Source organism: Capra hircus, chromosome 20, assembly GCF_001704415.2.
Source record: "Capra hircus breed San Clemente chromosome 20, ASM170441v1, whole genome shotgun sequence".
NCBI lineage: Eukaryota > Metazoa > Chordata > Mammalia > Artiodactyla > Bovidae > Capra > Capra hircus.
In genome coordinates this window covers 34,745,845-34,817,933 of record NC_030827.1, presented here as the reverse complement: position 1 = coordinate 34,817,933, position 72,089 = coordinate 34,745,845, and the positions used below count along the sequence as shown (strand labels likewise).

At 38.9% G+C, this 72,089-nt stretch overlaps 1 pseudogene; it reads left to right on the top strand.

The window, feature by feature from the left end:
• Positions 15,038 to 58,694, top strand: LOC102188898 (annotated as a pseudogene).

The window sequence follows — 72,089 nt, the reverse complement described above, 5'->3', positions numbered from 1 at the left end:
GAAAGTCTGAGATGAAAAAGGCTGAAGCCCTGGGAATCTTCTCGAGAATACTTGGCATTTAGGAGAATCTGAACATATGATTAAGTTTAGCAGGATTTTCAGGTGAGTGTGCTGTCTTTCAAAGCCTATGAATAAGGACAAATGGAATAAGAGTAACAGATATTTTAAAAACTTTGGATCATGTGTAAAGATATCATTGCACTTTGACAAACCATTACACAAATGGGTGGAGGCAGAAAGATTATTATGAGAAAGGAAAGGAGAAATGAAGAAAAAACGTAAAGTTTCTTCTGAGAAGTCTGGCAGTGATGGGAAAAGAAGCTGTGGTTCTGTAGGTTGACTGGATGGTCGGGACAAGGGAAAATCTTTACAAAGTCCAGAGTTTTCCATGTATTTGTGTCTGTCATGAAGGAGACAGTTAAAATTATACTAAAGCTCTTTTCTTTTTTCTTCTTAAATGACATCTAGATAATTTAATGAAACTGCAGAACTTCATTTTCCTAGACATTCATAGATGTAAGAAAGAATGGAGAATATAATTTGACAATGAATGTTGCAACATGTTTCTAATTATTTACTATTTATCCAGTGATGCCTGAAGCTTTGAGACTATGAGACTTAGTCACGCTAATCAAGCCTGTTTGCAGAGTCCAAAATCTTTTGATATAGTGGTAAATGATAAGTCTGAAGAGGCTGCTGAAGCATCAACCAAGCATTTAGAATCATAGAAAGCTCTGAAGCCCACTGCTCCGTTACAATATGGAAGCATGTTTTCTTGTCCAAATTTAAATTTTATCCTTTTGTTTTTTTTTTTCCCCCTTAGGAAAATAAAACTAAGTTGGCAATACTTTATCTTGCTGGCAGAATTACTGAGGTGTAGAATTTGCTTCTTGCCACTAGAACTTTGGTGTCATGGTGTCATTTTTGTGCAAAGGAATCTGCAGAGGTTGCCAGTTGAATCTGTGTGAGGAAAAAATAACATAGCTTTGAATTGCAAACAACCAAGTCTGCCCTCAAATATGATAAACATACTGATTTCATTAAAAACTAATAGCAAGACAGAATTTTCAAACACAGAGGCAAAGGAAAGTAAAGACAGGAAGAGGGCGGTTGGCGGGGGGGCACTTCCAGGAACTGTTATCTGTTCTTTTCTGTACAGATAAAGAGTTTGTTTATAAATTCCCAAATACCTGTCTCTGCTTTTAATTCTTGAGATCAGGCTGTACCATTTCTGTCAACAGTCCTATCAAATGAAAGATGATGAAATGACTCCATTCTACTATGTTTCACTGCCCACATGTTAGCATGTTTGGAGGCCTGGAAAGGCTGTGGTCTGCTAGAAGATAGAGCCCCCAGGGAGGGATGCACAACAATTTTTATGTACATCAGAACCCAAGCAGAGAAAGCAAAGAAATCAACTTTCTTTTTATATCTGTAAAGATTAGAAATGCAATTTTAACTCCCAGTTTCAATAAACAGGGATTTATTTTCAATGGGAAGGGCTCCTTTTTTTTTTTTTTAATATCTTTGCAGAATGGACTGATCAAATGGTAAATAGAGTATACATCTATTACTCTGATCACTGCTTGGAAAGTAGTGGGAATCCAAATTCATACAAAAAACAGATTCTCAAACTATATTCTCCTGATTTCAATAAAGCTGTTTCTTAGGTTGAATCTCAAGATCCATAAGGACAGAAACTTGCTCTTAATCTTTATTTATATTTGACATACAGTGTATTTTAAAAATGCTACCTGTTTAACACTTTAAAATTTTGACAATCACTTGGCCAATAGTTATCACCACTTCTGTGGCAATAAAACTCTTTTTCTGTTTACCTATCTGGTGATAATGGACTCTGGGAAGGGATGGAGTTCTTCCCCTAGCCCAGGAGTGAATGGTAATTGGATTAAACCAAATTGGGCACATCTAACTCCATCAGTCCATCCTAAAAGACCAGTCCTGGGTGTTCATTGGAAGGACTGATGCTGAAGCTGAAACTCCAATACTTTGGCCACCTCATGCGAAGAGTTGACTCATTGGAAAAGACCCTGATGCTGGGAGGGATTGAGGGCAGGAGGAGAAGGGGACGACAGAGGATGAGATGGCTGGATGGCATCACTGACTCAATGCACATGATTTTGGGTGAACTCCGGGAGTCGGTGATGGACAGGGAGGCCTGGTGTGCTGCAATTTATGGGGTAGCAAAGAGTCGGACATGACTGAGTGACTGAAATGAACTGAACTCCTCATTTCTTCAAGGATTAGGTCTGATAGACAGAGTACCTGAAGACCTATGAATGGAGTTTCATGACATTGTACAGGAGGAAGTGATCAAGACCATCCCCAAGAAAAAGAAATGCAAAAAGGCAAAATGGCTGTCTGAGGAGGCCTTACAAATAGCTGAGAAAAGAAGAAAAGCTAAAGGCAAAGGAGCAAAGGAAAGATATAGCCATCTGAATGCAGAGTTCCAAAGAATAGCAAAGAGAGATAAGAAAGACTTCCTCAGTGATCAGTGCAAAGGAATAGAGGAAAACAATAGAATGGGAAAGACTAGAGATCTCTTCAAGAAAATTAGAGATACCAAGGGAAATTTTCATGCAAAGATGGGCACAATAAAGGACAGAAATGGAGAAGATATTGAGAGAAGCAGAAGATATTGAGAAGAAGTGGCAAGAATACACAGAACCATACAAAAAAGATTCTTAATGACCCAGATAATCATGATGGTGTGATCACTTACCTAGAGTCAGATATCCTGGCGTGTGAAATCAAGTAGGCCTTAGGAAGCATCACTATGAACAAAGCTAGTGGAGATGATGGAATTCTAGCTGAGCTATTTCAAATCCTAAAAGATGACCGCTAAAGTGCTGCACTCAGTGTGCCAGTAAATCTGGAAAACTCAACGGTGGCCACAGGACTGGAGAAGGTCTGTTTTCATTCCAATCTCAAAGAAAGGCATGGCAAAGAATGTTCAAACTACCATACAGTTACACTCATCTCATATATGAGCAAAGAAATGCTCAAAATTCTCCAAGACAGCCTTCAACAGTACGTGAACTGAGAACTTCTAGATGTACAAGCTGGATTTTAAAAAGTCAGAGGAACCAGAGATCAAATTGCCAACATCTGTTGGATCATCAAAAAAGCAAGAGAGTTCCAAAAAAACATCTACTTCTGCTTTGGACTTCCCTGGTGGCTCAGACAGTAAAGTGTCTGCCTATAACGCGGGAAACCCAGGTTCAATCCCTGGGTCAGGAAGATCTCCTGGAGAAGGAAATGGCAACCCACTCCAGTATTCTTGCATGGAAAATCCCATGGACAGAGGAGCCTGGTAGGCTACAGTCCATAGAGTCGCAAAGAGTCAGACACGACCAAGCAACATCACTTTGCTTCACTTCTCTTCTGCTTTATGGACTATATCAAAGCCTTTGACTGTGTGGATCACAACTGTGGAAAATTCTTCAAGAGATGGGAATACCAGACCACCTGACTTGCCTCCTGAGAAATCTGTATGCAGATCAAAGAAACAACAGTTAGAACTGAACATGAGACAACAGACTGGTTCCAAATTAGAAAAAGAGTACCTCAAGGCTAGATATTGTCATTCTGTTTATTTAACCTACATACAGAATACAGCATGTGAAATGCCAGGCTGGATGAAGCCCAAGCTGGAATCAAGACTATCGGCGGAAATATCAATAACCTCAGATATGCAGATGACACCACCCTTGTGGCAGAAAATGAAAAGGAACTGAAGAGCCTCTTGATGAAAGCGAAAGAGGAGAGCGAAAAACCTGGCTTGAAACTCAACATTCATAAAACGAAGATCATGGCATCCGGCCCCATCATCTCAAGGCAAATAGATTGGGAAACAATGGAAACAGTGACAGACTTTATTTCCAAAATCACTACTGATGGTGACTGCAGTCATGAAATTAAAAAGACACATGCCCCTTGGAAGAAAAGCTATGACCAACCATTTAAAAAGCAGACATATTGAAAAGCAGAGATATTACTTTGCCACCAAAGGTCCGTCTAGTAAAAGCTATGGTTTTTCCAGTAGTCATGTATGGACTATAAAGAAAGCTGAGCATTGAAGAATTGATGCTTTTGAACTGTGGTATTGGAGAAGACTCTTGAGAGTCCCTTGGACTGCAAAGAGATCCAACCAGTCCATCCTAAAGGAAATCAGTCCTGAATATTCATTGAAAGGACTGACGCTGAAGCTGAAACTCCAATACTCTGGCCACCTGATGCGAAGAACTGACTCATTTGAAAAGACCCTGATGCCGGGAAAGACTGAAGGCAGGAGAAGGGGACAACAGAGGATGAGATGGTTGGATGGCATCATTGACTCAATAGACATGAGTTTGAGCAGGCTCCGGGAGTTGGTGATGGGCAGGGAGGCCTGTCATGCTGCAGTGCATGGGATCGCAAAGAGTTGGACACAACTGAGTGACTGCATTGAACTGACCTCCTTATTTGTGATTGGCTTAGAGTGGGGTATATAAGCCTGTTCTGGCCAATGAGAACTGAGGGGAAGTCTGTGGGGACTTTTGAGAGTTTTCTTGCTTCTGATTTGAAAAAGGAAACATAGAAAAGACTCTTTCCTCTCTCCTACTTTTCCCTTTTCTACTTTTCAATACAACTGTGTGAGGACATGCTGTTTGTAACCATGGCAAACTCAAGGGGAAAGCTAGATAACTGAAGAGAGCTGTGGGAGAATGCTGACTAGGTGGCAGGATTCACCAAGACTTGCAATTACTTCTGGGTTTCGGGCCAACAATAACGATGACAATAAATGACTTCATGACTTTGCCACATTGGTTATTTTGTACTTCCTAGTCAAAAACATTTAAGCTGAGGCAGAAATTGAAAAAGATATCTCAAATTACCTCATTGTTTCAGCCAATAATCTTGTGAATGTTAACTGGAGCCCACAGAGGATGCTGATACTCAGAACACTGATCTGACTTGACGAACATCACAGAACTAGCAGACAAGCCTAAGACTGAAAATCCTAACTTTGGATGGCCACTCATATACTCGGTGCAATGCACTTGTTTGACTTGTGTCAAGTAACGACAGGCAAGGATTTGCCGACATGAGTGAAGCTGCAATCTTGGGGAAATTTCCTTTTTCCTCAGGCAGGTCCTCATGAACTTTCACACCTGCTAAAGGCTGATCTCTTCCTAACATTTTGGAGGAGTCCACTGTTAGCACGCCCAGAAATAAAGGTTTGGAAGGAAATTCTTTTTCACATTCGTCCCGTCTTCTTCCTTCCTTTCATTGATTTGTTACTGAAAATTCAGCCTCCTCTTCTAATGGAATGCCCTTTTTAAAGGACCTCACTGTGATCTGAGAAGTGAGATGGAGTGCATTCTTACACGAGAATCCCAGTTCTTCCTCTCTCTGATCTTTGTTGGGCACAGGTAAGTGTGATTCCTAATTTCACTTCCATTTCCATAGGAAAGCATAGTTTCTCTGCTTCATTTCCGCTCTGACTTAGGTTTGTGACCATCCCTGGATTGTACCAGACCCATTTCTGCACTCTTTAAACTTCACTAATGCCTCATAAATTATTTCAGGGAGAAGGTGTGATTCTTATCAGTCTTTGTCTTAACATGGGTTCTTCGGGAAATAAAGCCTGCAGTATAACTTAGAAGCTAATACTTTATTGAGGGTTTAGTCTTGGGAAATCTAGAGTGAAGGACAGTGGGGGCATTACTGAACTGGCCATAGCTTTGCAAAATGCACAACTGGTTGTTCATCTTGCAGAACATTTTTAGAAAAGTTGTATAGATAACTACGTCTTAGAACTGCCCATAGAGGAAGAGGGTGAGAAATTTATTTGCTGACTTTCCTCCATCTTCTCTTTTGTTTCGGTCCAAGTTCATCCCTTATGGGAATAACTTTCTTGTACTTATAGGTAGCATTATTAAGCCTCTTCAGGCAGATTTAGGGGGAGCCAGAGCCTTGACAAATCTAATAGGGCTGTAACACAAAGTCTCTTCCTGACAGCTGGTGTCACACGTGGGTCTATGGCCTTCCCCTGGTGGCTCAGATGGTAAAGAATCTGCCTGCAATACAGGAGACCCACGTTCAGTCCTGGATTGGAAAGTTCCCCTGGAGAAGGGAATGACTACCCACTCCAGTATTCTTGCCTGGAGAATCCCATGAACAGAGGAGACTGGTGGTCTAAAGTTCATGGGGTCGCAGAGTCAGACATGACTGAGTGACTGAGCAAGCACATGGGTCTACAGTGGTAAATCCACTAGCTTTTGGTGTTCATCTCCGGGACCATTCTTGCTGGCCAGTAATTAAAGAAAGTGGCCAAGTGTAGACATGAAGGGTCTGATGGGTTAGACTTACTGGCTTTGAGTGATACAGAAACTGGGTCTAAACCCAATCTGTGTTTCCAACAAGCTGAAAGGAGATCTCTTATTTCCCTTCCAGTTTTATTGAAATATAATTGACACTCACCACTGTTTAAGTTAAAGGTGTACATCATAATGATTTGAAAGAGATTTTTTTTTCATTTTCTTCAGTTTTCCTCACTCTAAAGGGACTGGATCTCTCCCAGGGGTTGATACCCTTACTCCCATGTCTTCTAGAACTTACCTATTCCTCCAGAGCCATAGAGAGATGGGTTTATTTTCAAGGATGAATAAAGTCAATAATTCCCCTCCACCTCCAAGAATGTGGAAATTATGAAATCCTGTCTTGTATTTTCACTGTATAGAACATTCTTTAACTGTAAGGGAATAAATTCATTTTTTAGGATCTGAGATCCTCTTGATAACTGCCTATTTGTGTTGCTACAATCATTACACTTTATCAGAACAAAACATAAATCTAAAACTTGTTTTGCATTGTACAGTGTGTTTTTATTGGTGGGCCAAATTTTTTTCTTTTTATCTATTTTTATCTATTTCATAAAACACAGAAACTGATGAGTTTGAATTATGTAAACCAAACAGGAAAAGAAAACACTAGATTAGTTCAAGGGGAAGGAGATGAGGGTACTAGATAAACTTCAGATCATCAAAAATGGTTCAGTTCTGGGGCAGATTTTTGAATTATATATATATATATTTTTTTTTCTTCTTGTCTAAATGTTTCTATGTTTATAGAAACTTTTAAACATGGATTTGCCTTTCTTTAATAATGATCCAATCTCTACCAATGGAACTTCTTTGTAAAAATCTCTCAGCAATATATTTGGAAACTCATGTCTTAAAGGCAGTTTTGGAGACATAAGTCTGATTTAACTCCAAATGTTAGCATCAAGGTTTGAGTTGCATTCCTCTCAGCACTTGTCACTAGCAAATACAATTTAGCCAATGATTCTTGATGAAAAGCTTCAAATGCAACACAGGCAGCCCAGGGATCCCAAAGTCTATGGTGAAGACAAGCCCTTGGGCCCACTGTGTCACATTCCCATCTCAGCTGCACATTACAGTGTGGTGATCAGGCTCTGCCTCTCAGGACAAGTGTGTGATGGAACCAGAGCATTTTAGCTGCCCCCATAACCGCAGCCCTGGACTAGATTTATGATCTCGGGGAAGCACTCTGAGTTTTGGTCAACACTGTCAAAATAAAATAGCTTTTGAAGAAGAGTGGCTGCTAGGGAAAAAAGCCAGCCACAGATGTGCTGACTGATCTGAAACTTCTTTTCGGATGCTAGAAAGAGCGTAGTCTCTGGATTTAGACACAGTTCAGTTTTATTCATGGGTTCATCATTTATTAACTCTGCCTACTAGAGTATATATCTTACTTTCTTCTCTGCAAAGTGGGAATGCTAATTATTATCTCAAATGATTCATGTGAAGATGACATGAGAGGCTATATGGAACTATATAGTCTCATATCTGACTCCTTGCAGCTCTTCATTAGGGTTCCAAGCCTGTTCCTCCTTGTTCCTCTGCCCAGCACACCCTCTCCCCAGCATTTCTTCAGACCTGGTATCCTGCAGATCCTGTTGCTTGGCTTCCACAGCAGTTATCTCTGATCTGTCTTGATGCTTTCCATTATCCATGTGAGAAAAGATTTATCATCTTTTCTCAGCTTCCTCAGCGTCTAGAGATGTAGGACACACCTCTGGCCAATAAGACATAAAAAGATATCTCCTGAGACAGAGGATGAGATGGCTGGATGGCATCACCGACTCGATGGACATGAGTCTGGGTGAACTCCGGGAGTTGGTGATGGACAGGGAGGCCTGGCGTGCTGCAATTCATGGGGTCGTAAAGAGTCGGACATGACTGAGCGACTGAACTGAACAGAGAGTTTTCAGGGAAAGTTTTGGTTTGCTGATAAGCAGACAGAAGTAACTGGAAACACTCTTCTTCCCATCTTGAATGCTTGGGTCTGGAACAGCCATTTCGTGACCAGATTGCAATAAGCACGCCTTGCAGAGATGTGAGTTCTGACTTCGGCTTGCAGCTGCCTATCCCAGTCTTTCAGTAGGTATAATAAGAACAAAACTCTTGTTTGGTCAAACCACTTGACATATATAATTAGGTAAGTGAGACCAGGGTTAGAGGAAGAGGAGAGAAAAAGGGAGTAAGAGTATGAGAGAGGCAGACACACAGACAGAAGGATAGACAGACTACTCCCATGCAGCTGGGGAAGTAAATCCTCTGATTTCTGAGATATAAATATCAATATGGTAGGCTAGATAATGGTTCCCCCAAAGATATCCAGGTCTTAATGTCTGGGACCTGTGAAGATCACCTTGCATGCATGCTTGATAAATTAGTTCAGTTTTGTCTGACCCTTTGGGACCCTAGGGACTCTGGCCTGCCAGCTCCTCTGTCCATGGGGATTCTCCAGGCAAGAATACTGGAGTGAGTTGCCATGCCCTCCTCCAGGGATCTTCCCAACCCAGGGATCATACCCACATCTCTTACGTTTCCTGTGTTGGCAGGTGGGTTCTTTACCACTAGTACCACCTGGGAAGTCCACGAAGATCACTTTATATGGAAAAAAAGATTTTGTAATTGTTATTTAGCTTAAGATTCTTGAGACTGAAGAGATTATCATAGTGGGCCCTAAATACAATCATGTGTAGCCTTACAAGGGGCTTTCCCTTGCGGCTCAGCAGGTAAAGAATCTGCCTGCAATACGGGAGACCTGGCTTCGATCCCTGGGTTGGGAAGATCCCCTGGAGAAGGGAAAGGCTACCCACTCCAGTGTTCTGGCCTGGAGAATTCCTTGGGGTCACAAAGAGTCAGACACAACTGAACGACTTTCGCTTTCACTTTATAAGAGGGAGGCAGAGGAGACTGACACAAACATACACAGAACAGAAGATCGAGTGACCTCAGGGGCAGAGACTGGACCCCTGTGTCCATAAGCCAAGAAATATTGGCAGCTTCCAGAGGCTCAAAGAGGCAAGAGTGGGAAACATCCTCTACCAGAGCCTCTAAGGGACCATGGATCTGTCAACAGCTTGATCTCAGCCCAGTGATACAGACTTAGAACTTAAGAATGATGAAAAAGTGTTTGTGTTGTTTTAAACCACCCAGTTTGCAGTAATTTGTTACAGCAGCCACAGAACATTAACACAGTGAGCTATCAAAACTTTAATGTTTTCATACTAGGGGATGAGTAATAGTGATAACTGATATTTATTGAATGTCCACAATGGCACCCCACTCCAGTACTCTTGCCTGGAAAATCCCATGGATGGAGGAGCCTGGTGGGCTGCAGTCCATGGATGGGGTCGCAACTGAGTGATTTCATTCACTTTTCACTTTCATGCCTTGGAGAAGGAAATGGCAGCCCACTCCAGTTTTCTTGCCTGGAGAATGCCAGGGATGGGAGAGCAAGGTGGGCTGCCGTCTATGGGGTCGCACAGAGTCGGACATGACTGAAGTGACTTAGCAGCAGCAGCATGGACCAGGCAATCACCCTAAGCTCTCTGCATGGATTTCCATGTCAGTCCTTCCAAAAGTCCTCTGAAGCAACTTCCCCTCTTATATCATTTCCTAGCAAGAAGAGCCACTCTAAGGGAGGTAAGGAACCTGCCCAGAGTCACACAGTGAGTGAGTGCTGAAGATGGGATTTGAACTTGGACCACGTGATTCCATACCCATTCCAGCCCTGCTGCTGAAGAAATGATAGGAAACTTCCTATGTTCTCAGTTACGTCTCTAAGATCAGTTATTAAATAAAACAATCATGTAGTATTGGCATCTGTAATTGGACATACTAGGTCCTTTAAGAAAACATTTTCTTCACAGATTAAAAAATGAGAGCTTACTACTAAGTGTCAGATGCTGAGCTGAGCACCAGGTTGGCAAAGATAATTAAAACAGACAGCTTTGTCTCCAGAGCAGCTCTCTACCCACCCATCTCACACGACTGTTTTATGAAACCCTAGCCATTATACCAAAATTCCACACAAAGTATAACTTCTAAACTATTTCCTTAAACCAAATATAAATTGATATAACTTAATTGTAACTTTGAATGATCTATATTGTTATTCTTTTCCATATGTCTAAATAATGAAAAATAAATAGAAAAAATGGAAGGAAGGAAGGAGGGGCTATTTTCAATAAGCACGGCATAGTTGCTAATTACTTCATATCTCTGCTGAAAAATTCCTTGGTTATTCTTTCTAATTGGCATATCAGTATTTTTCATGTAACAGTTTCAGAGCCTGATGATAAAACACGTGTTTTGTAAACACAAAACTTCTGTTTTTTTTTTTTTTTACAGTTTTTTTTTTTTTTTAAACAACATGTCAATGTATCTAATTCTTGGTCAAATTATTTTTCCAATTAGGTTGTTCCGGAATAGTGAGCAGAGTTCCCTGTGCTATATGATAGGTCATTGTTGGTTATTCATTTTACATATAGCATGTGCATGTCCTTCCCAAACTCCCTGTTTCTTCCCTTCTTCCCCCTGGTAACCACAGTTTGTTCTCTAAGTGTCAAAATCCCTGCTTTTTAAGGTTAAAGTTTCCTTGTGTTTATTAAGCGTTTCATTTTTAATTAGCTTCTGTGCTTCTTCTCATGTCTAAAAAGTGAATAGGTGAAGAAAAGTTCTCTATTGCCTTCCAGGATTCCACAGAGCCAGGTTTTGAGCCTGGTTAGATCATCGATGGGCTTCTGTCGTGCTTCAGATGGTAAAGAATCTGCCTACAATGCAGGAGACCTGGGTTCTATCTCTGGGTCGGGAAGAAAGATCCCCTGGGGAAGGGAATGGCTACCCACTCCAGTATTCTTGCCTGGAGAATTACGTGGACAGAGAAGCCTGGTGGGCTGTAGTCCATGGGGTCTCAAAAAGTCAAAAAGGACTGAGAGACTAAATGATTTTCACACTTCCATTTTTCAAGTCATTGACGCCTTAATTTGTACTTTTTTTTTTTTTTTCAGTTTCCTTTCCTCTCCCATCTGATCCAATGAGGTACGCCTTTGTAGTTCCATATGCTAAGGCTTTTGCCAAGGAAAAGTTGACATATTATCAAGTCAATAGTTCTTTCTATCTCTTGTTATGGGCTATTTGTCCTTGAACCCAGATTAGATCCATTGCATTAAAACTTCCTGCTAAGAGTGAAAATGGAACTGATATTGAAAGGTGTTCAAATACTGTGTCAGTGTAGCACAGTTAACACAGATGATATATATGGTTGCTATTGCCCAGTCACTAAGTTGTGTCTAACTCTTTGTTACCCCATGAACTGCAGCAGGCCAGGCTGATGTCCTTCACCGTCTCCCTGAAATCCACTGAGTCAGTGAGGCCATCCAACCATTTCATCCTCTGTCATCCCCTTCTCCTTCTGCCTTCAATCTTTCCCAGCATCAGGGTCTTTTCCAATGAATCTGCTCTTCACATCAGTTGGTCAAAGTATTGGAGCTTCAGCTTCAGCAACAGTCCTTCCAATGACTATTCAGAGTTGATTTCCTTTAGGATTGACTGGTTTGATCTCCTTGCTGTTCAAGGGACTCTCTCAAGAGTCTTCTCTAGCACCACAGTTTGAAAACATCAATTCTTCAGCCATCAGCCTTCTCTATGGTCCAACTTTCACATCCTTATATGACTACTGGAAAAACAATAGAATTGACTTGACAGATTTTTGTTGTCAAAGTGATGTCTCTGCTTTTTAATATGCTGTCTAGGTTTGTCATAGCTTTTCTTCTAAGAAATAATCTGTGGTTAGCACAGACACTAATACATTTGTAGTGAAAAGGTAGTTATATCATGCATTCAAACCATTATAAACACAACTACTTCATTTACAGCTCCTCGAAAATTTTTTCTTAAAGGAGAAAACTGGCAATAGAGAAAATTAAAATTTAGTCTTTTAAACAAATGTTTATTTAGATAACTATAGCTTAATTCTCTTATTTCTGTGAATTTAAGCCAATTTTTTTTCCTTTTGGACTTGTTTTTAAAAAAACAAAATAAAAAAATTACCTTCTCTAAACTACTTATTTGTTTAAGTAGGCAAATAATTAGTTGTTGGCCTATTTAAAAAATATCTTCCAAATGTTGCATTAAGAAACATGTCTGGATTTAATTTGTGAGAAATGCACACACAAATTGAAAAAAAATGAAATTCTGTCTTTTGTATTCCTTTGTACTTTCAAAAGCTGCTGATGCTTTAAAATCAACCTCTGAAAAGTATTTTTGATCTGCACTTACAAACTATGAGACTATGCTAAATAATCTTAATACTCTCTGTGAAATCTCCATACTTGTAGTTATGATGAAATCATCCAAATCAGTTCCCTGAAATCTTGAAAAACAAAAATGCTCGTAAAGTGGATTAAACAAAACCAGCTTGAGCTCTTGATGAGTACACTTGGAAGATTCCAGATCTCTGTACCATACTGGCATTCCTTTACTGAATTCCCTAAAATATTACAAAATAGCCATTTAATAAAGCACAGTTAAATAGATTAGAAGTCACTGCTGTGTGACAGAACCTTATTTTGACTGACTTCAGTAGAATCTCACAAAAGGGAAGTCTGAATGGACCTTTGTGGGAGGTTAGGTTCTGGGCAGTGTTTCAAAGTGGAGAGAGGATGAGATTGCCCCAAATTTATGATATGATAGTTTAGGATTAGTGGACAGAGTAAGGTGAGTATCTCAAGGAAAGATTTGATGGATAAACTATCATTTGAGAAGACAGTACTTTGCCCAAGTAACCAATGCATGAATATCTTGATAAAATAATATTTATTGGGTTTGGTCTTACCTTTTCTAGACAAACTTTTATTGAACAGCTCAGTCATGTTACTATTGATAGTCTCAGTTTGCACTTTTCATTTTGAGATATATTTCTAGTTTATTCTTTTCCCAAAGATTTAGAGTTGTGAGTCCAAGCCCCTTTAGAGGTAAGACTATGATCTTTGGAGAAATTAAAATACTCTTATGTTTACTCTGTTGCTTTCCCCAAAAAGGGTTGTGGAAGGGTTATCATTAGTGGAAGATGGGAAATAGGAAAAGAAAGATGTATTCTAGTAATTCTCTGGCAATGAGCAATCTTGCCCATCTTTGAGGAGGAATAATTTTTATTCTGAGAAAACTTTTTAGGGCATGACACACCAGGGCTGCTAACTGTGACTCTACTTTTTACAGCATTCTCTGTTTAAGTGCGGCCAGGGAACCTGGAGAAGGAAGCAACGTTTTCCATCAAAACTCTTCAGTGCTCTTATAATAGGTGTTGGCCCCAGAGTCTGTGTAGAAAAGGGGCAAGGTAGTTATTGATAATATATCTGTCTGGCAAAAGTGATCTTGACATTCATTTGATCTCAATTAATAAATTATTTTGGCTGCTTAAAAATAAAGCATGCAGGGTACTCTTTTTAACCCCTTCTGATGTCTATGTCAGAAGCTTTCTCTATCTCTTTTATACTTTAATAAAACTTTATTACACAAAAGCTCTGAGCAATCAAGCCTCTTCTCTGGCCCTGGATTGAATTCTCCTCCAGAGGCTAAGAATCCCGGCATCGTTGCATGATTCAGCAACAAGCTTTAATCTTGGGGGCTTGTCCGGGATTCTTCAGGACAAGGTAAGGATGCTTGGAGCTCTAGTTCTTTGTTCTCCTAGTGAACAAGTTTTCTGCTGTACTTTACTAACTCTACGGTGTGCTTGCATGAATGAATGAAATGCCCTGCATGAAGCGAATGAGGAGCCCTGCTCTGCGGTTCTACGGTGACCTCATAGAGCTTATGGCAGAAACTTGTCAGGGGTTTATACCGACCTGCCAATGCCAAGAGGCACCCAAAATCTCCTTCAGGAGCTGACCAGAAATGGGCAAACATATGGACCGAACTTTCCTTTCTCGGTCAAACTTTTCGGTCTCTTTGACCATTTCATAACTCCTTAGAAATTAGAAGTACTAACTCTGATGCTGGGAGGGATTGAGGACAGGAGGAGAAGGGGATGACAGAGGATGAGATGGCTGGATGGCATCACCGACTCGATGGACGTGAGTTTGAGTGAACTCTGTAAGTTGGCGATAGACAGGGAGGCCTGGTGTGCTGCAATTCATGGGGTCGCAAAGAGTCGGACACGACTGAGCAACTAAACTGAACTGAGCTGAACTGAACCTAATCTTTAGGATCATAGACTTTCAAAGGACTTATGATCTATGTTGCTATTGTGTACTATGACTTAGGTCCCAAACTTGGATTGGTAGTCAGGAAGTGCCTAGCCTCGCTAGGAATCAAAAGTTCAGAAGTTAGATGGAGCTCTAGCTTCAAGAGCATCTCTGAGGTTAAAGGTTACTCAGATTGGAATTACAATGGGTTTTTTTTTTTCCTTTGGTAGCACTCGCTCTTAGTGGACCAGAGTAGACTCTTATACTGGTGTGGTGATGCTTGGAAGGAACATCTCAGTTTTATGTTTGTATTGGTCTTATTGTGGTCAGGAATGTACTCAGGGTCATGCACAGGCACTCAGGTGATGAATGTTTCCCCCAGTGGTTTAGCCTGGGAGGCATTCCAGAAGGTTATTCTGATTGTACCCCGGGTGGCATCAGAGGTAATGGTGAAGAGCTGGATGTTAGTTAGGGATGCCGTCAGGTTTACCCCTGGTGCATCCCCATCCCGTCCCAGTGGTAGGACTGGGAGGGATGTGTATGGCACCTACGTCGGTAAGGGACAGATTAAGTCTGACCAGGAAAGAAAAGCTTTGGTGTAAAATCTGTCTACACTCTTATCTAGAGCAAGGAGGGATGCCTCTGGTAGAAAGATGGTGCTGGTCGCTTTTTTTCTCTTACAGATGGGAGCTAACAATTCCAGCCTCACTCATTTGAACTGTATCCTGAAAAACTGGGATAGATTTAATCCCCAGGGCTTAAAGAAGATGCACCTGGTCTTCCTATGTGATACTGCATGGCCATGGTATCCACTGCAGGATGGTGAATGGTGGCTGGTTGGAGGGTCTCTTAAGTATAATACTGCTTTACAATTAGACCGGTTCTGTAGAAAACAAGGCAAATGGATAGAAGTAGCCTATGTGTTGCCCTTTTTCTCTCTGCGAAATATGCCAGACTTATGTCCTAAGGGTATAGATTTGGGTGTGACTCCTTCAGCTTCCTCCTGTCCTCCTACTTTGCTAGATAAGATGGAGGACAGGAGACAAAGAGATAAAGAAAAGCAGGTTTCTCCACACTATCCCTGGGATCATATGTGCAGAGCAGCCAGAGAGACTGAGGAACAGCCACATGAGCTGTTGCCTCTTCATGAAGCACCCACCGGGAGAAATAATCAGTCCATGAGAATTACCAGGCCTTTTTCTTATCAAGAAATACAAAGAATCGAGGAGGATCTGAGAGACTATTTAGAGGACCCAGAAAATATATATATTAGAGCTTTTAAAGGTGTTACTCTGCTTTATGACCTTACTTGGAAAGATGTGATGTATATCTTGGGACAAATGCTAACTCCTGACTCAAAGAGTTGAGTTTTGGGAAAAGCGGTTGCTTATGAAGATGAATGGCTTGGTAATGAATCAGTAGGGAAGAGGGAGAATGAGATAGCCGCCCTTCCCACTGGAAATCAGGCCATCCCAATTACAGAACCAGACTGAGGCTACAACACAGCTAGAGGAAGATGGGATCAGAGTCATTTTGTCAGATGTATTCTTGAAGGTCTCAGGCAGGCATGTGCTAAGCCTTTAAATTATGGCAAATTGGCAAACAAAGAACAGGAGGAGAAGGAAGCTCCTGGTAAATTGCTAGATAGACTGAGAGAAGCCCTTCGCAGGTTCACTGAGATTGATCCCAAAAGAGGAAAAAGAGGGAAAAGTGATCTTAAAAGACAGATTTCTCACTCAGTCGGCTCCAGATATCCGCCGTAAACTATTAAAATGGGCATTGGATCAAATCAATCTTTAGATAATCTGTTGCAACTGGCTGTTACAATCTATTATGGTAGGGAATATGAGGAAAAGAAAGAAAGGCAGAAAAAAGACAAAGGAATAGGCAGAAGCCCTCGCAATGGCTATGAGAACCGTTCTAAAACAGCCTGAAAAAAAAAAAAAAAAAGCCCAGAGGGACCCAAGTGAAAAGAGATGGGCTTGCTATTACTGTGGAAAGAAGGGGCACCTCAAGCGGAATTGCCCTCAGGCATCTAAGCTGCACCTGGCTCCAGGTCTGCAAAGGATCACACTGGAAGAGAGACTGCCCCCGGAGGTGTAGGTTTCAGGGGTTGAACTCTCAAGACAAACACAACTGAAGGTGCCTGGGGGTCCCCACACAAGCTCCCATCCTATTTACACCTGAGGAACCCCAGGTATTAATAACTGTGGGGGGCCAATCCATCGATTTCCTTTTAGATACTGGGACAACTTATTCCTTGCTTACTGAAGCCCCTAGCCCACTTTCTTCCTGATCTGCTTCCATAATGGAACTGTCTGGATAAGTCAAAAAATGGGCCTGATAATCTGTATGAGCCTACTTCTGCTGACTCCAAAATTCCTGAGTCTGCCATTGGGGCTTCCTGTCCTGGGCTCACTCCTACGCTGAATTCCACAATCAGTCTAACTGCCGGGTCTGTGGAGCTCTCCCTTCTTCATCAGTGGAAGGCTTCCCATGGTGGACATCTTCACTTCAAGGAAAAGACTTTCTCCAAGTCTGCAAATACCTTCGACAACAACAGCATGTGATGCCTCTTCATTGGAGAAGACTCTTGAGAGTCTCTTGGCCTGCAAGGAGATCCAACCAGTCCATTCTAAAGGAGATCAGCCCTGGGTGTTCTTTGGAAGGGATGATGCTAAAGCTGAAACTCCAGTATTTTGGCCATCTCATGCGAAGAGTTGACTCATTGAAAAAGACTCTGATGCTGGGAGGGATTGGGGGCAGGAAGAGAAGGGGATGACGGAGGATGAGATGGCTGAATGGCATCACCGACTCGATGGACATGAGGTTGAGTGAACTCCGGGAGTTGGTGATGGACAGGGAGGCCTGGTGTGCTGTGATTCATGGGGTCGCAAAGAGTTGGATACGACTGAGAGACTGAACTGAACTGAACTGAACTGAACTGAACAACCTTAAAATGGACTAGTACAACACTTTGTACTTTAACTATGGACATAATGTGACTTTTCATTTTGATTTTAGCTTGTTTTAATGACTATTTTGCCTTACGTCTGTAACTGTATAATGGGGTTTTCTAACCGTCTAAAAGCTTTTAAGTTACAAATGGTTGTCCAAGCTCCTACGAGTGCCACAGCCTCCTCCAAATATTACTTGGGGCCCCTGGATCAGAGACCCTCAATATGAGGGTTAGGAGAATATGTTGCCTCGACAATTTAGGGACCATGCCCTAAACAGCAGGAAGTAGTTATGGAATGAAAACAATGCCCCTTTCCCTTAGCAACATAATTCTCCTAAAAGAAAACGGGGGAATGAAAGAGTCATTTCCTAGGTAGGTTGATAAGTCTAGGGGTCCCCAAGGAGAGAGGGGTCTAGAATCCTCAAGGAGGAAGAAAGGTAAAAAAAATTTTTTTTTCCTCTACATTCCTTGAAAGTGAAAGTGAAGTCGCTCAGTCATGTTCGACTCTTTGCTACCCCATGGACTGTAACCCACCAGGCTCCTCCATCCATGGGATTCTCCTGGAGTGGGTTGCCATTTCCTTCTCCAGGGGATCTGCCTAACCCAGGGATCGAACCCAGGTCTCCCGCATTGCAGAGGGATTCTTTAACCTCTGAGCCACCAGGGACAGTCTACATTCCTTAGGATTAGATAACAATAATGTATCCTGCCTGAGGACAGTCTCTGGATTAAGCCTTCTGGCTAATTCTGTTATCCTAAAATGTAAATTATGGGAGTAGGTCTGGTGAGGTCTTTACAATCTCCAGCCATTCTTTGGATTCATTGGAGATTACATAACTCCATTGCTAACACTAAGCAAGTGGGTACTCTTTCTACCCTCTTCTGATGTCTATGTCAGAAGTTTTCTCTATCTCCTTTATACTTTAATAAAACTTTATTACACACACACACACAAATAAAGCATGCTCATTTCTAGTTTTTCCATATCTAGAAACTTGACTTCTCTTAGCTAATGTTTCTAATATCAGATTTCGTATATTTTGGATGGTAAAATTGACTATTTGCACTCTAAAAGATAGAGTCCTTAACCAAGTTCATAATTATATTTGTAATCACTTGGGTACAATTTATATTTGCAATCAGTCTGTGACTTCTCTTGCTCACTATTTGGCTTTTCTTCTAGGGAACAGGTGGCTGCAAGTCCAGCCATTCTTTGATATCCATAAATAAGACTGAAAGGCTGTCATCTCTATTTTTCTCTGATAAAAGAAGAGGTGTGGCTGCTCAGTTCAGTTCAGTTCAGTTCAGTCTCTCAGTCGTGTCCGACTCTTTGCAACCCTATGAATTGCAGCACGCCAGGCCTCCCTGTCCATCACCAACTCCTGGAGTTCACTCAGACTCACGTCCATTGAGTCAGTGATGCTATCCAGCCACCTCATCCTCTGTCATCCCCTTCTCCTCCTGCCCCCAATCCCTCCCAGCATCAGAGTCTTTTCCAATGAGTCAGCTCTTCGCATGTGGCTGCTAAGGGATATTTAATTAGAATTGATAGCATGAAATACATCATACCATTAATAGATGCTTATTGGCAACATGCTTCACTGCCACTGAAGCTCACTGAACCTCAGGTTCTTCATCTATCAATAGGAATAAATATAATGTGCATCTCTTAAAGCTGATATGAGGATTAAATGGAAAAAATGAAGGTAAAACATTGAGCAGAGTACTTGGCACATAGTTAATAACTGATTGCTGTGATCAAAGATTAATAAAATTAGTTATATATTTATGATATATAATAATACATAGGATGGAACAAAATAATTTAGTAATTTATCTTTGTATTCTCCAAACCAATGATTAGATGGGTTGGTAGCCTTGTCAATAGAAAATCAAAAGAAAAAAAATGACTGTGACAGAGAAATGATTGGAATAATTGTGTCTGTTTATAGTTAGCAACAGCTGGATACCTACAACATATGCATTTTATCTTACACTTTGTTTTTTTGCTGAATACTAGTGGTATTCTGAGTATGTTGATAAATGTGTTCTCCATAGTGGAGCATTAGTTTCCAACCAGAGTCTGAACCAAATGTTAAGTATTCAGTAAGTAGGTCAGGGCTTCACTGAAGAATGTTTGATCACAGTGGTACTCCTGTTGTTGCTGTTGTTTAGTTACTCAGTCGTGTCTGGCTCTTTTGCGATCCCATGGACTATGACTCACCAGGCCCCTTCCTCTATCTATGGGATTTCCCAGGCAAGAATACTGAAATGGGTTGCCTATGCCCTCCTCCAGGGGATCTTCCCAACCCAGGGATCAAACCTGAGTCTCCTGCTTTGCAAGCGGATTCTTTACCCACTGAGTCACCTGGGAATGTGAATCTATGTCTTCTCTTATTAAGATTTGCCCCAAAGAAAATGAGTTTTTCCTTACCCATTTGTCAAATCATCCTTAAACTGGAAATGAAGATTGGGCTGAAGTTGGAACTCTTTAGAATGAAAACACTGTAAAAGTCAGAGTCAATAGTATTTTTATAATAAACTCTAAAGATAGAACAAATGTTATTTTTAAATACCAGAACTCATTGCAGTTTGCTTTGATTATGTTAGCTTTCTTTAAAAAACATACAAAATTAACTTGCTGTCAGAATTCTTCAGTGCCACTTCATTTTCACTCTGTCCTACTTCCCACCAGTTTCGGTGGGTTGGTCTGCTTTAGTGTCTTGGATCAGGCTTTTATTATTTGGTGGAAGACCATCAAAGTAAAGGGAAAGTTGTTTTTCCTTCCTTAGGTATACAGCCAGAAAGAACAACAATATTTTCAAGTTAAAAAGTCATTGCAACCTAATTGAAAACTTTGGGCTAAATGCTGGGAACACTGTGTGGCTGACCATTCTGAAAGAAATTGAAAACAGATTCTAGTTGGCTTTAAAACGAATCTAGCTAATAATCAAGATAGATAATAAGTAGACACATAAAGGACAATTAAAGAAGGAAATAGTCTGAAATGAATAGAAAAGAGAACCAGGTTAAGTCAACAGGGTTAACAAATGAAGATTTTCATTTGTGTGGTTAATATAGAGTAACTTTATTTTCCAAAGATAACATTGAAAGAATGTTGGAGAGAGCCCTGATGTCTCTGGATTTTGCCCAGTTCTAAACAAGGATTAACACCAACCATGCATATAGCTGCTGTGAACCCAAGTGATCTCTTAAAGCTGTTGCTTGTTTTCTCCTATTCTTTGAGGATCAGAAAACAAAAAGTGCGTACTTAAAATCAAAGATTACATACAACTCATAGAATTGGCATATACTGTAAAATTTAAGCTACTGGTTCACCAAGATAGGGCATGTGATTTGAGAATGATTTTAGGTCATACTTCTGCTGTATTTTATATTGTTCATTGAAAAACACATGTGTGTGTATATATGTGCAAATATATAAAATACATAAATATATATGTATAAATACAAAACATACATATGACATGTAAAACATATACAAATATATGCATATATATTACATATGCATTATTCAAGGAACAAAAAAGGACTCAGTAGAGGTGAGTCCTTAGGTGAAATTAATCACTTACAAACTGAGAACAAACAAAAAAATCACTTACAAACTGAGAAAATAACTCAAAGCATATGTTCTACTAATAGTTAATCAGGAGCTTAAATTTTACATACATAGTTGCTTAAACATATACATATAAATATATATACAGGTAAGCATATATGTGTGCATCTATATATGTATTTTTCCCATTAAAAAGCTACATAATCTAAATATAAATGTTATATGTAATATGTATATACATGCATAATATGTGTATATAATTTGAAGTGAGAAATTCTGAGATGGAGTACTGAATTCTGGCTCTGTTACTTCATAGCTGCATGCCCTTAGATAATTACTTAAGTTCTTTAATCCTTCAATAATGCTTGTAGAATGAGGATATTATCATGCACATTCTTAGTGAAAGTGAAAGTCGCTCAGTCGTGTCTGACTGTTTGTGACCCCATGGACTGTACAGTCCATGGAATTCTCCAGGCCAGAATACCGGGTGGTTAGCTTTTCCCGTCTCCAGGGGAAACTTCCCAACCCAGGGATCAAAGCCAGGTCTCTTGCATTGCAGGCAGATTCTTTACCAGTTGAGCCACAGGGGAAGCCCTAACATTAGAAGGGATGCACATTCTTAAGTTCATGAAAATAAATGAGAATGTATGCAAAGTTCTTAGCGTACTGGGTGGCACATAGTAAGTATTCTGTATGTGCCTACCATTGTGTGAAAAGCCTTACATATATTCTCGTTTATTATAATAAAATATTTAATGTATATACACACATATGTAACAGAAAGAGAGAGAAGGAGGGAGGAAGAAAAAGAGTCACAGAGACAGGGAGAAAGAGAGATACCTTTTTTGGAGTCAGATAAACTGTGGATCCCACTCAGGCCCATATTGTCATATCCTTGGCATAACTTCTGCAAATCTTGTGTTATGAACAACGGAGCTAATGAACATGGTATGCAGCCTTTCATGCAGAGGACAGAGGTAGATTTGTTCACCTTGGTATGCAGAGTTGTGTTGGGGAGTATCTTCCTTCTACAGCTTCATAGACAGCTGGCCACAGTGGCTCTGGAAAGCAATGGAGATGAGGAATTTCACTGAGTGACAGTGGAACACAGGTAGATGACTGTAGGATGCATTCTCCAGCAAAAATTGTAGGACTCAGAAGAGGCAATTGCCCATGCATGGAAAACAGAGATTGCTGCATACTTGGTATGCTTTGGAGTGTGTTACATAAGTTTTATATAACACTTAAATATATCATAGAAAAAGTAAGAGAGCTGGATCATAGAAAAAACAACAGATCATTAAAAAATCAAGACAGTTCCAGAAAAACATCTACTTCTGCTTTATTGACTACACCAAAGCCTTTGACTGTGTGGATCACAACAAACTGTGGAAATTTCTTGAAGAGAAGGGAATACCAGACCACCTCACCTGACCTCTAAGAAATCTGTATGCAGGTCAAGAAGCAACAGTTAGAACCAGACATGGAACAACAGACTAGTTCCAAATTGAGAAAGGAGTACGACAAGGCTGTATATTGTCACCATGCTTACTTAACTTATATGAAGAGTACAGCATGCAAAATGCCAGGCTGGATGAAGCCCAAGCTGGACTCAAGATTGCTGGGGGAAATATCATAACCTCAGATATGCAGATGACACCACCCTTATGGCAGAAAACGAAGAAGAACTAAAGAGCCTGTTGATAAAGGCAGAAGAGGAAAGTGAAAAAGCTGGCTTAAAACTCAGCATTCAAAAAACTAAGATCATGGCATCTGGTCCCATCACTTCATGGCATACAGATGAAGAAACAATGGAAACAGTGACAGACTTCATTTTTTGGGCTCCAAAATCACTGCAGATGGTGACTGCAGCCACGAAATTGAAAGTCATGTGCTCCTTGGAAGAAAAGCTATGACAAACCTAGATAGCTTATTGAAAAACAAAGACATTACTTTGCCACCAAAGGTCCATCTAGTCAAAGCTATGGTTTTACCAGTAGTCATGTATGGATGAGAGAGTTGGACTATAAAGAGTGCCAAAGAATTGCAGCTTTTGAACTGCAGTGTTGGAGAAGACTCTTGAGAATCTCTTGGACTGCAAGGAGATCCAACCAGTCCATCCTAAAGGAAATCAGTCCTGAATATTCATTGGAAGGACTGATGCTGAAGCTGAAGCTCCAATACTTTGGCAACCTGATGTGAAGAACTGACTCATTGGAAAAGATCCTGATGCTGGGAAAGATTGAACACAGGAGGAGAAGGGGACAAGAGAAGATGAGATGGTTGGATGGCATCACCGACTCGATGGACATCAGTTTGAGCAAACTCTGGGAGTTGGTGGTGGACAGGGAAGCCTGGTGTGCTACAGTCCATGGGGTTGAAAAGAGTCAGACATGACTGAGTGACTGAACTGAAGATATGTTTAAGGTCATAGAAAGAATTGAACTAATTTGAATTCACAACTGAGTCTTAGTTCTGAGTGCACGTTAGGGCTAATCATCAAAACAAGATCAGTAGTTTGCATCAGTGTTACTGTAGCTAAACTTTTATCCTAGATTTTAGATATTAGCAGTTTTGCAATGATCAAGAACAGCATATACCACTGAAATCATATTTGTTGTTGTTCAGTCACTCGGTTGTGTCTAACCCTCTGTGACCCCATGAACTGCAGCGCACCAGGCTCCTATGGTCCTCTACTATCTCCCAGAGTTTGCTCAAATTTGTGTTCATTGAATCGGTGATGCTATTGAATCATCTCATCTTCCGGGGCCTCCTCATCCTTTTGACTCTGATCTTTCCCAGTATCAGGGTCTTTTCCAATGAGTAAGCTCCTCCTTTCAGGTGGCTAAAGTATTGGAGTCACCTGATACATTATTCAGCTTAAATATGCTTCAAATTTAGTGAGCAGATTTTGGTATAAGAAAGCATAACCTTTCACTGAGCTTGTAGTAGATGCTAGGTGCTGTGCTAAGTACATTCAAGCACTAATACCTAACCCTGTGGAAGAAGTACAACTGACAGCTTATTTTTCTAGTAAAGGAATTGAGATTCAGAGGGTCATATGGTTTGCAAGTACAATAGTAAAGCAAGGAGTCAAAGATTAGAGGGACTTCAGAACTTGTCTCAGCTTGAAACTTGCTTCTCTAGTGTTTGTGCAAGAGTTCTTAGAAGTGGAGTAACTACAAACAATTCAATGCAGAAACTGGAATAAACTTGCAGTTACCTCTTTTGACCCCTAGATGACACTTTTGTATTTATAAGGTAAACTACAAATGGAAACTGATAATTGCAAGATGAGAAACAGTGGGAAAAAAAAGTACATATAGATACATATGTGTTGGCAGTGTGAATTTGGAGTAAAGGTATAAATTACCCTTATAAAATACTTTCTCTCAACTTCCCTGTATATTTTAAAGCATAATAGCTCTGTTTTATACGTTAGTAAAGTCGCTCAGTCGTGTCCGACTCTTTGGACAGTAACTTACCAGGCTCCTCTGTCCATGGGATTTTCCAGGCAAGAATACTGGAGCGGGTTGCCATTTCCTTCTCCAGTCTGTTTTATAAGACGTCGCTTATTAAATGCATGTATCAGAACAGTTAGGTGCTTGTTAAAAATGCAGATTTCTGCTTTGGCTTTGCCTCACACTGAAAGGTAAGAGTCCAAAAACTGTATTTTTTAGCAAGTACCAGGTGGTAGTTCTACATATGAAAATCTGAGAACCACTGTTTAGCTACTTCTGCTGCTGCTGCTAAGTCGCTTCAGTCATGTCCGACTCTGCGAGCCCATAGACGGCAGCCCACCAGGCTCCCCCGTCCTTGGCATTCTCCAGGCAAGAATGCTGGAGTGGGTTGCCGTTTCCTTCTCCAAAGCATGAAAGTGAAAAGTGAAAGGGAAGTCACTCAGTTATGTCCGACTCTTCGCGACCCCATGGACTGCAGCCTACCAGGCTCCTCCGTCCATGGGATTTGCTAGGCAAGAGTGCTGGAGTGGGGTGCCACCATCTTCTCTGGAGAACCACTGTTTAGCTATGTAATCCTCACATCTGCCTGCATGTTAGTCTCTTGCGGGAACTTAATGGAATACAAATGCTTTGTCCCCATTCAAGACAATCTCAGCTTTTCTAAGGGTAGGGCCTAAGTATTGCATGTTAGAAAGTTCCCTCAGTAGTTGCCCTGAGGAACCAGAGGCTCAAGGTTGAGAAGCAGATTGGGTGGAATTCAGTAATGACCAACTCCCTTAAGGTTACTAAGACTGGAATTACTGCTTCTGTGATTTCACGGAATCACATTGTCCACTTACACATACATGCATGTATAAATGTATCTTTTGTGTTATTTTATTATAAAAATGACTCATGGTTATAATAAAAAGAAAGACATAGAGAGAGTGAAAGAAAGGAAGGAAGAAAAGAAGAAAGGAGAAAAGAAAGAAAAACGCAGGAGAGAACTGAAAGCTAGAAACAGCAACCATTTCCCACAGTCCAGAAAATGACTGCCAGCAGTTTGGTGTTGCTCCTTCTGGTCTGTTTTGTTAAAATATTGGGACCATATCATACAAACAACTCTACATAACTGCTAGTTTGTGTAACATCCTTTATGAACATATCCCCTGATAGCTAAAGATTCTCTGAAAAGAGTTTGCACTGGATACATACAATTCCACTGATTAGAACGCACCATAATACTCTTATTAATTCAGAATATTCTCATTCTTTTTCCAATGTAGACTCTTGAGACAGTAGCTCATCTTCATAATGTTTAAATAAATGATCTTATTTCTAGAGAATAGATATGAAGGGGCAGTTTAGGTTTTATATTCAGTTTATAATCTTTAAATTAATTGCAGTTGAGTTAGTTTCTAAAGAACCCACCTTGTGTGTTGGAAGAGAGATCAAGGAAAGACTGGCTAGATCATCTATTAATAGATGCACGTTTACTTCTGAGTCAACATCCATGTGCATGCTCTGCTGGTGGAAGAGCCAGAATATCATGTGTATCACTAGTTAGCATCATTCATTATGACAAATGGAGAAGGCAATGGCACCCCACTCCAGTGCTCTTGCATGGAAAATCCCATGGATGGAGGAGCCTGGTGGGCTGCAGTCCATGGGGTCGCGAAGAGTCCGACATGACTGAGCGACTTCCCTTTCACCTTTCGCTTTCATGCATTGGAGAAGGAAATGGCAACCCACTCCAGTGTTCTTGCCTGGAGAATGCCAAGGACAGGGGAACCTGGTGGGCTGCCGTCTATGGGGTCGCACAGAGTCAGACACGACTGAAGTGGCTTAGCAATTATGACAAATAAAAGAGAGTTTTCTCGTAACTTTTCATGGGGTTTCTTCCATACTGTTTGCATATAATTTTCCTCAAATAATAATAATATTGTAGATAAAGAAAAGGAGTTGACTTCAAAGTATAAATATAGAGTATTAATCCGAATCTTAAAACTCAATAGTTTTAATTATTCAGGATCATTTGGAGACTATTGCACGCCTCCAAGGACAATATTTATTTTTTTATTGATTTCTACTGGAGTATAGTTGCTTTGGGCTTCCTCGGTAGCTCAGCTGGTGAAGAATCTGCCTGCAACGCAGGAAACCCCAGTTCAATTCCTGGGTCGAGAAGTTCTTCTAGGGAAGGGATAGGCAACTCACTCCAGTACTCTTGGGCTTCCCTGGTGGCTAGGACAGTAAAGAATCCACCTGCAATGCAGGAGACCTGGGTTCAATCCCTGGGTTGGGAAGATCCCCTGGAGGAGGGCATGGTAACCCACTCCAGTTTTCTTGTCTGGAGAATCTCCATGCACAGAGGTACCTGGAGGGCTACAGTCCATGAGGTCACAGAGTCAGACACGACTGAGTGACTAAGCCCAGCACAGCACATAGTTTCTTTATAATGTTGTGTCATTTTCTGCTGAGCAGCAAAGTGAATCAGTTAAATATATGCACACACAATTCACGGGGCTGCAAAGAGTCGGACACAACTGAGCGACTGAACTGAACTGAACTATTTTTTTAGATTTCCATCCCATTTAGGTCACCACAGAGCACTGAGCTCCCTGGGCTATTCAGTAGATTCACATTAGTTATCTATTTTATATGTAGTAGTGTATATGTGTCAATCTCTAGGGACAATATTTTATTATCATATTATGGATACATACCCTTCTGACACACATATGGCAAATATTTCCCACTTCGTTATTTTTTTTAACTTTATTCACTTGACTCATGCAAATCCAATAAAATTTTGATTTCCAGCTTTTACTCTTGATCTCATGGAAAAAAGATTATTTCCTATCCCACAGATAACCTGTGTTTTCATTTATGACTCATCCGCACTATTTTATTAAAATTTTTTCAAACTTAGGAATCATGAAAACAATTTACGTGAAAACCTGTATTAGTACCCTCTGGATTCTACCATTAGCATTGTACTCTTTCCGTTCTTATATGTCTTTCCATCTTTCCATCATTCTATCCAACACACCAATCTATTTTTATTCATTTCAAAGTGGTATTCATCAATTGCATTTCTTGAAAACCTCAGTATGCATACTATATGTATTTGACATAAATTTTGTCCTTTTTTTGTGTACTGGAAATGATTTTATTTTATGATTAAAGTCTTTAAAGTTGCTGCAAGGGAACAAAAATCATACTGACCTTAGATAAATATCAACACTAAAAGATGAAAGATTATTCCAAAAAATGGTTAACAGATATATGTGCGCAAACATGGGGGTACCTATCTCTGGCAAGATGGGAGAGGAGGGAGGTCCAAGATGTAGAGGATATATGGATATATATAACTGATTCACTTAATTGCACAGCAGAAACTAACACAACATTGTAAAGCAACTATACTCTAACAACAACAACAAAAAAACCTTTCACACTCGTGATACTTTGATTTCTCAATTTCTTAGCCAGATAGAGCGCATTTTAAATAGTTACTTCTGCCATCCCACATCAAAGAATATATGAGTGGTGCATTATTTGTTGTTGTTACTTGAGGATGTTTGAATGGATTTCTCTTGTTTTGGTATATTTTTACTTACACATATAGTTTTGTTTTCTATGGTAGCTGAAACTAATTACTATGAACTGGGTGGCTTATGGGATTCCCTGGTGGCTCAGACAGTAAACAGTCTGCCTGCAATGTGGTAGACCTGAGTTTGATCCCTGGGTTGGGAAGATCCCCTGGAGAAGGAAATGGTAACCCACTCCAGTATTCTTGCCTGGAAAATTCCATGGATGGAGGAGCCTGGTGGGCTACAGTGCATGGGGTCACAAAGAGTTGACCATAACTGAGCGACTTCACCTTTCACCTTTGGTTTCCAAACTGTGGTCTGCCAAAATTTCCATTGCCCAAAGTGCAATTCATGTGGTGTGGGTGGCTTAAAATAACATATTTATGCTCTTGCAATTTTGGAGACCAGAGTGTGAAGTCAGTTTCAGTGGGCTACAGGGGGCAGGACTGGTTCCTTCTAGAAGCTCTGGGGAGAATCCTTTTCCAAGACTTTTCTAGAAGCTTCTGACTGGCTGTGTCCTTTGACTTGCAATCCCTGTCTTGTTGTTGTTGCTTAGTTGCTCAGTCGTGTCTTACTCTTTGTGACCCCATGGACTGTAGTCCTCCAACTCCCCTGTCCATGGAATTCTCCAGGCAAGAACACTGGAGAAGGTTGCCATGCCCTTCTCCAGGGGATCTTCCCAACACAGGGATCAAACCCACATCTCCTGCATTGGAAGGCAGATTCTTTATGATTGAGCCACCAGAGAAACCCTAATCCCTTTCTTAAATCATTCCAAACCCTTTCTTCCATTGTCATGTCTTTTCTACAGTCAAATCTCTGTCTTTCCCTTTCTTATAAGGACATTTGTAATTACACTTAGGGTGTACCCAGATAGTCTAGGATAAAGTTTCCAATTCTAAACTTAATTACATCTGCAAAATTTCTTTTGCAAGACAAGGTGACATTCACAGTTTCCAAAGATTAGGACCTGGGTATCTTTGGGGCTATCATTTAGCTTAACATACATGCAACTATTTCATCTTTTTTGTTTGTTTGTTTGTTTAAGCAGCATGAAATAAGAATCTGATGGAATCTTTTCCAAACAATAGCCCCAATTTTTTGAAAATACAAATATAAAAGATTTTAAAATGAAAAATTCTCAACTCTAATTGAGATATTTTTGTCATATACTATATTCCTCATGTTTTCTCTATACATTGATTTCTTTCAAAGTTTAGTAACTTTTTGTCATTAGTATGACAAAATATGGCAATAATTTGATTTATTAAAATTTATTCTAGGTGCTTCTCTCAGCAAAATTTCTTTAAAGTTGGAAAAAGGAAGAGAAAAAAATTGAAGAATGCAGCTTTGTTGTTCTAAGAAAATGGATATTAATGTCCTATATACTAATTTATTCTTTGCCAGAAAGTTTATATCAAATAATTATTTTATATGAAGGTGTGTGTGTGTGTGTGTGTGTGTGTGTGTGTGTGTGCCTTCAGTGGTGTCTGACTCTTTGCAACTCCATAGACTGTAGCCCTCCAGGCTCCTCTGTCCATGGAATTTTCCAGGCAAGAATCCCAGAATGGGTTGCCATTTCCTACTCCAGAGGATCTTCCTGACCCAGGGATCGAACCAGTGTCCTACACTGGCAAGTGTATTCTTTATCTCTGCACCATCTGGTAGGGTGTTTCAATCCATTTGTGGAATATAAGAAAGAAAGAACAAAATTGCACTCACTCAACTCTATCAAATATTAAATTATAAGCAGCTAAGACAAGACAATCAACTAGAAAACAAGCCAGAAGGCTAAAAACTATATACATCAGAATCTTCATGCTAATTCTAAAATATCTAGGCTGTTATAATTTGAGAGTTATCTTTGAGTGTTAGCTTTCTTCCAGTACAAACAACACTTGTACTTAATAAACATTGTTTTTCCCAGTTGGCTGTTTTCTAAGCAAGTTATAGAATTACTAACATTAAAATATTTTAATTAAAACAAAACCTTTGGCACTGTACTATAGTTTTTAATCTTTGGTAAATAAACATGACTTTGCAAGCAAACACATTACTGGATAAATGCTCTATGTTGAATTGATCAGACCCATTTCTAGAGAGTGTGTCACCAATTACTTGTTAATACAGTGCATGCTTTTTCAAAACAGTTGATGATGCATCTAGTTCCATGGACACACCCTAAATGAATAAGTTGCCATTTTAAAGTTTCTTTGTAATTACTATTCTAAACTATGGAGTCAGGGCTTATTACGTCTCTAAATTAATTATGAATAAATTCTGTCTGCATGTCTTCTATTTTTAATAGTATTAATTTTTCAGGTTCACAGAATAATTGAGCAGAATACTGAGAGTTCTTACATACTCCCAGCCCCCACCATCCGCAACCCACAAAAGATTGGTATATTTGTTATAATTTATGCACCTACATGGGCTCCCCTAGTGGCTCAGCAGTAAAGAATTTGACTGTAATGCAGGAGCCACAGGTTTGATCTCTGGGTCAGGAAGACCTCCTGGAGAAGGAAATGGCAACCCACTCCACTACTCTTGCCTGGGAAATCCCATGGACAGAGGAACCTAGAGGGCTATAGTCCATGGGGTAGCAAAGAGTTGGACCTGATTTAGTGACTAAACAACAATAACAATATGAACCTATACTGTTACACCGTTTTCACCCAAAGCCCATAGTTTATGTTAAAGTTCACTCTTGGTATTGTGCCTCCAATGGGTTTGACCAATTTATAATGATGTATATTCACCATTATAGTATCATATAGAGTAGTTTCACTTCCCTAAAAACTTCTATGTTCGGGCAATTCATCCTCTCCTCCTCCGCCACTCCTAGCATTGATCTTTTTACTGTCTTCATAGTTTTACCTTTTCCAGAGAGTCAAGGTTGGAATCGTACAAGATACCTTTCTCAGATATGTTTTGTTTTCAGATAGCAATGTGCATTAAGGTTCTTCCACGTGTTTTTATAGTTTGACGATTCATTTCTTTCTAGTGCTGGATAATATTCCAACTATCTAGATGTACAACAGTTTGTTTATCCATTCATCTATTAAAGGGGCATATTGGTTAGTTCCAACTTTGGCCATTATGAATAAAGTTGCTATAAATATACATGTACAGACTTTTGTATAGACATAAGTTCTCAATTTATTTGGATAAATACTAATGACTGCAATTGATGGACTGTATAGTAAGAATATGTTCAGCTTTATAAGAAACTGCCAAACTGCCTTCCAAAGTGACTATCATTTTGCATTCCCACCAGCAATGAATGAGGATTTCTGTTGTTCACATCTTTGTCAACATTTGGTGTTGTCAATGTTTCAGATTTTTGCCACTATCATAGGTATGGAGTGGTATCTTGTTGTTTTAATTTAAAATTCGTTAGTGACATATGATGTTGAACAAAATTTAATATGCTTATTTAACATTTGTATATCTTTGGTGAGGTGTCAGCTCAAATCTTTGCCCATTTTTTAATCAAGGTGTCTATTTTCTTATGAAGGTGTCCATTTTCTTATGAAGTTGTCCATTTTATTATTGTTCAGTATTGAGTTCTTTGCATACTTGCATAATAATCCTTTACCAGATAGGTCTTTGGCAAATTTCTTCTTCTCTTAGACTTGTCTTCTCTTTCTTTTCAGGGTATGTATATATTTTGTTTTCTTTGTTATTCTATATCTGAGTTTTAATTTCTCTTTCCATTATAATGTTTATTTATTTAAACCTATAATGATTATTTAGGGGTTTCCCTGGGGGCTCAGTGGTAAAGAATCTACCTGCAATGCAGGCACCACCGGAGATGTGGGTCTCATCCTGGGTCAGGAAGATCCCCTGGAGGAGGGCGTGCTAACCCACTCTAGTACTCTTGCCTGGAAAATCCTATGGGCAGAGGAGACTTGCAGGCTACAGTCCACGTGGTTGCAAAGAGTCATACAGGACTGAAGTGACTTAGCATATAATGATTATTTAATTGATGTTGATTTTTAGAGTTGTTTGAAAGAACTTGCTGTGAAGTTCAGATATTCCTTAATACAAAGGCAAACATAAATCCTTACCATGAATTGTGTGGGTGACAAAGAGTCAAATGTTACAGAATCACAGTGTGATGGATGTTGGGTCAGACAAGGCTTATTTATTAGCAGTGGCTTACTTGGACACACCAGTCTCAAAGGAAAATTCAGACTGTTGTCTCTGCAAAATGAAAAAATACTGAATGCCAAGAACCTTCTTATAAATAGTTGAAATATAGCATGTTAAATATGCAAGTGCTGAGACATTATTACATTTCAAATGAAGAAATAGAAATGTCTTTACATTCATTAAAGCTTGATTTTCTTCCTAAAGTTTTATAGCCTGGATTTCACAAATCCATAGGAGATGCATAGAAGCCTTAGGAGTGTTTCTCAGACTACCTATTGTGAAGGGCTATTCTATTTTCCAGTTGGTTGTAGGTTGATACACTTGCCTTATATGTACCCCTCCTTTATTTTTAGTTATAGGTGTGTGTGTGCATGTGTGTGCGTGCATGTGTGTGTGTTTGTGTGTGTGTGTGTGTGTGCATGTGTGAGAGAGAGATAGTGATATGGGCTGGTAACATTTGCAGCTTTGAAAAGCATTTTGACTGTTTTCTGTTGTTTGTAGGCCCTGGTGGAGAGAGTACCATTTAAATTGGTTCCCATATTTCAGTAGAAATTAAAGAATCTCAAGTTGTTGGAGACAAATGGCAGTTCTGCAGACAACAGATGAGCTGTGTTTATCAAAGGAAGCAGAAAGCATATAATAGTAATCAGAAAGATCTGAGTGCAAAACCAAAATATATGTGTAACCCACTAGTTTTATGCTTGATTTTTATAACTGAAAGAACACCAGAGGCCTGATTTAAGACATCACCATATAAAGTCAAAATCTTCACCCCAAATCCAGATCTAGCATTCCTTGAATTGAAAAGGAGTTGGGTATGCATCCTTTGAGGATGCATCCTTCACATCAGCCACTTCACAAATACTTCCTATTAATTTTCTCCTTACTTGCCTCTAATATGTTGCCATCCACTTATTAGAGTAAATGCATTCTGGGTAAAGGGAAATAACCAGAGATTTCAGGTTTCACAGAGAACAGACTGTGAGTCAACTCTAGCTCCTGAGATCAGGAACAGCACATGAGGAAAAGTGGAACTTTGTGTAGTGAGCTGATAAACAAGTTTTAATTGGATTCCATCTCATAGTAAGCCCAGTGGAATACTGAATCCATCTCCATTTTTAAGTGTATGCTTGAAATAAATACTCTCAACAGCTGGAGAATCCCAGCCTGATTTTCTGTCACTGTGGAGAGCCGTATCAACCTGGATAGGATTTCTCCAGACTCTTGACTATGAGAGAGTAGTGAGTAACTAACTTATTTAAGCTGCTGTTACTTTGGGTTTTTCTCTTCCAGTCAAAATGAATCTTAACCAATATATTACTTAATATTCTTTCAATTCTTTGTCTAAGTTATTTCTTTACTTATAATCAAAAAATTTAAATAGGACCTATTCAGATTATCTCAGTTCTCAAAAACACCAAGAGTTTGTCTTTATTATTTTTTTCATATTTTATTTTTAAATTAAAAAAAATGGCCACACTATGCAGCATGTGAGATCTGTTCACCCATCAGGGATCAAACCTGCTCCCCCTGCACTGGAAGCACAGAGTCTTAACCACAAGAATGCCAGGGAAATCCTGGCTTTATTGTTTTCACTTTTATATGTCAAGTGTCTGGAGTTCAGAACGGTTAACGATATAGGAAAACATCACAGTAGTATATCTGCAGTAGGGAACCTCAACTTTTTAATGTTCCAAGCCATTCTCTTGATGCTTATACAGAAGTACTTGGGACTTTTTCTTTCTTTTGGCCATGTGGCATGTGGGATCTTAGGCCCCCAACCTGGGAACAAACTCGTGCCCTCTGCCTTGGAAGTGCAGAATAGTAACCACTGTATGTCCAGGCATGTCCCAGTATTAGCTTTTATGTTGAAAGTTCCCTACTTATGGGATCTATTTCCTCTGTGAAATAGAAAATGATAATTTGCTCACCATGACAGGGATGGTGCTAGGTTAGTGGAGAGTGATGATGAGTATTTGAAGTGAGAGAGAGAGAGAGATAGAACCTTGTGACACAAAGTGTAGCCATAGGTTAAGTAGTTTTGACATTCCCTGGTAGCCTGATAGAAATGCAGATCTTAGCACCTGACCAACTGAATCAAATCTGCATTTTGAAATTTCCCTAGGTGATTTTTTTGTATTCATTAAAGTTTGAGATGCCCAAGGACAAGCAGACTTATTGTCAAGCAGCATTAAAAGGCCAGCTGAAATGGAGACTATGCATTTATAAGCTTAAGTTTAGCAAACCTCTCTTGTTGCCTATCCAGAAGTCATTTCATGATTGGGGACAAAACTGAAGTCCTACTGAAATGGTCAAATCCTTGCTTTCTTTTTTGTTCATGTATCAAGGGATTATGACCCAAACCTGGCCAATGGAAGCTTATGGGTAACACACTGAGAGAATTTTCAGAGAGACTTTCATCTCATTCAAGCAAATGAATAGCATTAAACTCCTACTTTCTTGGTCTGAATATTTTTCTAACTATGTGTGATTAATGAAACTATAGCAACCATTTTGCAGTCTTGAAGGCATAAGCCCCAAAACCAAGCCAAGATAACAACCTGATGAATTAAAGCTAGAAGTACCATCCCCTTGGATTTCTTGTTATGTGAAATAATAAGCATCTTTATTGTTTAAAGTGTTTTCATTTAGTTTTTCCATTACTTTCAGCTAAGAGTTTCCTAAGTGAAATAAAATGGTTTTGTGGTTTTTCTCTTAAAATCCTTAGAACATTAGATTAAGGTAAAATAAAGCAGACTACCAAATTATTCAGTACGAGTTTTACAGAGTGAGCATGACTGAATAAAATAGTCGAAGGTATAGACAAAATAGCAGTCGAAGATATAGGCAAGTGTTGCCCTGTGCCATAAGGTTGGCATTGGATAGGGACAAGCCCACAGCCAGGATGTTGAAGGGATGACCAAAAACATAAGGTCAATATTTGACAAGACTAAAAAATTGTCACATTGAGAGAAAGAGTTAGAGAGGAAGCTGTAGTCAGAAAAAGAACTTTAGAATTTGAGATTTCAGAGGTGAAACAGTTCCTACAGATGCTATCCATGTAGATGGATGAAATAAAATAAATCTGAAGACCATTGGAGTTCAGGAAGTCAAAGAAGTATCAAACCAGGTTATCAAGTGAGTCAACCACATGAATATTGGAGACACTTGGAATTATAATAGATCTTGAGTGTTGGTTGCTCAGTTGTGTCCAACTCTTTGTGACCCCATGGACTATAGCCCACCAGTCTCCTTTGTCCATGGAATTCTGCAGGCAAGAATACTGGAGTGGGTAGCCATCTCCTTCTCCAGGGGATCTTCCGCACCCAGAGATCAGACCTGGGTCTCCCGCATTTCAGGCAGATTCTTTACATCTGAGCCACCAGGGAAACCCATTATAAAAAGGAGTTTGGGTATATTCTGATTAACTGGTTGCTGGTGATAGTTTTCTAAATCCAGGGAATCAAGAGCTTTGACTTTGTATGTGTGTGTGAGAGAGAGGAAACTTTCTCCATCATGTGGATTAGACAAATATCCCCATCTCACCCCTTTCTTTTTGGATTTTGTGCATTACTTGGAGCAGTTAGGAGGCAAATAGAGCTGACTTAATCACAGCTGTATTTCCTTTGCTTTATTGAATCCATTTGGGCATGAGTAGCTATAGTTCATCTTCCATGTCTCAATGAAAAGCAGAGAAAGAGGAGGTGATTATTTTCCAGGACAATTATTCTTGGTTTATCAGTCAGCTTCCTTGGTAACTCAAACAGTAAATAATCTACCTCTAATGCAGGAGACCCAGGCTTGATTCCTGGGTTGGGAAAATCCCCTGCAGAAGGGAATGGCTACCCACTCCAGTATTCTTGCCTGGAGGATTCCATGGACAGAGAAGCCTGGCAGGCTATAGTCCATGGGGTCTCAAAGAGTCAGACATGACTGAGCAACTAACACTTTTACACTTTGCTACATTAGTAAACAATAGCATATGGGAAACAGCATTCATTGCTTGCTGTGATTATCTGCCACTCCCCTGGTCTCTAGTGGAATCTATTGGACCTCACTGGCACCACTGGGGTCTGTTGGGGTTCTTTCAGATCTTTTTGAGCTCTGTTGGACTCTACTTAGCTCTACTAGTAGGTTTTCAGAGCTCCATTGGATTCTGCTGGGCTAGACTCAGCTCCATGTACATTTTGGTAGTTACTTTTGGGAATATACAACTGAAGACCAGAGTAAGAGGGCCACATACAAGTCATTCTGTGGTATTTAAAGCTTCTTCTGGATAACATGATGGCAAAGACTCATCATTTTAACTCCAGTCAAATTCTTCTGAGCCTTTTTCTCCAGTAGGCCTTAATACATCAGATTCTTAGCACACCCTTCTTCCCTCCTTGAACCCACACACATCTTTGATGACCCCAGCCCTTCTCAAAATGCATGCCTAAGGAAGTTCAGTACTGCCAGCAAAATTTCCTGTTCATTCCAGAGTAAAACCTGGTGATAGGCTGACTCCTGAATTCCTTCTTAGAGGAGTTACTTGAGAAAACTTGCGAATATAAATCCCTTCTCTGCCCTTTCCACCAATCAGAACCATCTCATCCAGACCTGAGAGCCACCTCTTTGAAATGCAAACATTTCATGACTCTAGCTAATTTTCCCCTTGGGAAGATAAGAGCCTAACTTCGTATATCACTACCTCCTGTCATGAAGATACAGTAATTTGTTTCTCTTTCAGATAAGCACCAGCTGCTGCTGCTAAGCCACTTCAATCGGGTCCGACTCTGTGCGACCCCATAGATGGCAGCCCACCAGGCTCCCCCATCCCTGGGATTCTCCAAGCAAGAACACTGGAGTGGGTTGCCATTTCCTTCTCCAATGCATGAAAGTGAGAAGTGAAGTTGCTCAGTCATGTCTGACTCTTAGCGACCCCCTGTAGCACAAACCCAAATGACTTGGTCACAGTAACTGACACCTTTCTTGCTTTTTGTAAGTTTTCCCTTCCCCAGCTATACTCAATCTCTGTTCCCTCACTCATCCTTAAAAGCCCCATTACCTCTGCAAAGTTGAGGTTGGACCCTTTTCCCTATTGCAAGAGTGTATTACTGAATAATAATACTGCTTTAACTGCTGTTTATCTTCAACAGTGACAAATGTCACATTTTTCATATTCCAAAGCACATCAAATGACCAAGCCCAGGGTTCGTAGGCAAGGAAACACAACAAGGGCAGAGAATAAGCAAGTAGATAAACCAATGATACCATACATAGCTTTTTAATGAGTACTCTAGATTCTAGAAAGTGTTCTTCCTATCAGATTTCATGCAAGAAATGCTAAAAACAGTGTTTTGACACAGCAAATATAAATAGAAAAAAATTATAGCTATGTTGCTTTCTTAATTGGTCAGCACAAAATTTCCTCAAGGGAACTAAATCCACAAATTTTTAAAAATGTATAAACTTTAATATCAGAAATATGTTACTTGTTTTCATTCTGAAATGATGAGTAATATTCCAGCATTCTTTAAAAGAAAGCCAATTACATGTACTGCCTCAATACTAAAAATATGTATTTAATAGTGAAAAATAGGAAAAGTCATAACAATTGCAGAAAAGTCGTCTGAAAAGCATCTAAGATCCCTACTTCCTGTAAATTTTGTTAAAAATCTTTCCACCAGACTTCTAGTTTACTTAACAAAAGCAAGGTACACTGTGTGATTGTCACTTAATGTGCCTCCTCAGATCTTTTACAACCATTTTTTTTTTGGCCACATTAGTATAAATAATGGCAACTATTTAAGACAGTAGGGTCTCTAGTGAAATTGTTCAGTCTTGTACATTTCAATTCATTATGCTCCAGCAGACAGCACAAAATGTACTATTTGGATGATATTCACAGCCCAGTGTCAAGCAACAGTCTCAGAATATTAAATTCCTCCCAAGCGTGTGTGTGTTCCCTTATGTTCTGTGATATTCGACTTGAAAAAAAATAACTCTGCAATGTAGTGACAAATATGCAGCGACAGAGGTAATATATCTCCAATTCAAACTCATCTTTAAAATCTTTAGCAATTAATGGGAGGGAGGGCAAAAGGCACAATAACAAGTGGACAATTATATTGAAAGATTTGAAAGATTTGCTGTGGTCAAGGCATTAAATGATCATCTGTTAGGTGAAAAGATTACCTACATTTTGTGGGTGAGGGATTAGAGAAAAAGAGAAAATTTAATAAAGTATCATCGTTGCCCTCCATGAACTTGTTGCATAGTGAAAAGTTCCAGGAACTGATGTTAAACATTTATGTGTTTGTTGATGTTGGTGTTGATCCTGACATAGTCCTGTGTTCACAACAATATCACACTGAGTGGAGAATAGGGAGAAAAAGAGAAGGAAGCTGCCCTTTCAAAATTATTTGAACAAATCAGAGACATAAATGAACATTGCCAAAATACCACTTAAGGAGATGAAAATTTATCTAAAAATAGCTTGTAGTAAGCTTGGAGAGATTGTTTTATATAAATATGACTAAAATTTACATGGTTACAGCAAATCAAATAAGAAGTCAAATGATCTAAAGAATTAGATCAGATTTAAAATAAAACTAATGTCAAAAATAACAATATTAACAATAGCAAAAATTACATATTCATTGAGTATTTACTCTGGTGTCAGACATTGTGCTAGCCTATTTACATACTCTTTAACCTAAATTTTAATTTTTTTTACAGCCTTTTTAAAAATTGAAAAATAGTTGATGTACAATTATACAAGTTACAGGTGTACCAAATAGTACACCTGTTTAGTATAATATAGATTCACAATTTTCAAAGGTTATACTTTATTTTAGTTGTTATGAAATATTGGTTATATTCCCTGAACTGTACAATATATCCTGTAACTTATTTTATCCCTAATAAGCTTTTTTATATATTCTCTTTTAATTCTTAAAACTGGCCTGTGAGTTTTGGTGCTATTATTATCATCATTTCACTAGTGGTGAAAACTAAGACTTGGCATGATCTGGTAACTCTCTCAAGTTTACAAGCTATTACGTTAGTGGAACAAAGATTTGGATCAGTCTCCAGAATTTGTATTAGCCTGAATTATCTGCTGGGGTACCTTTTTAAATAGTAAGAAGTAAAAATTCTATAGTTACATGATCATAACATCATAATACTCTATAGACTACCAAATAAGATACCATGAATTTGGGGTTTTATTTTCTCTGCAGAAGAAATCTTAATTTGTCCCAGGACAGTAATTCTTTATGCTGGACCTTGTAATCCTAGGGGAGAGCAAGTGACATTAAATAAGGGTGAAGGACAGACAGAGAGAACAGACTGTGGTTGGCTGCCAAGGCTGAGGGATAGAGGGAAGGATTGGGAGTTTGGGATTAGCAGATGCAAACTCTTATATATAGGATGGATAAACAGCAATGTCCTACTGTATAGCACAGAAAACTATATTCAATACCCTGTGATAAACCATAATGGAAAAGAATACGAAAAGGAATGTGTATATATGTATAAATAACTGAGGTTTTCCAAGTGGTGTAGTGGTAAAGAACCTGGCTGCTAATGCAGGAGGTGCAGAAGATGTGGGCTTGATCTCTAGGTCAGGAAGATTCTCTGGAGAAGGAAAAGGCAACCCATTCCAGTATTCTTACCTGGGAAATCCCATGGACAGAGGAGTCTAGCAGGCTACATTCCAAGGAGTCAACTAAGCATGTACGCAGTTGCACATACCACGTGTATAATTGAATCGCTTTGCTGAATAGCAGAAATTAAGACAACACTGTAAATCAGCTACATTTCAATATAATTTTTTAAAAATGGGAGTAAAGGAGATGAGATTTTTCTGATGTGATTCTCTAAAAGAGATATGATTTAAAGAAAGCAAAAACTGGAACAAATCTTATTCAGGAATCTTTCTTGCTAGGAAGAAGCTATTTACAAATATCATTTTGCCTTATTGGGATTCTACTGTTAAGGAGTGAAGCCTGACTTCTAGCGTATTGTCTATAGAGGGCTAATAACCCTGAGTCCTGGCATTTGGGAAATAAACATGAGGTTGTTCAAACTCCTGGGGTGACATTCCTGCCACCCCAAGTTCACTGAGCTGAGCATGGGGTGGTGGTGGCAGTTAAGGCGACATCTCTCCTCATCACTTGCTCAAGAGAACCACAGTGTAAAATTAAGTCAGTCCAAGAAAACTATTGGTAAAATAGATAAAAACTAGTTGATGTAGAGAAGTTCTAGCCTGAGATTCCTGCTTCCTGGAGAGACACCTCTACCCCGGGGGTGAGTTCAGCGATGCTTTATTGCTAGTGCCCTTCCCCCACTGGATCTACAAAGCTAGAGATGCTCTTGGTGCTGGGAAGATTTTCCCAGGATAAGCCCAGTTCCTGGTACAGTCCTTGGACATTGTCTTCTAACAATCCCAAATAGACTGACTCCATCAAGACACAGGACACATCACAGCCTTGATCTCAAGAAAGGCTCCAAAGACTCTCTGGGGGCAACTATAATTACAATTTCAGCAATATTACTTTTGATTTAAACTAGTTGGATTAGATGATCTTTTAAGCCCCCTTAGATATAACACTTTATGACTAAACAGTTTGTGGGCAGGCCTGGGAACACACCCATCACATTTCTTTGGGAAAAGACATTACAAATCAAAACAAGCTCAATTAATAGACTTCTGGAACACAATTCATTAAAGGCAAGAATAGATGAAGTGGGAGCAAAACGTATAGGCTTTGGAAGAGAACATATTGTGTCCATATTTGTCAGAGCTTAGGGTCACTTTGTTAGTCCAAATGCTGAAGTACACATGGGACCCATTTGATGGGTCTCAGAACGTCACTGAATGCTTTGATGGGATTTGGTGATGATTTTTTTCCCCTCTGAGTTGAACTTTTTAGCTGGTTGTTTTATTGTTTAAATAAATATGCACTCACAAGGAAAGCTATGGAAATAATAGAAACATTAGAAAACCAACTTCATAATGAAGAACTAAAATATTAAGTATATGAGGTTATGAAGGAACCTTAAAATTTCCTTCTTGAATTTGAAAAGATGCTGTGTAGGTAGATATGTAGATAAAACAATGTTATATTTTGCACAAAAAATGAGGACACAACATCAGCAAATTATGAGCATTCTTAAAGGGTAAAATAGAAAATAGTATTACTATCCTTGAAAATCTGAGGACTATGGTGGTGGTTTAGTCTCCAAGTTGTGTTCAACTCCTGTGACACCATGGACTGTAGCCTGCCAGGCTCCTCTGTCCATGGAATTTCCCAGGCAAGAATCCTGGAGTGGTTGTCATTTTCCTTCTCTAGGAGATCTTCTCAACCCAGGGATTGAACCAGGGTGTCCTGGATTGCAAGGCAGGCAGATTCTTTATTGCCTGAATGACCAGGGAAGCTCTGAGGACTATGGGCTACCTTTATATCTAAGCTTGGTGAATACGAATATGAGATCAATGGACTAAAAGCTATGAATGAGACAAAATCTGTTTATGAAAAAGAGGCGCTTCAAATGCTGAATAGTTGAAAATTCTTCTTTTAAGCTTTTGGGGAATAAATCTCCTCCTCTTCTTCCTTCTCAAATATTGTAAAACACCAAGGGGTGAGAAGATGACATTGAATTTTAAGAGTGAAACAAGGTAATGATCAGCGTGAAACAATGAAGCAATGTCCTGGGACTTGAAAATCATGCATGCTGTTAAAGATTTGGGGATGAGATAGAGTAAAAATACCCAGCACTGCCAAAAGATGACCTAACCCCAGAGATAGACTACAATAGTAGCAATGTGATGAACTAATGGTAAGAATACACCCAGCCTGGAAAAATAAGTGAGTAAGTGTTAGTCGCTCAGTTGAGTCTCACTCTTTGTGACCCCATAAACTTTAGCTTGCCAGTCTCCCCTGTCCATGGAATTCTCCATTCAAGAATGCTGGAGTGAATAGCCATTCCCTTTTTCAGGGGATGTTCCTGAGCCAGAGATTTAACCCAGGTCTCCTGCATTGCAGGCAGATTCTTCACTGTCTTAAGCCATAAGCCACAAGCCACAATATATGGTCAATTCAGTTCAGTTCAGTCACACAGTCATGTCTGACTCTTTGAGATCCCATGGACTGCAGCACGCCAGGCTTCCCTGTCCATCATCAACTCCCAGAGCTTGCTCAAACTCATGTCCATCGTGTTGGTGATGCCCTCCAACCATCTCATCCTCTGTCATCCCCTTCTCCACCTGCCTTCAATCTTTCCCAGGATCAGGGTCTTTTTGCATCAGGTGGCGAAAGTATTGGAATTTCAGCTTCAACATCAGTCCTTCTAATGAATATTCAGGACTGATTTCCTTTAGGATTGACTGGTTTGATCTCCTTGCAGCCGAAGGGACTTTCAAAAGTCTTCTCCAACACCACAATTCAAAAGCATCAATTTTTCAGTGCTCAGCTTTCTTTATAGTCCAACTCTCACATCTATACATGACTATTGCAAAAACCATAGGTTTATACTAGATAGACCTTTGTTGGCAAAATACTGTCTCTGCTTTTTAATATGTTGTCTAGGTAGGTCACAACTTTTCTTCCAAGGAGCACATGTCTTTTAATTTCATGGCTCCAGTCACCATCTGCAGTGATTATGGAGCCCCAAAAATAAAGTCTATCACTGTTTTCATTGTCTCCCCATCTATTTGCCATGAAGTGATGGGACCAGATGCCATGATGTTAGTTTTCCGAATGCTGAGTTTTAAGCCAACTTTTTCACTCTCCTCTTTCACTTTCATCAAGAAGCTATTTAGTTTTTCTTCACTTTCTGCCATAAGGGTGGTGTCATCTGCATATCTGAGGTTATTGATGTTTCTCCTGGCAATCTTGATTCCAGCTTGTGCTTCCTCCAGCCCAGCGTTTCTCATGATGTACTCTGCATAGAAGTTAAATAAGCAGGGTGACAATATGCAGCCTTGACGTACTCCTTTTCCAACTTGGAACCAGTCTGTTGTTCCATGTCCAGTTCTAACTATTGCTTCTTGACCTGCATACAAATTTCTCAGGAGGCAGGTCAGGTGGTCTGGTATTTCCAGATCTTGAAGAATTTTGCAGTTTGTTGTAATCCATACAGTCAAAGGCTTTGGCATAGTCAATAAAGCAGAAATAGATGTTTTTCTGAAGCTCTCTTGCTTTTTCAATGATTCAATAGATATTGGTAATTTGAACTCTGATTTCTCTGTCTTTTCTAAATCCAGCTTGAACATCTGGAAGTTCACGGTTCACATACTGTTGAAGCCTAGCTTGGAGAATTTTGAGCATTACTTTACTAGCATGTGAGATGAGTGCAAATGTGCAGTAGTTTGAGCATTCTTTGGCATTGCCTTTCTTTGAGATTGGAATAAAAACTGACCTTTCTCAGTCCTGTGGCCACCACTGAGTTTTCCAAATTTGGTGGCATATTGAGTGCAGCACATTCACAGCATCATCTTTTAGGATTTGAAATAGCTCAACTGGAATTCCATCACCTCCACTAGCTTTGTTCATGGTGATGCTTCCTCAAGACCACTTGACTTCACATTCCAGGATGCCTGGCTCTATATGAGTGATCACACCATCATGGTTATTGGGGTCATGAAGATCTTTTTTGTATAGTTCTTCTGTGTATTCTTGTCACCTCTTCTTAATATCTTCTGCTTCTGTTAGGTCCATATCATTTCTGTCCTTTATTGTGCCTATCTTTGCATGAAATGTTCCCTTGGTATCTCTAATTTTCTTGAAGAGATCTCTAGTCTTTCCTATTCTGTTGTTTTCCTCTATTTCTTTGTATTGATTGCTGAGAAAGTCTTTCTCATCTCTCCTTGCTATTTGGAGCTCTTCATACAGATGGGTATATCTTTCCTTTGGTCCTTTGCCTTTAGCTTCTCTTCTTTTCACAGCTATTTGTAAGGCCTCCTCAGACAACCATGTTGCCTTTTTGCATTTCTTTTAATTGAGGGTGGTCTTGATCACAGCTTCCTGTACAATATCACAAATCTCTTTCCATAGTTCTTATATCTATTAAATATTTATCCAATAAATGAAAGATTCTTTATATCAAGGATTCTAAATTGGGATTGTAGGAGGATGGGGCCATATCCCTGGGGATAGAGTTGATTAGAATCATAAGTCTTTGTCGGATCATTTTTTACTACATACTATATTTCAGAAATTCTAATATATACTTAGGGTTGTGTTTTATATTTTCTGTCCTCCTCCTCCCAACTCCCACACTAAAGCAGTGATAAGCTCACGTGTTTAGGGTGGAAAAAGCAAATCCTGACAACCAGTGTCCTGCATTATATGAAGAAAGAATGTACATGAGAGGAATACTTGCTGGAAACAAACCAGAAAGAAAAATGTCCTTTTCTAAATATAGAGCTTTGGCTACCCTGGTATCTCTGTAAAATAAGCTTGTTTCTATACATATACCTTCACCTCTATTTCTTCTTTTTTTAATTTAATGTATTACCTTTGACTGTGTGGATCACAACAAACTTAAAGAGATGGGAACATCAGACCACCTTACTTGCCTCCTTCTACACGATGAACTATTTTTAACACTAACCATGAAATTAAGCAAATAACATTAGTGCCCAGAAATGATAATAAAAATTCTATTATTGCTCTTTATAAATATATTTTACTTATATATAATTATGACCATAAAAACATGAAAAATAGAATAAATACAACCATACTGAAATAAAAAATTAAGGGCTGATATTTTAAAATTACATTGATTCATGTTTTGAAACAAATACATAAATATTTATAACCACATATCACTCTGTCACACTGATAAATAACATTACTGTGCCTGTTTTCAATTTCTAATTTCCAAAAAATTAAAGTGACTTCATGGAAATGATTTTTCTTTGTGTATTCATTTTTAACAGAAAGCACAGTCAAATTTGTTCATACCTGATGGAGGAACAATTTTTATTAATTTTAATTTCAAGGTTTTTCTTTCACATGCAGTAATAATTATATAAATCATCATGTAGTTCAAAGACAGTTTAAAGAGTTCCCATAGACCAGCACCCGTTTTCCCCTATTAACAAATTACTTTATATATTTGTTACAATTAACAAACTAATATTTAAGCATTATTTTTAACTAAAGCACAAACTTTATTCAAATTTACTTATTTTTTTAAACTAATGTCCTTTGTTAGGAAAAGTTGTAAGCATAAGAATGTTAGGGATACATCCATAAAACTGCCCACTTTACAATACATTCAGGAAGCTGCAAGACTGTCATGTCTGTTTAGATCAATTTTAGTGGCCTTCAAATGATCTATTCACCAAAAATCATAATTTCTGTATATAATTTGGAGAAGTTTGAGATCTAGTATTATGTATTTATGAGTTTAATTTAAATAGTCAATTTGAGTGGAACAAGATGGCAGAATAGGAAGACCCTGAGCTTATCTTCTTCTACAGATACACCAAAATTATAGCTACTTATAGAAAAAACAAGCTATGAGAATGGCATGAATACTAGCATAAAAGATTCCCAACTGAAGAGAAAAAAAAAAGAGACACAACAAGATAGGCAGAAGGAGTAGAGATGTATCTAGTCAGGACGCACATTCTGAGGTCAGTGACTCATAAATGGAAAGGATATCACAACTGCAAAGGTCTTCCCTAAGGAATAAGGGGTCCAAACTCCATATCAGGCTCCTCAACCCAAGGGTTCTGCACAAGGAAATGAACCCCTTGTGCTATGAAAACAAGAGGCCTACATGTGGATTATAGTAAACAGAAACTCTGCTTTTTTGCCTTCAATCAACAAAAATTTAATATTTCTCATTGTTCTAAAAAATTATTTCTCATGATTCTGTGAATTGGCTGGGTAATTTTGGCCTCAGCTCAGGCTGGAAGATCTAGAGGTTCCCTACAGTCACAAGTCTAGTACTTGGCTCAATGACCAGGCATCCCTCATCTTCCAGTGGGATATCCCAGCTCCTCCCCACAGAGTCGATTGCAGAGTTCCCAACAGCAAGAGGCAAGAAGCCCCAACACACAAGTACTTTTCAAACCTTTACTTGCATCAGGTTTGCTAGCATATAACATGCCAAAGCCATTCACATGGCCAGCTTAAACTTTGAGAACTGGAGAAATGGCCTTCACATCTTTATTTTTTTTTGGTCTTGAATGTAAATTTGTTTTACATTTTTACTGCTACTGCTGCTAAGTCGCTTCAGTCGTGGACGACTCTGTGCGACCCCAAAGACGGCACCCCAGCAGGCTCCCCTGTCCAATATACAAGGTGGAAACCCACTGGGGTTTAGGAGACCCCCCTCTTACTTGCATGTGTGCTAAATTGTGTCTGACTTTTGTGATCCTGTGAACCATAGCCTGCCAGGCTTCTCTGTCCGTGGGATTCTCCAGGCAAGAATACTGCAATGGGCTGCCAAGGAAGCATGCAAAAATTTCACATGCTTTGAGTCCTACAACAGAAGAAAGTGGTCAGGGCAACTTTGCTTGAGAGCCTCCCACAGAGGCAAGAGGCAATGGGACAGCCCCTAGGGACTGAGGCACTAGTGGCAGACATTCTGGGGACCTTGGATTCTTTTTATTTCTTTTGCTAGCCTGAATGCTATGGCTGTTGTCCCATCTTCTTAAATTTACTGAGATTGTTTTGTGATCTCTCACGAAAATATTCCATGTACACTTGAAAAGAATATGTATTCTGCTACTTTTGGATGGAATGTTCTATACATATAACTATTAAGTTCATCTGGTCTAACTTTCCATTAAGGCCAATGTATCCTTTTTGATTTTCTGTCTAGATTATCTGTCTACTAATGTAAGTGAGGTGGTAAAATTTCCTACTGTTGTATTTCTGTCAATTTCTTCCTTTCTGTCTGTTAATAAGATTTTAATAATAAAAATCTCTTGCATTTTTATACATAAATAATGAAACATCTGAAAAAGAAATCAAGAAAACAGCTCCCTTTACAGTTGCATAAAAATATAATATACCTGGGAATAAATCTAAGCAAAGCATTGGAGCATTATTTACAATAGCAAAGTTATGAAAACAACATGTGTCTACTGATAAATGAATGGATAAAGATGTGATGTATATATATAGTGGAATATTACTCAGTCATAAAAATGGAATTTACAACAACATGGATGGCAGAAAGGGCATTATGCTAAGTCACACAAAGAAAGACCAATTACTATATTTTATCACTTATATATAGACTCTAATACAGAAAACAAATGGATAAATAAAGCAAAATGAAAAGAGATTCATAGACACAGAGGAAATACAGGTGGTTGCCAGAGCAGGGAGGGTGTGGATATGGGCAAAATAGGTGAGTAGAATTAAGCAGTACAAACGTCTAGTCATAAAATAAATGTCATGGTGAAGTAATATACAGCATTAGCATTATGGCCAGTAATACTGGAATAACTTTGTATGTTTAATCACTATGCTGTATGCGTGAATTTAACATAATATTGTACATAATATTTTGGGGGATCTCCAATATCACTGCAGATGGTGACTGCAGCCATGAAATTAAAAGATGCCTACTCCTTGGCAGGAAAGTTATGACCAGCCTAGATAGCATATTAAAAAGCAGAGACATTATTTTGCCAACAAAGGTCCATCTAGTCAAGGCTATGGTTTTTGCAGTAGTCATGTATGGATGTGAGAGTTGGACTACAAAGACAGGTGAGCCCTGAAGCTTTTGAACTGTGGTATTGGAGAACACTCTTGAGAGTCCCTTGGACTGCAAGGAGATCCAACCAGTCCATCCTAAAGGAGATCAGTCCAGAGTGTTCATTGATAGGACTGATGTTGAAGCTGAAATTCCAATACTTTGGCCACCTGATGTGAAGAGCTGACTCATCTGAAAAGACCCTGATGCTGGGAAAGATTGAAGGCAGGAGGAGAAGGGGACGACAGAGGATGAGATGGTTGGATGGCATCACTGACTCAATGGACATGAGTTTGAGTACACCCCAGGAGTTTGTGATGGACAGGGAGGCCTGCAGTCTATGAGGTTGCAAAGAGTTGGACATGACTGAGTGACTGAACTGAACTGAACTGAACTGATTGTACATAAACTTTATTTCAATTAAAAAGAAATTTGAAATGAACAACAACACCACAGTGATTGTAAAATTAAAGAAACATGTATTCATTTCTTAGTCTTGAAATGAATATATGACACCAAGTATGCATATTTGGGAGCTGATGTTAAATTGGAATTTCTTCAAATTGTGTAAAACATGGGGTCGCAAAGAGTCGGACATGACTGAGCGACTTTCACTTTTGAAAACACAATACTCATTAAAAAGATAAGCAATACAAATGTGTCAATTTTTACCTTCCTTATTCAACAATAAAAAGGACAATTTTTTAAATTTAGAACTTAGAGCAATAAAAAACATTTTTCCCCCTAAGAAAGAGTATTGTATCTCTTACGTTGTTTCGAATTGCTAGCCAAAACAGACAGACATTTAGTTGACTTTAGTAGTATCTTTAAATCTACAGACAATCCCCCGTCCTGTCTTCGACTACGCCTCTCTAACCATCCACAGCTCTACACTTGGTCTATCACTGGATATGTCAGTCCTCATAGCACCTTAACTACAAATCTTAGCTTCTTTCAACTGTTTTCTTAGGACATCCATTTACTCCAATCCAAGAAAGCATTTTCCTCCCTTTTTTACTTTAGTATAACAGACAGATAAAATTGTAAAATATTTGAAATGTACAATGCTATGATTTGATATACATATAATCCCCTTAGGTTAGTTAATCCATCCATAATCTCTTACATTTATCTTATTTTTGGTTTGTGAGAAACTTTAAGTTCTACCCTCTTAGCAAATTTCAGTTTTACAGAAACAGTTATTAACTATAGTCGTCATATTTTACACTAGATCCTCAGAGCTTTTTCACCTTATAGCTTAGAGTTTGTACTTTTTATCACCCTTGCCCTATTTCCCCCACCCCTCCTAACTCCTGGCAATCACTCTTCTGTTTCAATGAGTTCACACTATTTTTTTTTAGATTCCTCATATAATTGATGGCCTGGGGTATTTGCTTTTTACTATCTGCCTTATTTCACTTACTATAACAGTCTTCAGGTTTATCCATGTCATTGCAAATGATAGGATTTTCCTCTTTTTTAAGGCTGAATAAAATTCCACTATCAGATTTTAGCTGTACTGATGATGTGATGTATTAAGGGCAGGAGTGCACAGTTGGATTTCCTGTTGGTGCCAAGGCTGTCATTGCCCCATCCACCCATCTTTATCCTTTCTCAGAAGCAACAAATTCCTATCTCCCTTTGTCACTGCATGCATGGCAATGCCCCTCACCACCCCGCTTCCCCTCCACTGCCAAGATTACTACTGATTGTTTTAACAAATGGGTGTCCCTCCATCAAAGAATTCTACTAGGGACTGACAAGAAGATGTCATTTTATCTATTTTGTTACATAAGTGATCAGATTATATATAATTTTTTTCAAAGAGTAGGTCATTTTTTCCCAAAGGATTTTAGTTTTGAGAATATAATGTATTGGTAGTCATCATTAGTCAAGCTCATGACTTGTAGCTAGAAAAGCATAAACACTAGGAAACAAATTGGCTTCTCATTTTTAAAAAGACTCATTGGAAGCCTAATTTCACAGCATGTCCCAGGTGCTTAAAAACTATTATGCTTAAGGTTTTGTCATTGATTAAATCCTTTTATTAACATTTTGAGGAAAGTAAAGGAATGGTAAGAATTCTTTTAAGTATACATATATTTGCATAATTGTCAGCAATTATTAATAAATGCTTAGCTATCTTTTCCTTTTAACCAGATTGCATAGAATTTTATGTGAAACTTTCCCTCATAGTTATTGCTTCTAAAACTTTAATAATGCCTCTTGCTTTTTTCTAACCTTTCTGCATTTAGCATTCTTTGTAGTTATTTGATTAGCTATGACAAAATGGTAAACCTATACCTATAAATATTTTAAATATTTTTACTGCTTGTAACATTTAATAACTATATTTTGATTTTAACTGCATTAATTTAGTGGATTGTAATTTGATATAAGTACATTAATTGTCTTCCATGCTAACATTTTGGTTATTTCCTATATACAACCCACTTTCTGCTTTCACTGGAAGCTGAATGGGGTTTTTCTATTTTTGTTTTTATTGTTACTGTTCCCCAAGGCTTTCTTCCTTGTGTTTTTCTTGGGTAGGCAACATCTTGCCATGAAATATTTGAGCCATGACTGAAGTAAACCCACATGCTACTTGTTAAATGAGTTTTTTTAATGAAGTATTCGGTTAACATGAAAAAAAGAGGATTTCTAATACAGTGCTTCACAGCCCAATGTCAGAATTATCATAGAGAAATATAATTCTAGAAACATATTTTATATTTGTTATTTGATTTAATCTCAGGAGTTGGTGGTAACAGCCAAGGAAATACTATGCTTTAGGAAGAAGGTAAATGATGTTATTTGAATGCATTTGCTAGTTTTGTGTTTTACATAAAATATTTTATTTTATTCTTTCAACCTTCATAAGTAATGAGGATGTTGTTGTTTATAGATGTTCAAAATCTTTGCCCAGGTCATATTAGTAAGCAGTAATGCTCCTTTCCCCAACTGCTCAAATTGATTCTTTTCTGATTTTTGCAGAGCCCGTGAATGATTAAAAATCATGAAGCACTATGCTTTAGAAAGAAGGGAAATATTTTTTGAATGCATTTGCTAGTTTTGTATTTTGCATAAAATGTTTTATGATTAAAAATTTCAAGACAGTTACAACAGGGGACTAAACTCAGGCCCATCTGAATGCAGAACCACAGATGACTGCAGTGGTTACACTCTCATGAAGCTGGCCCTGCTTGTGAACTTTGAGATGTGGCACTAAAAGGCTGGAAATTGTTGACTTTCTCAAGGGAAAGTTGAGGCTGACGTATGAATGCAGAAGCTAGGGCGCTGAGAAGGCTGTAGGAACATGAGCTCACCAGCTTTAGAAATGTGCAGAAGTCCAGGGAAGCATTTAGACATCAGCAGCTTAGAAGATAAGAGTTCAATACACTTCATTTAAATCTAACAAAGACAAGTACCAAATGCACATTTGGGTTACACCTGTATTAGGACAATCTTCGGCTACATTGTCTTTTGAAATCGCTTTAACACCTTTGCAATTCATATTGAGTCTTTGCCACATTTGCTATTCATCTTTTCCATCTTGTATTAATATTGTCTTATGTCAGGCTGCCATACACAGCAAGGTACCATAGTCTAGGTGGCTTTAAATAACAGAAATTTAATTCTTACAGTTCTAGAGGCTGAAATGTCTAAGATTAAGGTATTGGTTAACTTGGTTCCTGATGAAAACTCTCTTCCTGCTTTATAGATGGCCACCTTCTTGCTATATCATCATACGGTCTTTCCTTTGTACATACAGATGGGAAAACAGAGAGGTAGAAGTAGAGAGGGGTACTTTTCTTCTTTTTACAAAGTCATCAATTCTATCCTATTAAGATCTAATCCTCATGACTCATTTAATTGTAATTACCCCCTAAAAGCCTTATGGAATGAAGCAGGGCAAAGGCTAATAGAGTTTTGCCAAGAGAACGCACTGGTCATAGCAAATACCCTCTTCCAACAACACAAGAGAAGACTCTACACGTGGACATCACCAGATGGTCAACACCGAAATTAGATTGATTATATTCTTTGCAGCCAAAGATGGAGAAGCTCTATACAGTCAGCTAAAACAAGACCGAGAGCTGACTGTGGCTCAGATCATGAGCTTCTTATTGCCAAACTCAGACTTAAATTGGAGAAAGTAGGGAAAACCACTAGACCATTCAGGTGTGACCTAAATCAAATCCCTTATGATTATACAGTGGAAGTGAGAAATAGATTTAAGGGACTAGATCTGAGAGTGCCTGATGAACTATGGATTGTGGTTCATGTCATTGTACAGGAGACAGGGATCAGGACCATTCCCATGGAAAAGAAATGCAAAAAGGCAAAATGGCTGTCTGGGGAGGCCTTACAAATAGCTGTGAAAAGAAGAGAAGCAAAAAGCAAAGGAGAAAAGGAAAGATATAAACATCTGAATGCAGAGTTCCAAAGAATAGCAAGAAGAGATCACAAAGCCTTCCTCAGCGATCAATGCAAAAAAATAGAGGAAAATAACAGAATGGGAGAGACTAGAGATCTCTTCAAGAAAATTAGAGACACCAGGGGAACATTTCATGCAAAGATGGGCTCAATAAAGGACAGAAATGGTATGGACCTAACAGAAGCAGAAGATATTAAGAAGAGGTGGCAAGAATACATAGAAGAACTGTACAAAAAACATCTTCATGACCAAGATAATCATGATGGTGTGATCACTCACCTAGAGCCAGACATCCTAGAATGTGAAGTCAAGTGGGCCTTAGGAAGCATCACTACAAACAAAGCTAGTGGAGGTGATGGAATTCCAGTTGAGCTATTTCAAATCCTGAAAGATGATGCTGTGAAAGCGCTGCACTCAATATGCCAGCAAATTTGGAAAACTCAGCCGTGGCCACAGGACTGGAAAAGGTCAGTTTTCATTCCAATTCCAAAGAAAGGCAATGCCAAAGAATGCTCAAACTACCACACAATTTCACTCATCTCACACGCTAGTAAAGTAATGCTCAAAATTCTCCAAGCCAGGCTTCAGCAATACATGAACCGTGAACTTCCAGATGTTCAAGCTGGTTTTAGAAAAGGCAGAGGAACCAGAGATCAAATTGCCAACATCCGCTGGATCATGGAAAAAGCAAGAGAGTTTCAGAAAAACATCTATTTTTGCTTTATTGACTATTCCAAAGCCTTTGACTATGTGGATCACAAGTAACTGTGGAAAATTCTTCAAGAGATGGGAATACCAGACCACCTGACCTGCCTCTTGAGAAACCTGTACGCAGGTCAGGAAGCAGCAGTTAGAACTGGACATGAAACAACAGACTGGTTCCAAATAGGAAAAGGAGTACGTCAAGGCTGTATATTGTCACCCTGCTTGTTTAACTTATATGCAGAGTACATCGTGAGAAACCCTGGGCTGGAAGAAGCACAAGCTGGAATCAAGATTGCCAGGAGAAATATCAATAACCTCAGATATGGAGATGACACCACCCTTATGGCAGAAAGTGAAGAGGAACTAAAAATCCTCTTGATGAAAGTGAAGGAGGAGAGCAAAAAGTTGGCTTAAAGCTCAACATTCAGAAAACGAAGATCATTGCATCTGGTCCCATCACTTCATGGGAAATAGATGGGGAAACAGTGGAAATAGTGTCAGACTTTATTTTTGGGGGGCTCCAAAACCACTGCAGATGGTGACTGTAGCCATGAAGTTAAAAGACGTTTACTCCTTGGAAGGAAAGTTATGACCAACCTAGGTAGCATATTGAAAAGCAGAGACATTACTTTGCAAAGAAAGGTCTGTCTAGTCAAGGCTATGGTTTTTCCAGTGGTCATGTATGGATGTGAGAGTTGGACTGTGAAGAAAGCTGAGTGCCAAAGAATTGATGCTTTTGAACAGTGGTGTTGGAGAAGACGCTTGAGAGTCCCTTGGACTGCAAGGAGATCCAACCAGTCTATTCTAAAGGAGATCAGCCCTGGGTGTTCTTTGGAAGGAATGATGCTAAAGCTGAAACTCCAGTACTTTGGCCACCTCATGTGAAGAGTTAACTCATTGGAAAAAAACTCTGATGCTGGGAGGGATTGGGGGCAGGAAGAAAAGGGGGAGAACAGAGGATGAGATGGCTGGATGGCATTTACTTGATGGACGTGAGTTTGAGTGAACTCTGGGAAATGGTGCTGGACAGAGAGGCCTGGCGTGCTGCGATTCATGGGGTCGCGAAGAGTTGGACACGACTGAGTGACAGAACTGAACTGGACTGAACTGAAAAGCCTTATCACCAAATATGATTATATTGGATGGGATGGTGGCTAGGGCTTCAACATCTAATATTTTTGGCAGGGGACCAAATTCAGTCTATAGCAAGTTTAAATTTTAAAATTCCAAGTGATGGTTTCTTATTTATCCATATTCAACTTAATGTTGTTTTATTTGGCCCATCTTTCTAACTGGCTATCACACTTTGGGTTTTTATTTCATAGGGTAGACACTCATCTCATGCCCCTACAGTTTTTAGGGAACCCTATCTTCACGTGGAAAAGTTGATGGACTCCAAAATTTGTCCCCTCCACCAACCCTAATCTATGAAGATGGTAACAGGAATAAAGTGTCCTTTCATTTGTCTAGATTTACCTCATTGAAAGGCAGTTTGGACTGTACTAGTGATATTTGCCTGTATCAGAATAATTGTCTATACAGCAGAAGAACTGGCTCTGCTTCATCTATTGTAAGGAGTTGACACTGAAAATCTGCTGTTCAGTTCTTGATGCTACACTTAGAGGGACATTGATTCACTTCCTGCCAGTAGGGATGGTTAGTGGTTTTAGGAGCATGATCGAGGAGGAATAGTTGAAATTCTTAGGAGAAAAGATGTGGGGAACATGTTTAAAGTCCTAGCATATGAAAGAGGAATTAGGGTCATCCCAAGTGCCTTCAGAAGTCAGAGCTAGTATTAATGGATAGATATGAGAGGAAGGCAAATTAGTTTATGAGGAAGAAAATTTAAACAACCAGAGCTGTGCAGAAGGAGTCAGGGGGGCTATTCTTCTGAATCATGAAATAGGAAGCTTTTCTTCACTGATCATATTCAATCAGTGGAAGAATATTTTATACCAGGGTCATTGTCCAAGACTGAATTTGTCCTGAAAGTGAAAGTGAAGCCGCTCAGTCATGTTTGACTCTTTGAGACCCCATGGATTGTAGCCTACCAGGCTCCTCTGTCCATGGGTTTCTCCAGGCAATAGTACTGGGGTTGATTTCCATTTCCTTCTTCAGGGGATCTTCCTGACCCAGGGATCGAACCCAGGTCTCCCGCATTGTAGACAGATGCTTTACCATCTGAGCCACCAGGGAAGTCCTAGGGCAGCGGAATTGTGTTTAAATAGTAGGGAATGGGTCTTAAATTGTGAAGCACCCTCTGGTGCTCTGAGAAGGCTGACTTTCTGTTATAAAGTGCTATGTCAAGACTTCCCTGGTGGTCCAGTGGTTGAGACTTCCCCTTTCAGTGAAAGGGGTGTGGGTTCGATCCTTGGTTGGTGAGTTAGGATCCCACATACCTTGTGGCCGAAACATAAAACAAGCAATATTGTAAAAAAAAAATCAATAAAGACTTTAAAAATTGGTTCACATAAAAAATATTTTAAAAATAAAGTGCTGTGTCAAGGAATGAATACTGTCTGCATCAATTTTCTAGGTATGCCATAACAAAGTGTTTAAAACTAGATGGCATCAAACAACAGAAATTTGTTGTCTCAAATTTCTACAGGTTAGAAGTTCAAAATCCAGATGGTGGCAGGGACAGACTCCTGAAATCTATAGGGGAAAAGAATCTTTCCCTGACTCTTCCTAGTTTCTGAATGCCATCAATCCTTGGCATTCTTTGGCTTGCAGTGTCATTGCTTCAGCCTTTGCCTCTGTTTTCACATGACATTCCTCGTCTCAGAGTGATACCAGTCAGGTTTGCTCATTCTAATGATTTCAACTTAACATCTACTAAGACCCTCTTTCTAGATAAGGTCATCGGTACCAGGGCTTATGACTTCAACATATTCTTTTGGAGGACACATTTTAACCCTTAACAGCATCCCCAGGAGGCTGGTACACTGCACTTTCATACTGGCTTTGTCCCTGCCATGCTCAATCATCTAAGCAATTCAGTTTACCTCTTGGCACTTCAGTTATGCTTCTGTAAAATGAGAGCAATAACTTTCTTTAGCCAAACAACAGGGTCTGATGTGACTACGTAAAGTGTTGAAACATGGACATGTGTTCTCAGAAACCCTCATATGTGGACATGTTTATTTTAACCCTCTTATTATCTGTGCATCTCTAAATGATAACTTTTTTCCCTTGAGCATAATCAAGGAATGCAGTGCTTAATTTCTAACAGATATAACGAATATCAAGAACACTAACTACAAAAGGCCAACAGGCAGGGTCTGCAATAAGAACATGAGAAACAGCACAGCTTTATTTCATTTTGGAGGAATCTGAGAAAATGAACTAACTTAGTCAATACAATCTTCTCAGTCCACATAAAGAAGAGGAAAACATGAGACCTGTTTTGGGAATTTATTCTAAAATTTATGATCTAATTTTTTTCACCATGACAGCCACTTTGTTCCCACAACATCCTATTCAAAGACTTTCTGGTGACCTAAATCTGTCATTTAGTTTTAAAAGTCCATATTTTCCATCCTGTCCTTGATTTCCAGCTACTCTTTGCACTCATTGTTGGCTACCATAAGTGAAAATTTGGAGAGGTGGCAACATGCTTGCAAACAGAGGGGCAGAATGGTCTGGCATTTGAGGAAGGATTTAAAAGAAGTCTAAAACCAAGCAAATTGGAAGAATGTGTTCTCGGTAGCTTAAAGTAATGGATATGAACTGAAAGTGGCAAAAAATAATCTTGAAAAAGAGCAAAGTTAAAGTACTCATACTTTCTGGTTTGAAAACTTATTACAAAGCTACAGTAATCAAGACAGTGTGGTACTGGCATAAGGGTAGATATATAGATCAATGGAATAGATTTAAGAGTCCAGAAGTAAACTATTACATTAATGACACATTTATTTTTAACAAATGTACTAAGATAATTCACTGGAAGAAAGAACAATCTTTTTAAAAAATGACACTGGGACAATGAAATATTCACATGTGAAAGAGTGAAACTGAGGAATCTACCTCACACCATATACAAAAATGAACTCAAAATATTCATAGACTTAAACATAGGAACTACATCTAGAAAACTCTTAGAAGATAACATAGGAGTAAACCTTCATGACATTAATTTTAGACAGTGGTTTCTTTCATATGACACCAAAAGCAAAGATATAAAAGAAAATAACAGCTAAATTGGACTTCACCAAAATTAAAAAGTTTGTCCTGCAAATGATATAATCTAGAAAATAAAAAAACAACCTACAGAATGGGAGAAGATATTTGCAAATCATATTCTGTATCCAGAATATATAAAAAACACTGACAACCCAATACTATAAGGACAGATAACTCAATTAAAAAGTGGGCAAAGAATATTTAATAGACATTTATCCTAAGAAAATATACAAATGGCCAGTGTGCACATGAGAAAATATACAACATCATTAGTCGGTAGGGAAATGCCAATTAAAAAACTACAATGAAATACCTACATATTATAATTAAAAAGATTGATAATCAAGCTTAGTGAGATGAGTGTGTTGGAGAGATCTCTAAGCCCTGATGGTCCAGGATAATTTCATCAGGCATGAGGATCTTAGACCAGAGAAAGATGAATGAAAACAGAGGCAAAAGTTCTAGCCAGCCTGCAGAGGCCAATGCAAATACCCAGAGCATGAATCACTGATCAGACACTTTCCACATGCCTTGTGGCCCAATGAGGGGCCAGGGTCTCAGAAACCAGAGCATTCATAGCCAGCTGATGGAGATGATGGTGCATTTACAGTAGATCATTGAAGGATACAGCTGATACCCAAGCATTTGCAATCAGAACCCGACACTGGAAGAGCAAAGGAACAATCAGGCCAGTCAGGAGCAGGAATCTCTCTTGGACCACTTAATCTGTCAACTGGTCTACCTCCTACAATCTGGGGCCATGGGTGGCCTGGAGCTCCAACAAACTGCGCTGCCCTTCCCAGGACTCAAGGAGTGATATCAGAGTTGGGCAGTGAGCCCATCATCCAGGTAGCCTAGCCTCCTAGTTCATCAACTGAGAGATTTTGAAGCTTCATTTGTCAGCCTTGACCTATGCAACCATAGATTGACATCTCTGCCTTGTACCACTCCAGCTTCTAGGATGACAAGAGCTGCCATGAAGACAAATACCAGGAAGACAAGAATACTTTGGGCTTCATTAACCCTGGTACTGATAAGCATAAGCTGTGTACTGATCTGATGACTGAAATCTTAAGTCAGAGTGATGTGAACTGCACTGAGGAGATCTTACTGCAAGATCCCAATTAGAGAGGGCGATCATCTCTGAGGAAGAAGTTACCCCATTCCTGACATACTACTGCAAGGAAGGTGCCGACCTTGATCCAGAAAACTTGGTTTTTCTAAACGGTTGTTGCTCTGTCTTTTCCATGCTGGCCACTGTTTAGTGTGATCCAATTAAGGCCTTTCTGACTCCTCACTCCCTTCTGTGGTGGTTTCCTCTTCAGTTTCCAGCTGTGTGTGAAAGTTGAGCTGATGCTTGTCCACTGATGTGAATATCCATGCTTTCCAGCTCATTTTGTACAAGTTGGAGAAAGCTCTGCTTGAGGCTATGCTTATGGAGAATAAGCATAATTAATCCTCAGAATCCTCTGGATGACTTCAACTCCCAGATTCACTGAAGGAATACCTGGAATTTGCCAAGAGATACAACCTACATGTCATCATAGATGAAATTTACATGCTGTCTGTGTTGGATGAACATGAAAATGTTCCGGGCATGGAAAGCTTGTCTGACCTCAACAACACCCATGCGATCAATCAGTCAGTACCAATAAGGATTTCAGCATCTCTTGCTTTGGCTTAGGTGCTCTGTATACCCACAACAAGGAGGTGGGGCTCTGCCATGAGCTTTGCAGCATTTCTGGCATCACCCAGGACAAGCCATGTTGGCTGCTCCAGGACAGAAAACAGATTGAAAAAGTGTATCTGCTCACTAACTCTCACAGATGCATTATCAACAAGTGAAGGTTTTGAAGATCCCCTTTCTCAACTGTGGCTCTGGCCTCTATGTCTGAGTCAACTTGGAACACATCCTGGACCTGTATGCATGTGAGGAAGAGCTGCTCCTCCATTGCTGTTTCCTGAACAGCAAGCTGATGTCCCGTGGTGAAACCTACAAGTATAAGGTGCCTAGAATTTTCTACCTAATCATGGTGGATAAACTCATCTGTTAAAACACAACAATGCAACAGTTCTATCAGGTGCTTCTATGGAGCAGAAGCAGGATTTGATAGTGAAGCGGCTGGAGGATGTACAGAGGGAGTGAGTAAGCTCTCTTCCTCCCAGTCAGTCACTCCAGCCAATCACATGCTCAGGGAGGCTTGTTATCAGCCTCTGGTCTAGAAAACTGGGGCACTGAGCTGAACTGGTGCTGTGGCTGAGCAAACAGTGGGCTCCTCCAGGAAGGGGCTCATGTGACTCAGTCATCAACCTCCTTCAACTGAGCATCTTTCATTTTTGGAAGCTTTGCATCCTTTCATTATTTGCTAGCTATTGCATGTGCAAAACATTTTTTATGGGGTTGGAATGGGAAAGCCTACGGGAATAAAAGGAACTCCTTGGGTCTTGTTTAGTTGGATTTATTTTTGTCTTTGATGTCTTCTAAATTCCATATTCTTTTGAATTCCAGGCCTGTTCTTTTTCCAGTTGATATTTTTCATAATCACCTTTGGAAGTTAGATTAATTTTTGTCCTTTTAAAAATTCTAAGGGAGGTTATATGTAATGAATACTGTCAGGGGCAGGCCAGAAAGGAAGGGAAAAAATGACCCCTAACTGATGGAACATATTCCAGGCATTAGAGGCACTGTCCCATAGGATCCTGACAAGATCACACTGTCCTTGCCCATGAGTGATTGAATGGCAGGGTGGAGGCAGAATTCTAGAAGTTCCTATTTCTTCTTTTTCAAAATGAATCTCTTAGGACAATCCTGGGGTCTTTCATTTCCATCTCTGGTGTTTTCAGCTGTTTTAATCATACCACTTGAGTTTCTCTGCAAAACTTTTGCATATCTGAGATTTAGTGTGAACACTGCTGCTATGAAATGAGTTGGACAGGGACCACCACCATTTTATAGACGATAATAGGACTTTTAGAAACACCTGGTGGCTTTGGTCAGTCATTTGGGCTTGTGCTCATCCTCCCTTTTGGGTCTAGGTTTGGGGGTTCTTGTTCTTCAGTAATAATGTCCTTTTATAAAAAATTAAAAATTAAAAAAAGAAGTGTACCAACAAATCCTGATTCTTAAGTTTTTTTTTAAATGCCAGATAGTGTTCTTTAGAAATTGACTACCGCTAATAAAAAGAGAAAAGGAATTCATTGGAAAGATGAGGGAGCTACTGTGACCAGACATGCTCTTCTTAGGGCCTCTGAAATAGCAGCTAATAGACAGTCTTATCAGGATGCTGTCCCTAAGATGGGAGGGATGATACCTTCCATGGAAGATATAGACTGTTTCTGTCTCCTGTTCCACAGATTCAGATAATAGAGTTGGGAGTGGGGGAGAAAACTGTCACATCTACAAGTATGGAATCTCCCTCCATTCTTTAGGTCTTTGATTTCTCTCAATAAGGCTTCACTAGTTTTTGGCATAAAAGTCTTACACATATTTTGTTAAATTTATCACTCTGTTATGCTTTTCATGTTATTTTAAATGTCTTGTTAATTAATTCGTCTTCTAATTGTTTGTATACTGAAATAACTGACGTCTATAAAATGAATCTTGCACCTACCAAGAACGTTGACGACTCTGAGGCTTTACCGTGGTGTTTTGTTCTGTGCCCATGTTCAGTTGTCTCCAGCTCTTCATGACCCCATGGACTGTAGCCCACCAGGTTCCTCTATTCATGTAATTTTCCCTGCAAGAATATTGGAGTGGGTTGTCATTTACTTCTCCAGGGGGTCTACCCAACCCTGGAGTTGAACCCATGTCTCTTGAATCTCCTGCATCGACGAGCAGATTACTTACCACTGTGCCACCTGGGGGACTTGAGGTTTTACCCTACTTGCAAACTCATAGATTCCATGGATGTTGACAGAAGGCATGAGAAGCTTGGATTACAGACAAATGACAACTTACTAACCACAGTAATAGCAGTAATCAGAGTACTAATTTTTGCTTAGTTCCCCAAGCCTTGCTTCCTACAGGGCAAAGTGAGGAGGACCAAGGGATGCCAGCATGTGCAATGGGGTGGGTTGCAAGAGAGGGAACCCACATTTAGGGAACCTGATTCTTTTGTAATGGCCAGTAAGCCTGCCTAAAATTTGGCCCTGGAGGAGGCATTATTTTTACTATACTGAAAAAATTGTATTCATAATTTTAGTTCAACAATCCTTGCTTTACAGATAAGGATTCTGAGTCCAGGGAGGAAAATCAAGCTTTACATCCATTTCTTTTCTCCTTATCCCCATGGAAGGAAATGGGAACCCACTCTAATATTCTTGCCTGGAGAATCCCATGGACAGAGGAGTCTGGTGGGCTACATCCACAGGGTCACAAAGAGTCAGACATGACTGAGCGACTTCACTTTCACTCTATCCCCATGGTGCTTATTCTTGGTCAATTATTACCTCTTTTCTAGATTATTGTCACAGATTCCCATATTCATACCAATGTTCCTGAAGTTCTCCTTTGCTTATTTAATTACTTAGTTAAAATGTTATTAATTCTTTAAATAATGCATGTTGAATATGCTTACTTTTCACCTACGTTCCACGCTCTGAAGTAAAGATGACAGGTAGAGTTGTGCTGTTCACGCTGCATGAGTTTCTTTTTCACCTTCTAGTAGGGGAGACAGATAAGTAAAACAACAACAAAATGTATGTGTCCTGTCTGAGAAGGAAATATGAATGTTAAGAAGAAAACCAAAGAAAATCATAAAAGTATAGAATGCTGGTATGGAAAGTGTTATTTTTGATCCATCCTTGTTTGAGGAGCATGGTGAATAGGCACAACAGTGAAGTAAAGGATCCTGCTAAGAAAAGATCCCAGGAGAAAACACAACGGTAATGATGCCCTAAACAGCAAGTGCGAAGGCCGCAAGGCAGGAGAACTTGGATGCATTTGAAGAGCCAGAAATGGCAACCCACTCCAGTATTCTTGCCTGGAGAATCCCATGGACAGAGGAGCCTGGTGGGCTACAGTCCACAGGGTTGCAGAGTTGGACACGACTGAGTGACTTCACTTTTCTAGTGTGGCTGGAACAGAGGAAATCTGGTAAGAGATAAAGACAGAAAATGTACAGAATGGCCAGGTCATTAGAGTCCCCTATGTAAACCTGATGTTTCCTCAAATTTCAGTGAACAAAATTCAGACGCTTGACTGAGTAACCAAGGCTCCCCACTAATTTTTTTCAACCTTTTCCAACTTTAATAATCCCCTTACATGAATACTTCACATTAGCCCAACAGTCTTCATCAGACCCCAAATTACTTCTCATGGATCTGCTACTAGAATGATTTTCCTTATGCAACCTCTGACTATTGAAATTGGCTGGATCTGCAAGGTCTAGTTCCAAAATGCTGCTTGTCTGTTCTGTGTATGAAGTTGTATCTGCACATTAGACTTCACATTTCTGTGTGTGTGTTTTGTCATTTCTATGGTGCATTTCAGATTCCTAGAGACTTGAAGATACCACCTTTTATCCCATTTATATCTAGTGTGGAGCCTTATAGATATTAAAATATGATATAAAGGCTATTTGAAGAAAGATCCATATGTTTACAATTTTGGAAGAAAAAAGCTCTCTAAGTTGCATCCTCTCATCTGAAGAACAAAATAGGGAAGTGATAGAAACATACATTGTAATTTATTTATATATAGTTATCTGATATTGAGTAAATACTTAAATGAATGAGAAAATGTCATAGAAGAATGGTCTAGGTTTTTTCCAAGTGTGGTAAATTGTCACAACTCTTTGAGACCCCACATGGGACACTCCAGGCAAGGATATTGGAGTGGGTTGCCATTTCTTTCTCCAGGGGATCTTCTCAATCTAGGGATCAAACTCATGTCTCCTGCATTGGCAGGTGGATTCTTTACTGCTGAGCCACCAAAAAGTCCCCTTTAAATAAGAAATACTTTTTAATCGCTTTTCATTTGGAAACCTAAACAATGTAAACTAATACATCACTTATGAATCTCCAATTGTAAATAATGAAACTATAAAATTGTAGGTATGACTATGTCAAAGCCTTTGACTGGGTGGATCACAATAAACTGTGGAAAATTCTTCAAGAGATGGGAATACCAGACCACCTGACCTGCCTCTTGAGAAACCTGTATGCAGGTCAGGAAGCAACAGTTAGAACTGTACATGGAACAACAGACTGGTTCCAGGTAGGAAAAGGAGTACGTCAAGGCTGTATATTGTCACCCTGCTTATTTAACTTATATGCAGAGTACATCAAGAGAAATGCTGGGCTGGATGAAGCACAAGCTGGAATCAAGATTGCTGGGAGAAATATAAATAACCTCAGATATGCAAATGACAGCATCCTTCTGGCAGAAAGCGAAGAAGAACTAAATAGCTTCTTGATGAAAATAAAAGAGGAGAGTGAAAAAGTTGGCTTAAAGCTCAACATTCAGAAAACGAAGATCATGGCATTTGGTCCCATCACTTCATGGGAAATAGATGGGGAAACAGTGGAACCAGTGGCAGACTTTATTTTCTTGGGCTCCAAACTCACTGCAGATGGTTACTGTAGCCATGAAATAAAAAGACGCTTACTCCTTGGAAGAAAAGTTATGACCGACCTAGACAGCATATTAAAAAGCAGAGAAATTACTTTGCCACCAAAGGTCTGTCTAGTAAAAGCTATGGTTTTTGTAGTAGTCATATATGGATGTGAGAGTTGAACTATAAAGCAAGCTGACACCTGAAGAATTGGTGCTTTTGAACAGTGGTGTTGGAGAAGACTCTTGAGCATCCCTTGGACTGCAAGGAGATCCAACCAGTCCATCCTAAAGGAAATAAGTCCTGAATGTTCATTGGAAGGACTGATGCTGAAGCTGAAACTCCAATACCTTGGCCACCTGATGCGAAGAACTGACTCACTGGAAAAGACCCTGATGCTGGGAAAGATTGAGGGCAGGAGGAGAAGGGGACAACAGAGGATGAGATGGCTGGATGGCATCACTGACTCAAGGGACATGGGTTTGAGTAGGCTCCGGGAGTTGGTGATGGACAGGGAGGCCTGGCATGCTGCAGTCCATGGAGTCACAAATAGCTGGACATGACTGAGTGACTGAACTGAAATGAACTGAAGTAAAACAATATTTCTTTTAAGAGTTTCAATAATCTCTGAAGATTTTATCAGTACTATTGCTGACAAGGAAATTGTGCAATCTGTTACAAACACATTTAGGAAATTGGAATCGATTTTTTCTCAAGGATTTTATAGACTAATCTTTCAAGACCTGCTAAAATTTTGATGTCCAAAGTAATACAAACAACTTTTTGCCCAGTTTATCTCTTTTTTCCCTTTCTCTTGCTTTTAGTCCTTTTTTTTCCTTTCAAATTATGTTTTCTTTGCTGTTTTGTTAAAAGCATGCATACTAATTTTAAAGATCAAGCACTCTAGAATATATATAACCAAAATATTATTCACATAAAAATACCATTTTAATGTAATATTCTTTAATCTGTATTTTTTAATTTGACTTAGCATTATTTCATGGCTATCAATGAACGTAATCTTTATCATTATTTTAATTGCCTTGCAATATTTATTTGCATATTTGTGCATACCTAGTTCCCACACCTCTCTGAGGATCATATTTCTAGTTTCAGAATAAACTCATTATCTTCCACTGAAATAATGGAGGAATTATTGTTATGAAATAATGCTTCTGTGAAATAATTTTCAAGCAATGTTATACATTTAAGGATCCTTTAATATTTGTAGTAGCATCAATTTTTCAATAGCAAATATTTGGCCAGGTGTGATATAGGCAACATGTATTTGAGGTTGGGTGAGTTTCTACAGGTAAATTGAATTAAATGATTTGTGATAAAGTTATTTTTACCATATCTCACTGATTCTTAATCTTGGCATACATATTACATTCATATACATGCTTTGAACTTTTAACAAATATTGACATCCAGACTGTATCCCAAACCAATGAGATTAAATCTTTGGATGAAACCAGAGCTTCTGCTGAATCTAAAGAGAGAGAGTTGAGAACCACTGAGACTAATTCCAAGGTAATTTGTGCAGAATTTATAAAAATTGTGTCCTTTTCATTTTGAGGAGAATGGAAGGTCATCTTAAAATTGGGGAAATACGTATACATGTGGAGTTTGTTCATTCCAGTTTGTAGAATCTCTGTTTGTGTATGCCACTTACTCCTAGATACTCTCTGAGAATCAAAATCAAGCTTTTGGATGGTTTTAAAAAAACATTTTATGGTTACTTATCTTTCTAACAAGTACATGGTACAGTGGTTGCCTTGAAGGGTCAAAGCTCCTGGAAACATATAAGTTTGTGGAAACTTCATTCTAAGTGGGACATTTAATGCAGAATCTTGAATTAGCTGAATTAAAGTCATAGATGGCTTTCTTAAAAGAGAGTAAAATGTAAGAATGGAGAGGAAAAGAGAAAAGATGAGAGGGAGTATATTGTCACTTTAAGTGACTGAACTGGATTTTGATACGAATGATGCCTCAAAGCCATAGGTGTAAGTAGTGACAATATCTTATTATTTATTTTATTAGCTATAGAAATAAATGGACCTTTGTCTATCTGCACAAACTTCACAGCCCAAAAATCTAAAGTATCAAATAAAGGTGGTTTTCACTGAAATAAAGTCTATAGAAAGTAATGTTTCCAATGAAACATTGACAAAAGATAGGCAAAAATGTCTCACAAACATTGAATTTTTTGCTTTCTTTTCTTGTATTGTTTTTTAAAAAATCACACATAAAATAATGGTAAAGTAATGGCTAAAGGGCAACTTAGAACTAAATGGAAAACTTTTGTTTTCAAATTAATATTGTTTCAATTCTCAAGTACCAGGAGAGTTTGCATTTTGAATAGAATTTTAAGATATAATGTCATGAAAGAAAAGAAATGCAAATGTATTTGTTGTAGATAAGAGTTTGTAAAACAGGTGAAGATGTAGAAAATAAATCAACATAACTGGATTTTCACCCAATTATTACTGGGTGGATGTGGTTTTTTAATCTAAGAGTATTGTAGAATACATCTCACACCAAATAATTCAGTGGTGCTTTTTTTATTTCATAAGCAGCTATAACATATTGAAAAAATAATTTGATGCCATTTTATGATAGGTGTAATTTGCAAGGGGCTTCCGCGGTGGCTCAGCAGTAAAGACCCTGCCTGCAAAGCAGGAGCTTCAGGAGATACAGGTTTGGTCCCTTGGTCAGGAAGATCCCCTGGAGGAGAAAATGGCAACCCACTTCAGTATTCTTGCCTAGAGAATCCATGGACAGAGGAGCCTGACCGGCTACAGGGTACAGAGTCACAGAGTCTGACACAACAGAAGTGACTAAGCACACATGCACGTAATTTGCAAGTTTTGTTTTTTGATTGTTTAAGTCCATAAAGTACTCACATTGCTGCTATAGCATAACTTATTGTTTTAGCAAATATTCCCTGATCAAGAATGATTGTTTAATAGTAGAGTCTTATAATTTCATATGAAAGCTATATGGAAAAAATTAAACAGGATCACTTTGACAATTGTGGTAGTTTTCAATACCTAGAAACTTGGCAATATGTAGGTAAAATATTAAGATAAATTATTTCAATGTTTTAAAATGTTGGGATAATCTTTAAGTATAAAGTTACATTTTCTCTTCTCCACAAATTAAATTATGTTTTATTTAAAGAGTTTACTTTAGATAATAGCACTTCACAGATATAAGGATTTTGCAAAAGCTCTTGAAATTCAGACAACTAGCACTCTTAGAACACTGGGTTCACAAAATGGTTTAGAAAACTGTCAAAAATAGAAGAGACAAATAAAAATTTTTTTAAAAAACAGAGCTTCCAAATTCACCACTAGAATCAGTCAGAGTTTAAGTCATTTTTCCTGGGAATGATTTAGCACAAATAGATATGAGATGGTGGGACTGGACTAGAAAGTGTTCTTTTTTTTTTTTTTCTTCCAGTTTTACTGAGGTATAATTTACATACTGTATAAGTTTAAGAACTGTATAAGTTTCAAGTGCACAGCATAATACTTTAAGTTAGATATATAGTGAAATGATTACCACACTGTTTCATGAACATCTATCATCTCAAGTAGATACAAGATAAAAACATTTTTTCCTTATGATAAGGACTCCTGATTTACTCTGTAAACAACTTTCATATATAATGTAAGTAGGGTTAATTATATTTATCATGTTGTATATTGCATTCTTAGTACTTATTTATCCTGTAATTGGAAGTTGGTACCTTTTGACTATCTTTATCCAATTCCCCCTATTCCCACTCACAGTGTTCTTTTTTAATCTTAAAAGCACATACATATATCAATTAAATAATTTAGTTTTGATCACATGTTTCTTTCACATCACTATTTTTTTGTTTCAGTTCTGTTCTATTATGAATTCAGAACTGTATTGTTTTGAGGCAGTGTTAATTTCAGCATATGTGAAAATTTTGTTCTAGAGTTGAATATTGTTATTTCATTTTGTACTACCTATGATAGTGGTGGAGGGACGCTACAAAAAAAATGGTACAGTATTGGGGAAGCCTAGTTGCATATGGTGATGAGAACATGTGATTGTAGCCAGGAGCACTGATTTCCAGCTTAACATTTGCTTCATTCTTCTTGTGTGACCCTGGCTAATCATTTAACCCACCTGTGTTTCTGTTCCTTCAATCAGAGGGAGAGAATAATTTCTATCCATTCATACAAAAATTATAAATTCTTTAAGCACAGAGATCTTGACATTTTCAAGAGTTTTTCCTAGCATTTTTTTTTTTTTTTTACAGTTCTATGCCCTGGTAAGCTCAGTTGGTAAAGAATCTGCCTGCAACGCAGGAGACCTTGGTTCAATTCCTGGGTCGGGAAGATCCCTTGGAGAAGGGATTGTCTATCCACTCCAGGGCTTCCCTTATGGCTCAGCTGGTAAAGAATTCGCCTGCGATGAGGGAGACCTGGGTTCGATCCCTGGGCTGGGAAGATCCCCTGGAGAAGGGAAAGGCTACCCACTCCAGTGTTCTGGCCTAGAGAATTCCATGGACTGTATAGTCCTTGGGGTCGCAAGAGTCAGACACGACTGAGCAACTTTCACTTTCACTTCAGGCGCTGGCAGGTACTTGAAAATAATTGACCTAATGTTTAATAGATGATTGAAATTAATGTAGGCATTAGGCATGCAATTTATTAAATTACTATTAAATCATTATACCATGGTATCGTCAAAAAAAACATATAGATGGTTTAGGAGGACATGTCAAGTTTAATTATCTTCATTAAATCTAAGACAGTAATAATATGATTTAGCAGAATATCACTGCACTGGGCTCAGGAGGCTTAGGGTCCAAGAACATCCTGGAGTCCCATCAAAATCATTAATTCATGGAGTTGCCTGGATAGAAATGTTTTCTGAGGTGTTCTCTTTGTCATTTTATGACAGAGGAAAGCAATGGTCTTGTATCCTAGACCCAGATATTTTTGCTTAGTTTTTTGAGTTCTTCCTTTAATGACTTGGCCAAGTTCTTGACTACTGTAGCTGGATGACTTCATCTCTGAAAGGTTGAGGTAGGTGTTCACAAGAGTTTCTCAGGTTATGAATTTCAGATCATTTATGGGGCAATGTCTGTTTCTTTGTTGATTTTTATTTCCTATTCACATTTTTAGTAAACTAAAACAAGGTTTCCTTGTGTTTCTATGTTCAATATGTTTATTGTCGCCTTACTGACACTTTATTTCTGAATGAAACAAATGAAACATAACAACAGCAACTCTGCAACTCATTTAAAGGAGAGATAGAAGAGTTTGATTCTGATCCTTCTTTGCCAAGGAATTTGTGGGGCCTTTTCCCAGTGCAACTTGTGCAAGGCTTAATCCTGTTTCAAGGCAAAACATTTCCAAAGTTGCTAGTGAATGTGGAGCATACAGTTCTGGAATCACTCCTGGTAACTTGAGCAAACTATTCTGCAAAATTTCATACTATGGGAGAAAGGAGACCACAGTGACAGGAAGGCCCTTCTTGCCAAATGGATGAAGTTAGAAGGAAAACACAATGTTGACATGGAGAAAAAAACAAAGAATTGCTTGAAATCCTTCAGAGAATGCAGAAAACTCCACAATTGTTTCACTATCTGGTAATGATTAAGGATGCTTTAAATTTGTTGTGCCTTAGAAAGTTAGGTATTGAAACAGAATGAGTATCTATTTTTTTTATGATACATGTATTTATTATTATTTTTTTTTTACTTTACAATATTATATTGGTTTTGCCATACATCAACATTAATCCACCATGGGTGTATACGTGTTTCCCATCCTGAATCCCCCTCCCATCTCCCTCCCCGTACCATCCAGAATGAGTATCTATTAACATTTTAAAATATGATATTTTTCTATCTTTCTTTTCAAAGAAATTCCTATGGCTGATTCATGTTGAGGTTTGACAGAAAACAAAATTCTGTAAAGTAATTATACTTCAATAAAAAAGATGAATTAAAAAAGAAAGACAAAGGAATTTTTTCCCAAGAGATTTATTAGTCTACAAGATTTAGATTCACCATGATCCTTCCGTGAGGATCCCAGCTCTCTCAGGAATCCATGTTGTTTACAGGTGTATACTTACCTACACTGTAGGTAGCTTAGCATTATATCCTGGCTTCCCATTCATTTGTGCAATTGTCAAGGCAATACATGGAAAAGTGAGTCTGAACACCTCGGTCTGACTCACTCTTAAATCTAATTTGGTGACACTGAGCAAGAATCTCTCTAGGCTGTTATTCTCACCTATTTTAATCCTCAACCTAGGATCCCAAAACCTCTCTGGGTCCTTTAGAATGTCAGAGAAATCTGAAAGCTTTATTGAATTAAAAAAAAATTTAATTGAAATCAATTATGTTCTTCTCAATTAGGGTACATAGTCTGAAAGAAACTGTTTCTGTACTTTTTTAAAGCAATAATAGCAGTTTAATGTAACCCCACTTGTGGTAATAAGAGCATGTTACCCCACAAGTGGTCTCATGCTGAGCAACTATTCTGGTTGAACATCATTATGTGCATTAAATTATTTAATTAATAAATTATAATTTGGTAGGTACAAACCTTTAAGGTAAAAGACATCAAAGAGAAAAAGGAACACTGTATTTTTTGAAGAGTTAAAAATGGAAACCCATGCACTGGGTTGTCTATAAAGTGTTTCACTCCAGGATCCTAGATCAGGAGTTGGTAAACTTTTTCTGTTAAACCACCACATAGAGACTATTTTAGACTTTGTCTGCCAAATGACTCTGTCAGAGCTACTCAATTTTGCCACTATAGTGTGAAAGCAGCGATAGTTCAATTCAGTTCGATTCAGTCGCTCAGTCGTGTCTGACTCTTTGCAACCCCATGAACTGTAGCACGCCAGGCCTCCCTGTCCATCACCAACTCCTGGAGTTCATTCATTCTCACGTTCATCAAGTCCGTGATGCCATCCAGCCATCTCATCCTCTGTCATCCCCTTCTCCTCCTGCCCCCAATCCCTCCCAGCATCAAAGTCTTTTCCAGTGAGTCAATTCTTCACATGAGGTGGCCAAAGTACTGGAGTTTCAGCTTCAGCATCATTCCTTCCAAAGAAATCCCAGGGCTGATCTCCTTCAGAATGGACTGGTTGGATCTCCTTGCAGTCCAAGGGACTCTCAAGAGTCTTCTCCAACACCACAGTTCAAAAGCATCAATTCTTCGGCGCTCAGTCTTCTTCACAGTCCAACTCTCACAACCATACATGACCACTGGGAAAACCATAGCCTTGACTAGACGGACCTTTGTTTGCAAAGTAATGTCTCTGCTTTGGAATATGCTATCTAGGTTGGTCATAACTTTCCTTCCAAGGAGTAAGTGTCTTTTAATTTCATGGCTGCAGTCACCATCTGCAGTGATTTTGGAGCCCCCAAAAATAAAGTCTGACACTGTTTCCACTGTTTCCCCATCTATTTCCCATGAAGTGGTAGGACCAGATGCCATGATCTTCGTTTTCTGAATGTTGAGCTTTAAGCCAACTTTTTCACTCTCCTCTTTCCCTTTCATCAAGAGGCTTTTTAGCTCCTCTTCACTTTCTGCCATAAGGGTGGTGTCATCTACATATCTGAGGTTATTGATATTTCTCCCGGTAATCTTGATCCCAGCTTGTGTTTCTTCCAGTCCAGCATTTCTTATAATGTACTCTGCATAGAAGTTAAATAAGCAGGGTGACAATATGCAGCCTTGACGTACTCCTTTTCCTATTTGGAACCAGTCTGTTGTTTCATGTCCAGTTCTAACTGTTACTTCCTGACCTGCATACAGGTTTCTCAAGAGGCAGGTTAGGTGGTCTGGTATTCCCATCTCTTGAAGAATTTTCCACAGTTTACTGTGATCCACACAGTCAAAGGCTTTGGCATAGTCAATAAAGCAGAAATAGATGTTTTTCTGGAACTCTCTTGCTTTTTCCATGATCCAGCGGATGTTGGCAATTTGATCTCTGGTTCCTCTGCCTTTTCTAAAACCAGCTTGAACATCAGGGAGTTCACGGTTCACGTATTGCTGAAGCCTGGCTTAGAGAATTTTGAGCATTACTTTACTAGCGTGTGAGATGAGTGAAATTGTGTGGTAGTTTGAGCATTCTTTGGCATTGCCTTTCTTTGGAATTGGAATGAAAACTGACCTTTTCCAGTCCTGTGGCTACTGCTGAGTTT